The sequence below is a fragment of the Oncorhynchus gorbuscha genome, linkage group LG20 (genome assembly GCF_021184085.1).
Source record: "Oncorhynchus gorbuscha isolate QuinsamMale2020 ecotype Even-year linkage group LG20, OgorEven_v1.0, whole genome shotgun sequence".
In the NCBI taxonomy this organism is placed as follows: domain Eukaryota; kingdom Metazoa; phylum Chordata; class Actinopteri; order Salmoniformes; family Salmonidae; genus Oncorhynchus; species Oncorhynchus gorbuscha.
In genome coordinates, this window is record NC_060192.1 from 28,916,295 (window position 1) to 28,988,383 (window position 72,089).

The 72,089-nt window shown below is 45.1% G+C and overlaps 2 protein-coding genes across 8 annotated transcripts in view; both read left to right on the forward strand.

Moving 5' to 3' along the window:
- Nucleotides 1-3,755, forward strand: part of LOC124007184 (ubiquitin-conjugating enzyme E2 D2) — a 9,090-nt gene extending 5,335 nt beyond the window's left edge. The window contains exons 2-7 of the mRNA XM_046317569.1: nt 284-347; nt 646-677; nt 764-841; nt 1,212-1,317; nt 2,169-2,262; nt 2,364-3,755. Of these exons, the coding sequence (XP_046173525.1) occupies nt 284-347; nt 646-677; nt 764-841; nt 1,212-1,317; nt 2,169-2,262; nt 2,364-2,409 (420 nt within the window). The 3' untranslated portion in view covers nt 2,410-3,755. The remainder of the gene's footprint in view (nt 1-283; nt 348-645; nt 678-763; nt 842-1,211; nt 1,318-2,168; nt 2,263-2,363) is intronic.
- A 7,743-nt stretch (nt 3,756-11,498) lies between these two features.
- Nucleotides 11,499-35,432, forward strand: cxxc5a (CXXC finger protein 5a). 7 transcript variants are annotated; one of them, XM_046316643.1, is made up of 4 exons: nt 11,512-11,598; nt 11,720-11,777; nt 20,673-21,681; nt 34,145-35,432. In XM_046316643.1, the coding sequence occupies exons 3-4, from the start codon at nt 21,274-21,276 to the stop codon at nt 34,187-34,189; spliced, it is 453 nt and encodes a 150-aa protein (XP_046172599.1). In that variant the 5' UTR covers nt 11,512-11,598; nt 11,720-11,777; nt 20,673-21,273; the 3' UTR covers nt 34,190-35,432. The 7 variants fall into 7 exon arrangements, with proteins under 7 accessions (XP_046172601.1, XP_046172599.1, XP_046172600.1 ...); XM_046316647.1 differs by having other exon boundaries at nt 11,560-11,598; nt 11,720-11,781; XM_046316645.1 differs by lacking the exon at nt 11,720-11,777 and having other exon boundaries at nt 11,499-11,598.
- Nucleotides 35,433-72,089: the final 36,657 nt, after the last annotated feature.

Genomic DNA, 72,089 nt, shown 5'->3' on the forward strand with positions numbered 1-72,089 from the left:
ACGGGACAATTGCTGCTAGCAGGTACAGTCATTGGACCATGAGTTATCTTCAATGTAGTCGCTATGGAATGGCCAAAGATACCTCATCTTATTAATTAATGAAATGATAAACTAATATTGGGATAGTCTAGGCCAACAAGCTTAGGTCTACTACTTCCAGCCCACATTCAGCATTAGAGACATGGTATGCAGTTTGGCTGAACTACTGAAACCACTGAAACAATACATATTCTTAAAGTTTATACTTTTCTGAGGAAATGAAAGCTCTTGTCTTTGTCCCTAGGAGTTAAATGATTTGGCTCGTGACCCTCCAGCACAGTGCTCCGCAGGACCTGTTGGAGATGACAGTAAGTCTCCTCAACCACACAACACCATCACCCGCAGTTTATGTTCACCATCCAAAGCACATCACTTACCACCCATTTCATTCAATATTCTTGATGGATTATATCTTTGTTTATCATAGAATACAGGATTTGACTCCAAAAGAAAACTGTTGGCAATGAAATCGAGCCTGTAGATACAAGCCAATAAAGATGAATGACCAGTGATCTTCTGCATCATGGCACGAAAATCTAATTCAAACAATGTACTTTATAAAGGTGCTTATAGTGTATTAAATGTGTTTTCTCCTCTCTTACCTAGTGTTTCACTGGCAGGCTACCATAATGGGACCAGTAAGTATATCCTCCTGTCCTGTTTGGTGGTTCACAGCTTTTGCTCTGGGTCATGTAATAGTAACCATCTATTTTTATTTTTACAGAATGACAGTCCGTATCAGGGTGGTGTGTTCTTCTTGACCATTCACTTCCCCACTGACTATCCCTTCAAACCACCAAAGGTAAGGGATGTGTCCTGGAACTCAGCTATACGTTAGAAAAGTGGTGACAGATTTATTTTAATGGAGCTATGAATTAGACCTACATTGATGGGAAATAATAATTCACAACGGTTTGTTTTCAGTACATGAGATGTAACCGACAACCATTTCTGTCCCGTCAGTGTGCTAAAGGAGATGCTGTAAATGTGCTAAAGGAGATGCTGTAAATGTGCTAAAGGAGATGCTGTAAATGTGCTAAAGGAGATGCTGTAAATGTGCTAAAGGAGATGCTGTAAATGTGCTAAAGGAGATGCTGTAAATGTGCTAAAGGAGATGCTGTAAATGTGCTAAAGGAGATGCTGTAAATGCAATACATTTGTGTCCTCTAAAGGTTGCATTCACCACAAGAATCTATCACCCAAACATCAACAGCAATGGCAGCATCTGCTTGGACATCCTGAGGTCGCAGTGGTCGCCAGCACTCACCATCTCCAAAGGTAATTCCGGAATGGGGCTCTTGGTTGATGTTTTGTATGTGGGTCTAGATCACTTGTTATGGCTAGTTTTAAACCAATATGGTTTTGAATTTTTAACTGCAGATTCTGGTAAGTACACTACATAACCAAACGTATGTGGACGCATGATTCATCACTCCAGAGAATGCGTTTCCACTGCCCCAGAGTCCAATGGCGGTGAGCTTTTCACCACTCCAGCCAACTCTTTGCATTGTGCATGGTGATCTTAGGCTTGTGTGCAGCTGCTCGGCAATGTCATGAAGCTCGTGACAAACAGTTCTTGTGCTGACGTTGCTTCCAGAGGCAGTTTGGAAGCCGGTAGGGAGTGAGTGTTGTAATGGAGGACATGTTTACCCTGCTAGAGCTGCCTCTGTCAACTGTAAGTGCTGTTATTGTGAAGTGGAAACTTCTAAGAGCAACAACGGCTCAGCTGTGAAATGGTAGGCCACATAAGCTCACAGAACAGGACCGCCGAAGTGCGTAAAAATCGCCTGTCCTCGGTTGCAACACTCCAAACTGCAGTGGAAGAGCTCAGTGACTTTCAACATGTCAGTGTGATAGGACACCACCTTTCCAACAAGTCAGTTTGTCAAATGTAATTAGTGCAAATGTTTTGTCTATGGAGATTGCATGTCTGTGTTCACAATTTTATACACCAGTCAGCAACGGGTGTGACTGAAAGAGCCGATTCTATTAATTTGAAGGGGTGTCCACATACTTTTGTATATAAAGTTTATGTCCCAAACTATGCTCATTAACAGGTCGGAGATTTACATTGATTGTCACAGTAATTTGTCAGAACTGTGTTGACTCTGTTGTTGGTCATCCTACAGTCCTCTTGTCCATCTGCTCACTTCTCTGTGACCCAAACCCAGACGATCCACTAGTGCCTGAGATCGCACGCATCTACAAGACAGACAGGGAAAAGTAGGTCTTACACAGTTTCAACATTCCATATTTTTTTTTGTACAACCTGTCTGCTACAAGGATAGTTATTTATTTATTTATTTATCCCCCTGTCATTCCAGATACAACAGAATAGCCCGGGAATGGACCCAGAAATATGCGATGTAGTCTCAAGGCAATACAGTGGAAAATCTGCCTTTTATATTCAAAGGCTTGGGGAGCTTTGAATGAAAAGAGGAAAAAAGTATTGTTGTTTTCCTTTGGAGTGATTTCTTTGAGCCACGCCCTCCCTCTCCCTACGCACTTGACCTCCTTCCCCCTGCCTCACCCCCTTCAACCTGTCCAGCTGCCATGATGTACATATTTGAGACAGCAAATTGTATACTCCACAATATCCACCAGGACCCATGTAAGACCACTCTTATTTGATTCCAGGAAGCATTCCGTATCATTTTTATGAACCCACGGTTTGCTTTCCCAAGATTGAGGGATTTTATGTATGTGCTTTGTTTCTCTGGTTGTTTTTCTCTCTCTGTGCTTCCAGCTGTCCTGTGAGCGGATGGGAGGGGCGGGAAGAGAAGGGGCTTGGAGAATGTTTTTGTCTTCTATTTGGCTAAAAAAAGAAATAGCCTTCAATCTGTCAATCGTTCTGGAAACCTCTAGGGGACTTTCTCTGTTTGGCAATGGGATGCCCAGGATCCTGCCTCATAGCCCCTCCACAATGTGAATCACTATCATTTAAGATCGTAGTTACCCATGGAACCCTCCACACTGTATGACGTGGGACAATAAAGTAATGAGACTGATATCTATATATCTACTGAATATTACATCCAAAATAACTTCTCCCTCACCTAGTCAAATGAAATACTCTTGTGATGTTGATTTTGCTAAAGGAAAAAATAGTACCCTTTTAGATCGCCCTTTGCGCCTTCATCAAATGATTTTAGTTCTCTCAATTGTGGCAAGTCTTTGTCTTCTGGGTGATGGTCTGATTTTTAAAACGGCCAAAGTTAGTTTGGATCCAAGTTTGGCAGCTAAATTGGGTGGTACTAGTACACTGAAATTGTATTAATCTAGCTTGATCTTCTATTTGTATCTACATTCTTTCTCTGGTTTCAAGTCCAGCCTGAAAGGACAAAGATTTGGCATTAGTAATAAAGCATGTTGTTCGAAGGCAACGCCGAATGACAAGATCTCAAATCTAAACCTAAAAGCAACTTTAGCACTCGACAAATATGATTAACTTAAAGTCTTACCTCAAGTGGGCTAAATGGAAGGAAATCAGTCTGATTGGGGTGTATTTTCATAAAATAGAACAGTGACCTCATTCTGTAATCACACTTTGTATATTTGAGCTGCCATCGTTGACATTGAAGCTCCAACTACTCCCTGTCTGGATCAGAACCCTGGACTTGAGTTCCAGACAAACAAACTTCTGTATATTTAATTACCTGAGAGCTCATTGAGCTTGTGTCTTAATTAAACTGTAATAAACATGATTATTAAAGTTATGAGTTATCACTGTTTTTATTTGGCATTTGATGCGCAAATATGCGTGCTTTTGAAATTTATACGAAAGCTTTGTCATTTGAAAAGAAATTAGTATTTTGTACAAAAATGTATAAGTTTTGCATGTGTCCTATTTATGTTAGCTATATTGTTGAGGTTTTGATAGCAACAAGGACACTTGGTATGAATCAGCTGGAATAATAATACTATCACTTTGTCTCACCTATGTCCCTTTTACAGCGAACTACATTGAGGCTTAGGACTTCACCTGGCTGCTGTTCTTATTTCTGACAACTCATTTCATTATTACATTATTTGAAGCACAGTTAAAGAACCTGCAACTACACTATCCTCGATTATTATTATTTTTAACTTGATTTAACTAGGCAAGTCAGTTAATTAAGAACAAATTCTTGTTTACAATGACGGCCTACCCTGGACAACGCTGGGCCAACTGTGCGCTGGGCCAACTGTGCGCCGCCCTATGGGAGTCACAATCACGGCCAGATGTGATGCAGACTGAATTCGAACCAGGGACTGTATGATTTCCAGTCCTATATATTAGTGCTACGCTGCTCTGATAGTTGGCATTATGTCATATTTCAGAAACAACTGTCCTGACTTGTGAGAAAATACAACAACAAAGCTGGGCCAGATCAGCATAATATACATGGACCTATTCTCCTGCCTCACGTTTCAATATTTGTGTGCCACTAGATGGGGCTCTATCATTGGGTTTGGCAAACATGTTAGTTTGATTTTTCACAATGTACCTAACTGCTTGTGCCATTCATGAGGGCCACAATCAGCTAGTCACTATGGAATTGCCAGGATTTGTGGAAGTATAAATTAGGTTAAATGTTATTAGATACCACACACAGTCATTATATAGATATGACCTATAACCTATATGAACATATTATGGGTAGTTTGTGGCCTATTACCTTCCGAGTGCAGAGAATGAGCATGTGATTGGTTGCTGCCTGAACAGCAAATCCTTGTTTAACATCCCACCAGTGTTGACCACCAGCAGCTTGGAGTGATGAGGCTCAGGTATAGTCTAGTCCACTGCATGTTTACATCCTATACTTTGTGGTGAAGAAATGTACCCATATCACCTACATATTTTTTTCTTCATTCACTCCAGGGTCCAATCCCCTTCTCCAATGTCTGTGTCCTTGAATTTGGCAATGCTGAGGGGACTGATGAGCCAGGAGGAGGAGAGCAGCGTAGAGGGGAGGAAGGGAGGTGTGGATCAGGGGTAGCTACAGAGACGGGCCAGCCAGATGAATAGGATGAGCCTCTTGACTAAGACAGGAGGTGTAAAATGGGACAAACAATAGAGGTGAGGTAGTGATGTGGGGTTAGGCAGGTCAGAGGGGGAGTGGGAAAAGGGGGACTGCTCTGGAGAGCTTGCAACATTCCTCAGTGTCTGAGAAACCGGACATTCATCTCTCTCTTTCTCCCTACACTCACTCCACTTTTAGGTTGTTTTTAGGGGCTCTCCTGTGGCGCTGGTCATGTGTGCAGCTGGAGGAGGCCGTGTAACACTAATCCCCCGGCCGGCTCAGGAAAGTACTCTGCCTCGCTTCGCACAGAGAGAAAACAACAAAGAGCTGAGTGTGGCTGCAGCCCCAGGGCTCAGTGCGCCCACCAGAACGTCTCCTGTCACAGCTTGCTGCTCCCTCCTACCCATGGACTCTCTCTCACTCACTTTATGTCCCCTCTCTCTGACTGACTCACCACCCACCACGTGAAAAAATGTCATTTTTTAAACTTTGATGCCTAATATGTGTGTGAGAGAGAGTGCGAAAGATTGACTTCTGAGGGTCAAGAGCAGGAATGTAGACAAGCGTAGAGCGGACAGGAATGTGGTCAGTCTGGGCATTGTAAAAGGAAAAGCCCCGTGCTCTTCAGGATACCACATTCAAGTGAGGACTGTAGTCTGCGTGCTTTCAATCAATTTGAAATGAGTAGGCCTATGTGACCAATTGCAAGATTTGAGTTAAAATAGTGTCACAACACCACCTTTTGGTAACTTGGTAAATATGGACCACTTGCAGTGCAAACGCCAATGAGCTGTTATTTTACATGTACACCCTACATCAGGCTGCCCGTGTGGTTTTATTTGGCTCCCAAGTTTTCTGAGCAAAAAAATAATAATTTTGTGTGGAATTTTCTTTGTTGAACATAAGTCAGTAATAACATCAGGAAATCAGTTCCAAATTATTTTAATTCAAGAAATGTGTTCCCAGGTATTCCCATAACAGAGAGACCCTTGATCATAGACAAATGTAAGCAAGGTTCAAAATGATTTTGTTTCAGTCAAACCTATCTGTTTGAGCTTCTTGCAGTCAATTTTCAGTCTACAAATGATTTGTAATTATGTGTCATCGTCCCCCCACCATCTGCTCCAGAAAAAAATGTCCAGAATCTAGTTGATGGTCCCTGCATTAGGTCCACACCACTATACATATGCCTCAGAGCTTGGAGTCGGTATGGCTGGTGGTTGGCATTATTAAAGTCATTTCCAAAGGCGCAAATGATGACGAGGGGGTTGGCATCTGCTTAATATGAGATAGGGTGAGACCAGGCATATTGCCAGAACCATGCTAGACACCAGGGATTACGAAGCAATGTGTGTCCAATTTATGCACGTCGTGGGGGAATGGATGCGACCATTGTGCAATTACCTAGAACGGAACCCTTCCCTGCACGGCCACTCAATAAACAGAGTCCTAGAGGTAAAAAAAACAAAATAATAATCTTAAAACCAAACATAAAAATCGTTGTAAGAGATTATCATCCAAACAAACAAATGGAATGGAATGCAGACGCCCTTTTATCACATTTTGCTATGGTATTTAAATCAATTATAAAGGTGCTACTGCTACCAACAGCCCACTCAAAACACCAACCTCTACGGAGAGAATACGCGCTTGGCTGGGTTACAACAAATGGCATGTTGAGGTAAACAAACAGGGAGATAAGTAGTCACGAGAATCCAAAACCAAGCGACTCACAGGGCTACATGAGGTGGACATCCCAATGCTAAGGCCTACCTGTCGCATGCCCTTCATTAGTGATTTAGCCATTTAACACGAGTTGAATGGCGCTTAATAACAATTCCACTTTGGTTTCAAACACATTACTTAAGTCTATGTTTGGTGCGTCAATGGATGGCTCTTGGGTGTCCAAATAATTGCAATGTTTAAACATTATGCAATGCTTCAACATTGATGATAAAGTTGGTCATTTTAATAGGTCATGTCATGGGATGTCAATTACAAATAGCATTGACCAATTACATTATTTTGTATTTATTTTTGAGGACGTGAACACAATTCACATAAATGCATTGCTCATTACGCATGAAGTTTCTCTGCTTACACTTCATAGTAAACGCAGCCTCGCTGCATTTGGTGACAGATAAAGGTTTACTATTCACTGTGTGTATATTTGTAAGCGGGTGTTTTGTGTGCGGGAGAAGGGTTGGCTGGCGAGTACCAGTGTCAGAACAACCCCTCCCCTCTCCCTCTCTCGAGCTTCCGCGTTATTTTCCAGCTCGGAGCCTCCACCGCACAGCTCGATCGATTCGCATTGATTGTCCCTGACGAGCTGCTCCACTTTCTAGCCAATGTCAGCCCGTCTGCGATCGGGAAGGAGAGAAATGAAGGAAAATCTCTGCCGCCCTGGCGGTGTCATTTCCACACACTTCGGTTGGGCGCCTGCCAGCAGACAGGACATTCGAAAGAGGTGGAGTGGACTCTTGGTTTGAGCGAGAAGAGGAGCCGAGCGCACCGGTCATGGGCGAAAACATAGCGAGTTGCAACTGAGCACCGCGTGGCCACTCCTACGCGCCACACCGCGTGGCCACTCCTACGCGCCACACCGCGTGGCCACTCCTACGCGCACGCATCGCAACAAGTGTGAAAAACAACAATCGCTTAATTAGGCGACATTGACCACTGTGTAATGTAAACCAGCAGAAACCATCAGTGACGTGTCACATGTACAATTGAACGTGTTATTGTCATAAATTAGAACAGTAACATGTTATTGAAAGACAATAATATGTAAATGTATAATATAATTTATCATCTGTTCTGCCATTAAGACCATGAGTTATGTTTTTTGTTGTTGTTGCAAATCAGTCTCCTTGCTCCTGAAGGGCAATTGTCATATTTTGGTGCCATTAAACACATTTCTGAATTAGGTGATAGCCCAGGCCTAGACTTTTTATTTAACTAGGCAAGTAAGTTAAGAACACATTCTTATTTACAATGACGGCCTACACCGGCCAAACCCAGACGATGCTGGGCCATTTGTACACCGTCCTATGGGACTCCCAATCATGTCCGGTTGTGATACAGCCTGGAATCAAACCAGGGTCTGTAGGGACGTCTCTTGCACTGCGATACAGAGCCTTAGACCGCTGCGCAACTCGGGAGCCCCCAAAAATGTACAATTTGCATAAATAGGCTACAGGTACTCTATATATAAAATAGTATGTGGACATCCCTTTAAATGAGTGGATTCTGCTATTTCAGCCACACTGTTGCTGACAGGTGTATACAATTGCACACACAGCCATGCAATCTCCATAGACAAACACTGACAGTAGACTGGCCTTACTGAAGAACTCAGTGAATTTCAATGTGGCACCGTCATAAGATGCCACCTTTCCAACATGTCAGTTCATCAAATATTTGCCCTGCTTTAGCTCCCCTGGTGAAAGTGCTGTTATTGTGAAGTGGAAATATCTAGTGGTGTAAAGCTGCCCGCCATTGGACTCTAGAGTAGAGGAAACACATTCTCTGGAGTACTGAATCACGCTTTACCATCTGGCAGTCCAATGGACGAATCTGGATTTGGCGGATGCCAGGAAAACGCTACCTGCCCCAATGCATAGTGCCAACTGCAAAGTTTGGTGGAGGAGGAATAATGATCTTGGGCTGTTTTTCATGATTCGGGTTAGGCCCCTTAGTTGTAGTGAATGTAAATCTTAACGCTACTTCATACAATGTTTGGCGGCCCCCCTTGGGTTGTGCCGCGGCGGAGATCTTTGTGGGCTATACTCGGCCTTGTCTCAGGATGGTAAGTTGGTGGTTGAAGATATCCCTCTAGTGGTGTGGGGGCTGTGCTTTGGCAAAGTGGGTGGGGTTATACCCTTCCTGTTTGGCCCTGTCCGGAGGTGTCCTCGGATGGGGCCACAGTGTCTCCTGACCCCTCCTGTCTCAGCCTCCAGTATTTACGCTGCAGTAGTTTATGGTGTCGGGGGGCTAGGGTCAGTTTGTTATATCTGGAGTACTTCTCCTGTCCTATTTGGTGTCCTGTGTGAATTTAAGTGTGCTCTCTCTAATTCTCTCTTTCTCTCTTTCTTTCTGTCTCTCGGAGGACCTGAGCCCTCGGACCATGCCTCAGGACTACCTAACATGATGACTCCTTGCAGTCCTCAGTCCACCTGGCCGTGCTGCTGCTCCAGTTTCAACTGTTCTGCCTTATTATTATTGGCCATGTTCTGTTATAATCTCCACCCGGCACAGCCAGAAGAGGACTGGCCACCCCACATAGCCTGGTTCCTCTCTAGGTTTCTTCCTAGGTTTTGGCCTTTCTAGGGAGTTTTTCCTAGCCACTGTGCTTCAACACCTGCATTGCTTGCTGTTTGGGGTTTTAGGCTGGGTTTCTGTACAGCACTTTGAGATATCAGCTGATGTACGAAGGGCTATATAAATACATTTGATTTGGTTTACAATGTCATTCTGGAAAATTCTGTGCTTCCAACTTTGTGGCAACAATTTGAGGAAGGCCAAATTGAAACGCAGACTGTGAGCCAAGCCTAATCGCCCAACATCAGTGCCCAACTGCACTAATGGTCTTGTGGCTGAATGGAAGCAGCAATGTTCCAGCATCTAGTGGAAAGCCTTCCCAGAAGAGTGGAGGGTGTTATAGCAGCAAAGGATGGACCAACAGCATATTAATGTCCATGATTTTGGAATGAGATCAAATCAAATCAAATGTTATTTGTCACATAAGTCAAATACAACAGATGTACAACTTACAGTGAAATGCTTACTTACAAGCCCTCAACCAACAATGCAGTTTTAAGAAAATTACCAATTTTTTATTTTTAAAGTAACAAATAATTAAAGAGCAACAGTAAAATAACAATAGCAGGTACAGAGTTAATGTGCGGGGGGTACCGGTTAGTCAAGGTTTTTGAGGTAATATGTACATGTAGGTAGAGTTATTAAAGTGATATTAACAGAGAGTAGCAGCAGTGTAAAAGAGGGGGGTGAGGGAGGCGGGGAATGCAAATAGTCTGGGTAGCCATTTGATGACATGTTCAGGAGTCTTATGGCTTGGGGGTAGAAGCTGTTTAGAAGCCTCTTGGACCTAGACTTGGCACTCTGGTACCGCTTGCCATGCAGTAGCAGAGAGAACAGTCTATGACTTGGGTGGCTGGAGTCTTTGACTATTTTTAGGGCCATCCTCTGATACCGCCTGGTATCAGCAAACTTAATGATGGTGTTGGAGTCGTTCCTGGCTGTGCAGTCATGAGTGAATAGGGAGTACAGGAGGGGACTCAGCATGCACCCCTGAGGGGCCCCCGTAGTGAGGATCAGAGTGGCGGATGTGTTGTTACCTACCCTTACAACCTGGGGGCGGCCGGTCAGTAAGTCCAGGATCCAGTTGCAGAGGGAGGTGTTTAGTCCCAGGATCCTAAGATCAGTGATGAGCTTTGAGGGCACTATGGTGTTGAATGCTGATCTGTAGTCAATTAATAAAATTCTCACATAGGTGTTCCTTTTGTCCAGGTGGGAAAGGGCAGTGTTGAGTACAATAGAGATGGCATCATCTGTGGATCTGTTGGGGCGTTATGCAAATTGGAGTGGGTCTACGGTTTCTGGGAAAATGGTGTTGATGTGACCCATGACCAGCCTTTCAAAGCATTTCTTGGCTACAGACGTGAGTGCTACGGTTCGGTCGTCATTTAGTCACGTTAGTGTTCTTGGGCACAGGGACTGTGGTGGTCTGCTTGAAACGTGTTGGTATTACAGACTCCAACGGGGAGAGGTTTAAAATGTCAGTGAAGACACTTGCCAGTTGGTCAGCCCATGCTCGAAGTACACTTCCTGGTAATCTGTCTGGCCCATCCGTGACAGCTGATGCTCTCATGCATGTTTCAGTGTTACTTGCCTCAAAGCGAGCATAGAAGTAATTTAGACATTCGACCAACACGTGTCCACGTACTTTTGCTCATGTGTTGTATGTTAGTCACACCAATGTAGGCTTAGTCTATGTTCATCAATGAAAATCAAATAATGTAGCCCTTGAAAAAACATTAGCTTTCAACATGTTCAATATTCACATTTGGGTATGTTTCCATAGTTTTGGACCGCTAAAGTTATCAGTCAACATGAATGTGTTGAAGGAAAGTTTAGTCTTAAAGTGGTATGTCGAAATAGCAACTTGCGCTCATACAGAGAGAAAATCATATTGTGCATATGCACTGATTACACAACAACTAGTAAGATGCATCTCAGAGGCATAATCATGTAAAGCTTTAATAACAAACATGTGCTTCATCACGCGACCCTTGAATATTCAAAGTCGAGAACCTAAAAGCGTCGAGGAGGGCAATACATCTCTGTATTTTAAAAGGTTTTGACGATATATTATTAGCCTATCTGTCTCTACGCTGAAAAATCCATTTCGGTTTTTCCGCGAAGCTCCAAAAATCTATGAAATGTGTTTGCATGTTCTTCTCCGCGAGCGGGGATGTAGAGGTGGGATTGCGAGAATCGAAAGGTTGGAGAGCCCACACGCTCAGCTTCCGAGAAAGTACGTTTTACAATAATGTATTATTCAATTTCTCTCTTGTTCTATACAGGCGAGGACTATATTAATTCAGTTTAGTGTAAGGTTGTCTTTCTTTCTTTTTTGACATCAATCTCTACGGTAGGCTTGGAGACGGACCGCTTGGACAGTGGGAGCCCTCCCCTCCTCTTCGTTCTGGTTTGGTAGGTGCGAATAAAAAAGGGCCCGTGTTTGCAAATATGCAGATAGGCTACATAAGAGGGAGGGAGGGGGGGGGGATCATACTTTGTAGAAGTCTGCTGAAAGTTGGGATGTCATCTTCCTAACGATCAAGTTAACTAGGGGAATGGGAGAATGGTTCTTCTATCTATACCCTCAAACGTGCTGGTGCAGACCATACGCTGACACCGCAGAGACCGTGGTTTCAGATCATTGAGTCTAGACAAAAGGTATTTTTGTGCTTTAATATTAGATACAATTAGGATTCTCGGCTCTCAGACGCATGTGAAATGATGCACACACTGTTATTGGGTTAGAATGGCCATAATGGTCATTTGGCTCTGCCATTCTCATTTGCTAATTTTCCTCGGATAATGTTGTCAATGCAGACAATGTTTCTAGATATTGTGGAGAGCGGTTCTTTCATTCAAAGATTTTAAGGGGTGAACATTGAAACTGTGAATCATCTGTTAATGACGTGCGCTCCAAGAAACTTGACGCTCTCCGTAAATATTTGCCATTGAAATTATGGCACTTTGCATTGGATCTTGATTATGTTTATGAATGTTATGCTTTTAATAACAGGTGGCGATGAGGCATCTCTTTACGTGGAGATAAATCGAAATTGAACTTTGTTTTCTGCAGTGTTCTCTTTAATCATCAACAAATGTTTTTGTGAAAATGCATAATGGATGAAAAAGAGCAATATTGTTTAATTTGTTTATGATTTAGTTCGTGCATAGCCAATACGTATCATAAGAACAGTATGCCAGTTGTTCTCAGAGTGATTTTATTGTAGAGGAACATGTTTGTTCTTCATTGTTCCGCATGCGACGACCAGCCAGTCTCCTGCGCGCGATGTCCCCGTGACATAGCAGTTGCAAGCCGGGATTTATCGCGACCCCCTGGTACTGCCTCAATCCGCCACCGGCAGTGGCGCTCGTATGGGCTTCATGTTCTTTCAAATTAGTCACGATTTAACACACAGTGGCATGCATACAATTTGGACTATTTTAACTCGGGAATGGAAAAGAAACAGAAAGGCGCAGCAGGTTGTGGGATATTTAATTCGGGTCCTTATAAACTTCAATGGGTCTCGTGCACAAATGTGACTGACTGTGTGTGTGTGTGTGTGTGTGTGTGTCTGAGTGAGTGTGACGTGAGTGCGTGACTGCTCGTGTGTGAGTCAGAGCAGGGAGGGGGTGTTTGAGAGAGGGGGCTAGGAAGATATGTGTGAGTGTCTGCGTGACCGCGGTCTGGAGGGAAGTGTTGCATTTAGCTCTGCATTACCTGAACTAATAAGAAGCCTAAAGCCGAGCTATCTGGCAACGTCCCATAAAATATTACACTTTTTGGCTTGTTGTCAGATGTTTTGGTTTCACGATTGATGACAAACATGACTAGGCCTATTTATTTATGAATACATACATTATTTGAAAAGTGCCATATTGACAGTATTATCTAGCCTACTTTTTAAACTTGCATATATTTACAGTCAGGCTTTTTTGTATAGGCCTAATTAATTATTTATGAATACAAAAAATATTTAGAAGAATATTATGCTATGTTCTAAACATCTAAATGAGTCTTAGGCCTATATCATAACTTGAGTGTGACTTGTAAAAATCTTGAATATGCCAAAGATGTTTGAGTTCTTTTAGTGGGTATGTCCATTTTGCTTATAGATTCCATACAGTACCCCTTCTCGTTGGCCTTGGGGAGGCTGTATGGTCAGACTGTTCGGGATGGTTATTCAGCCGAGAGGGGCCAATTACCGCCGCGCTCTGAGCTCCAGGGAGGAAGCACGAGCCATGTCTCCAGCAGCTCCCACTGACGTAATCAATGTAGAGTAGACCTATATAAGGGGGGGCGAGTGGGTGCTTCGGTGAAAGCATAGTGGGAAAGTGTTATTATGTTTGATAGTGGCAGTCCTATTTGTGATGCTACCAGGAGAAGTAGACTCGTTGGGTGATACAAAAGGAGCTGTGGTAGAAGTCATAACTGCAGAAAGTATAGACAGTCTTTACAGATCCTTAGGCTGCTACTGGCATGATGGTGATGACGTCATTGAGGAAGATGTAAACAACAACAATGTCTACACAAACAACACTGTATGTCTTTAATAGGTAAGACATTGGCACATTTCTTTTTCTCATATAACAATGGATACACATAACCTTTTCCCAGTAATATAACCAACCTGTTCCTCGTTATGCAATCATTGTTTCCCTTCTAATCATTACCACCACCATCATCATCTTAGCAGTAGCAGAATTTGGGATATTTCTATTCAGAGAGAATACACTGATTGGTTACAGAAACTGGGGGACTGTTGAGTGACAGAGAAGAGAGACTGTAAGTCTACAGGTTTGGAAGATCTTTTAAATAAAATAAAATGTAGCAAGTCAGTTAAGAACAAATTGTTATTTTACAATGACGGCTAAACCCTCCCCTAACCCGGACGATGTTTGGCCAATTGGGACTCCCGGTCCCTATGGGACTCCCGATCACGGCAGGTTGGGATACAGCCCGGGATCGAACCCGGGTCTGTAGTGATGCCTCTAACACTGAGATGCAGTGCGTTAGACCACTGGCATTTAAATGCATAGGGAGCGTGTGAATGACATGGAGGAGGAACAGAGTGAGAGTGATACTAAGAGAGGGTGAAAACATGAAGGGAGAGACTGTGAATGACATGGAGGAGGGACGTAGGCTGCTATAGAGTCATTGGCATTGGAAGAGGAATGGTAGACTGTGAAAGAGGGACTGAGATGGTGGGAAAAGATAGACTATGAATGACATGTTCATGTTTGATGGAGATGGAGAGAGTGTGAGGGATATGGGTCAGACAGAGAGACACTCTGAGTTTGATGAAGTGAGACTAGGACACCAGGAAGAAAGAGACACACAGACATACTGTATATGACAGTGTAGCAGGCGGGTGGCCCTGCAGCAGTGTGAGAGAGATAGAGCAGAGCCCTAGTCAGACTCGAAGCAGGAGAGTGAGGAGCTGAGGGGCTGAGGGGCTGGCTCAGGGGTCCGTGGCGCCACGGACCCCTGAGCTGGTGAGAATGCGGGGGCTGTGCTCCTGCCTTTGAAGCTTTACCTCCCACTAATTCTGGCCTTCCAATTTCCACATGCTGCACCCCCCCCCCCCCCAATGCTCTCCCCCACCCCTTCCCTTTGTTTCCCTTATAAGGACTGGCCCGGCCATTTCTTCAGCTTTTCTCAGGGATGTGCCTGTTTGTGAGTGGGGACAGGTCAGTGGAATAGTAGAATAGTGTCTCTTCCTAGGAGGCTGGTCATTGGGATGTTTCAGTTTATTCAGTACACACTCTGAATAAAGCATTGGAGTCAAATTCATTTGAGTCCATTTTAAGTTATGAATGTAAAAAAATACTCACCCAATAAGTGTGTTATTTTTCAATTGGATTGTGGACATTAAATGGGCTCATAGTGAATAACAGGATATTTCCCCAGAGGGACTGTCAAGGAACATTTTAAAGAGCCAACCAACACTACAGTAAGTGCTGATATCTAGTTGAATTGACAGACGTGATCAATTATGTTTAGTCACATTTACATTTGAGTCATTTAGCAGATGCTCTTATCTAGAGCGGCTTACAGTAGTGAGTGCATACATTTTTTCCTACTTTTCTTCTATACTGGCCCCCAACAGGAAATGAACGCACAACAAGCTCCATCTACCATTTGAGATGCACGGAGTCTAGAACAGTGAACTTCTGGCAACAAATCTTCAAGGAAGGAGACATGAATATTCGGGGCTGTGGAAAAGTATTTGCCCCCTTTCTCATTTTCTCTACTTTTGCGTATTTGTTACCGACCGGCTCGATTCAGTCTTATGTAGCAACATTTGAAATTGCGTTTTTCACATTGGATAAAAATATCAACTTTGAGCTAGAAAGTGGTATATCATACACTACAGTTGAGGAAGTTGGGAAAGTAAATCTGCTTTGAAAGTTGATAAACTTGTAACAGCACTTTTGAAAAAATGTCCCTTGAATTTTTTGGTGCACCTATTGGAGAGCTCTTTTTTGGCTACACCCATTCACCATCGTTCACACCCTTTTCAGCCTTAGCCCCACCCATCTCTTTAAGTAATCACATTTGAGGTCATGTGTTAAACAAGAGTGGGTACGGTAGGATACCAAACAACCAAAGATGTCAAGACTAAAGGCTGGTTCATTCTACGTCGATCGACATGTCGTGTACAGTTGTCGCAGTGATATCTTGAACATTCTATTGTGGTCTGACATCAAAGTTGTCATTGTCGTTATTTAAAAGTATAGACACAAAAATGACTGGCTGCATGACATCAGCAGCATGGTGGTCCAAAATAGCATAACTGGTGTATTTTAACACCAACAAACCCATCCGTTTAAAAGTGAATTTAGTATATGTGAATATAGCAAACTAGGCAACTAAAAGCAACTTTCTAAACAATGTTTTGGTTAGTTTCTAGATGGTTAGCTAGCTAGCTAACGTTAAGTTAGCTGGCTAGCCAGTTCAAGTAATGACCATATCATATAGCTGACATCGTCTTCACTTTAGCTAATTTGTTTTCATTATTACAGGAAAATAAACTCACAAGAAGATAATTATATACAAGTTAATGGCAAGCTAATTACAGAAAGTAGGTTATGGTTGTGTGATGAAATAAAAGCAGGGCATTCTTCCGGAGAATTTTGTAACTTGGACACTGTCTCATTGGCCTAACGTTATATTGTAATTTGACTTTGGTGCAGGTCATGTTTTCCTTCACATTACCGTCTCTGGTAAATACACACTATATCAAATAAAATCTAGTTTTTTTGTCACGTGCACAGGATACAGTAGGTCTTTTTTTTAGACATGTAGCTAGAAAGCTAGCTAAAAAATGAACCATAATCACAACTCATAACGTTACTACCCTTCATGAATATACAGGTAGCTAAAGCTAACCAACTAGGTTCATTGTTAGTTAGCTAGCTAACATTAGGCTATAACTAGCAATACAAATGGATCTGAGATACGAATAATATTTCTACACAGATCATACAGCCAGCCGGCTAACATTAGCTAGCTAGCTAACAGTACACTTTAAGTCACAATAAAAATCACTTTCTGAATAAATCAGAAACGTATAATATCTGAAAATGTCGCTCGCTAACTTGTTTTTCAACCATTACACAAATGTTTTGTTAACAAACTATAGTTTTGGCAAGTCGGTTAGGACGTCTACTTTGTGTATGAAACAAGTCATTTTTCCAACAATTGTTTACAGACAAATTATTTCACTTGTATCACAAATCCAGTGGGTCAGAAGTTTACATACACTGAGTTGACTGTGCCTTTAAACAACTTGGAAAATTCCAGAAAATGATGTCACGGCTTTAGACGCTTCTGATAGGCTAATTGACAACATTTGAGTCTATTGGAGGTGTGCCTGTGGATATATTTCAAGGCCTAGCTTCAAACTCAGTGCCTCTTTGCTTGACATCATGGGAAATCAAAATAAATCAGCCAAGACCTCAGAAAAACAGTTGTAGACCTCCACAAGTCTGGTTCATACTTGGGAGCAATTTTCAAATGCCTGAAGGTACCACCTGCATCTGTACAAACCATAGTACGCAAGTTTAAACCCCATGGGAACACGCAGCCGTCATACCGCCCAGGAAGGAGACGCATTCTGTCTCCTAGAGATGATTGTACTTTGGTGCGAAAAGTGCAAATCAATCCCAGAATAACAGCAAAGGACCTTGTGAAGATGCTGGAGGAAACAGGTACAAAATTATCTATATCCACAGTTAAACGAGTCCTACAGTATATCGACATAACCTGAAAGGCAGCTCAGCAAGGAAGAAGCCACTGCTCCAAAACCTCCATAAAAAAGCCAGACTACGGTTTGCAACTGCACATGGGGACAAAGATTGTACTTTTTAAAGAAATATCCTCTGGTCTGATGAAACAAAAATAAAACTGTTAGACCATAATGGCCATTGTTAAGTTTGGAGGAAAAAGGGGAGGCTTGCAAGCCGAAGAACACCATCCCAACCGTGAAGCACGGGGGATGACAGCATCATGTTGTGGGGGTGCTTTGCTGCAGGAGGGACTGGTGCACTTCAGAAAATAGATGGCATCATGAAGCAGGAAAATTATGTGGATTTATTGAAGCAACATCTCAAGACATATGTCAGGAAGTTTAAGCTTGGTTGAAATTGGGTATTCCAAATGGACAATGACCCCAAGCATACTTCCAAAGTTGTGGCAAAATGGCTTAAGGACAACAAAGTCAAGGTACTGGAGTGGCCATCACAAAGCCCTGACCTCAATCCTATAGAAAAATTGTTGGCAGAACTTAAAAAACGAGTGCGTGCAAGGAGGCCTACAAACCTGACTCAGTTACACCAGCTCTGTCAGGAGGAATGGTCCAAAATTCACCCAACTTATAGTGGGAAGCTTGTGGAAGGCTACCCGAAATGTTTGACCCAAGTTAAACAATTTAAAGGCAATGCTACCAAATACTAATTGAGTGTATGTAAACTTCTCATCCACTGGGAATGTGATGAAAGAAATAAAAGCTGAAATAAATAATTCTCTCTACTATTATTCTGACATTTCACATTCTTAAAATAAAGTGGTGATCCTAACTGACATAAGACAGGGAATTTTTACTACGATTAAATGTCAGGAATTGTGAAAAACTGAGTTTAAATGTATTTGGCTAAGGTGTATGTAAACTTCCGACTTCAACTGCATCATTTTTTTTATTATTTGAAAACTCAGGTTCCCTTTATCTAATATTAGGTTTTGGTTGAAGATCTGATAACATTCACTGAAAAAAAATATATGCAAAAATAGAGAAAATCAGAAAGGGGGCCCACTTTTCACTAAGGAGATGAAATATCAACCAATCATACCTTCTATGACACTCTTCAACTGCTCTACATTCAAATGTGTGGATTTGGTTATTTTAGCCACACCCGTTCCTGACAGGTGTATAAAATCAAGCACACAGCCATGCAGTCTCCATAGACAAATATTGGCAGTAGAATGGCCCATACTGAAGAGCTCAGTCAGTTCCAAACTGCCTCTGGAAGCAGCTTCAGCACAATAACTTTTCGTCGGGAACATCAGGAAATGGATTTCGATTGCGGAGCAGCCGCACACGAGCTTAAGATCACCATGCAAAATGCCAAGCTTTGGCTGGAGTGGTGTAAACCTCGTCATTTGACTCTGGAGCAGTGGAAACACGTTCTTTGACTCTGGAGCAGTGGAAACACGTTCTCTGGAGTGATTAATCAGGCTTCACCATCTGGCAGTCCGACGGACAAATCTGGGTTTGGTGGATGCCAGGAGAACACTACCTGCCCCAATTCATAGTGCCAATTGTAAAGGAATAATGGTCTGGGGCTGTTTTTCATGGTTCGGAACCTTAGTTCCAGTGAAGGGAAATCTTAACGCTACACCATAGAATTACATTCTAGACAATTCAATGATTTGTCGAGATTGGTGTGGAAGAACTTGATTGGCCTGCACAGAGCCCTGACCTCCACCCCACCAAACGCCTTTGGGATGAATTGGAACGCCGACTGCGAGCCCAACATCAGTGCCCGATCTCACTTTTGATCTTGTGGAAACAAGTCACTGCAGCAATGTTCCAACATCTAGTGAAAAGCTTTCCTAGAAGAGTGGAGGCTGTAATAGCTCATGATTTTGGCATGAGTTGTTCAACGAGCAGGTGTCCACATACTTTTAGTGTATCTGAGCATATTTTCTTTTTGAGTACAACATTATTGATTATCATAGGCTATGCCATTACATGTGAATATAGCTAATCGGACAGAAATGTAGGGCATCCACAAGGCATAATGATGATGAGTTATATAAATACTACATTACAATCTTCTCTATATGTTTTGTGGTTGGAGGGTTGATGATGTCATCAAGAATGATAAACAACGTACTTACTGTGTTGTAAGTGGGCAACCTGTTTGTTTAAAAAAAAAAATATATCTTTGTGTATAGCTGTTTGTGTGTTTTTTCTTCAAATATCTGATGCATATAAGATAATATATTATGCAAATTAGGTCAACGCCTAATCAGTTAAATAAATGTTTAACATTTACTTTTATATTTGTGTGTATTGTTGTGAATTGTTAGATACTATTGCACTGTTGGAGCTAGGAACACAAGCATTTAAACTCCCCCTGCAATAACATCTGCTTAATATGATTTGATTTGATTTCCGTATATCCTTTAAAACCAAGAGGTTTACCAGCAGATTCACCACCAATAAGACTAAGACAAAGTTTCTGTTATTAGGAGAAAGTGATGTCAAAATGGGAATTGTTCATGGTCTGAATTCTTAATTCATGTGAAATGGATTTTAATTTTGTCAGTGTGTAGCGTGTGGGAATGATTGTTTCAAATCCCTTTAATGCAAAGTGTGACCATCCACAGGCCAGCGTCTCTTGGTTTTCTTCTATGGCTACATTCAACCCTATCGGGTGGGATTTAGAATACATAGAAGTGCCTTTTCTCTCCTGTCACTGTCATTTAGTATTTTCATGTTTTGCTATGTTCTGAATATTCTTATTTGTCTTATTGTGTATTGTAGCTGGGGGGCTTGATGAACTTTAAGTTGTGTAAGTGGACTCATCTTTCCCGGCTATTAGTGGTTATGGGATGTTTGGGATACATACTATCTGACGGAGCTGCCTCATTGGCTTTTTAGCTGTGTTCAATCTAATAAACAGGTAACATAACTGAATGGCAGAGTAGCTGTCTAATGTAACGGAGTCTGTTGTTTACTAAGATGCTGTCTAGGTCCAACACTGAGCCTGTTATTGAAGGACCCTTCTCTCTCCCTGTGCCAGTTTGTAGGTTGACAGTGGAAGGATGTGGATGAGGGCTGAAGTTTAGACAGAGCACAAGGGCTCTAAGGCCTGCCTGTGATTGGCTGTCCGATTCGTCCACAGCGGGGAGGCGCCACCTCACCTGGGCTCAGAACAGACTGTGAGAACTTCTCGGCTCCCCCTCCCGCCCGCCCCCCCAGCCCCGCACGTACTGGAACATGTCTAGTGGACGGTCGGAGGGAAGCCGAGACCGGACAGCCGAGGCCCTAGAGCGAAGCAGCTGCAGTGAGGATGTCCCTGTCATCGAGCGCAGGAACCGCAGTGGCATCATCAGTGAGCCTCTGAGTAAGAGCCTTAAGAGGTCCCGCACCCTCTCCCAGTACACAGCCGCCTGCCCCACCAACACTAATGGACGCGCACACCACAATGGAGAGACCAAGAGCCACCCGGCCAAGCCCCAGCCGCCCCCACAGCCCCAGCCCACTGTCTCAGCGCTGGCGGCAGCCAAGCTGGACCGGACCCTGGAGCAGGTCCTGGAAGGACAGAACGGCTTGCTGCACTTTGCCCAGGCTGCGGTGCTGTTAAAGAGGGCTGGGATGGAGCACATGCTGCTGCCGGGGGGATGGGGATGGGGATGGGGATGGGGGGTAGCGATTCAATCTCAGGGGCAAACGACTTGGAGGGTGCGTCTGCTGCGGACTCCATTGGCGGTATTGCGGACTTCCCGTACGGTGTGGGAGGCGGCTTCCCGTTCAATCCCGGACTGTTTATCATGACACCGGCCGGCGTGTTCCTGGCCGACAGCGCTCTGCACATGGCTGGCCTGGCCGAGTACCCGGCGCAGAGCGAGCTGGCCTCCGCCATCAACTCCGGCAAAAAGAAGCGGAAACGCTGCGGCATGTGCCAGCCCTGCCGTCGGCGAATTAACTGCGAGACATGCAGCAGCTGCCGGAACCGCAAAACGGGCCACCAGATCTGCAAGTTCCGCAAATGTGATGAGCTGAAAAAGAAACCGTCTGCCACTCTGGAGGTAAGAGTTCAGTGAGGAGACAGAGCTGGAGATGTCATAAAGGCTCACAGAGGGCCACAGAGAATCACAGAGAGTCACAGAGGGACATAGAGGGACATAGAGGGACACAGGGTGACAGAGGGTCACATAGGGCCACAGAGGGTCACAGAGAGTCACAGAGAGTCACAGAGGAACATAGAGGGACACGTAGGGACACAGGGTGACAGAGGGTCACAGAGGGCCACCGAGAATCACAGAGAGTCACAGAGGAACATAGAGGGACACAGAGGGCCACAGAGGGCCACAGAGGGTCACAGAGAGTCACAGAGAGTCACATAGGAACATAGAGGGACACAGGGTGACAGAAGGTCACAGAGGGCCACAGATAATCACAGAGAGTCACAGAGGGACACAGGGTGACAGAGGGTCACAGAGGGTCACAGAGAGTCACAGAGAGTCACAGAGGGTCACAGAGGGTCACATAGGGACACAGAGGGTCACAGAAGAACACATAAGTTCACAGAGGGATACAGAGGGACAAAGAAGGACACAAGGTCACAGAGACACAGAGGGATTCAGAGGGTCACAGAGGGACACAGAGGGTCACAGAAGGTCACAGAGGGACACAGAGGGATACAGAGTGTCTCAGAGGGACAAAGAAGTACAGAGGGACACAGAGGGATACCGAGTGTCTCAGAGAGACAAAGAAGGACAGAAGGTCACAGAGGGACACAGAGGGATACCGAGTGTCTCAGAGGGACAAAGAAGGACAGAAGGTCACAGAGGGACACAGAGGGATACAGAGGGTCTCAGAGGGATACAGAGTGTCACAGAGGGATACAGAGGGACACAGAGGGATACAGAGTGTCACAGAGGGATACAGAGTGTCACAGAGGGATACAGAGTGTCACAGAGGGATACAGAGGGACACAGAGGGATACAGAGGGATACAGAGTGTCACAGAGGGACACAGAGGGACACAGAGGGATACAGAGGGATACAGAGGGACACATAGGGACACAGAGGGATACAGAGTGTCACAGAGGGACACAGAGGGATACAGAGGGATACAGAGTGACACAGAGGGATACAGAATGTCACAGGTGGACACAGAGTGTCACAGAGGGATACAGAGGGGTCAGGCAGGATGGGGCATAGGGATGGAAAGAGTGTTTGGAATGTACATTAAGCAAACACATAATTCAACTTTATACGTGTATGTATGGAGTGAGGCACTGTTCTGATTTCTTTGCACAGTGTGGATATAGCTCCAAAGTGAAGGGTTCAGTAGAGGGGTGTGGAGGGGATTTTTGGTAGGGCAGGGCTTTGAGCTGGGCAAGGGAATGACAGGTGGTGTGGTGGGGCTTTTTGGTAGGGCAGGGCTTTGAGCTGGGCAAGGGAATGACAGGTGGTGTGGTGGGGCTTTTTGGTAGGGCAGGGCTTTGAGCTGGGCAAGGGAATGACAGGTAGTGTGGTGGGGCTTTTTGGTAGGGCAGGGCTTTGAGCTGGGCAAGGGAATGACAGGTGGTGTGGAGGGGCTTTTTGGTAGGGCAGGGCTTTGACCTGGGCAAGGGAATGACAGGTGGTGTGGTGGGGCTTTTTGGTAGGGCAGGGCTTTGAGCTGGGCAAGGGAATGACAGGTGGTGTGGTGGGGCTTTTTGGTAGGGCAGGGCTTTGAGCTGGGCAAGGGAATGACAGGTGGTGGGGTGGGGCTTTTTGGTAGGGCAGGGCTTTGAGCTGGGCAAGGGAATGACAGGTGGTGTGGAGGGGCTTTTTGGTAGGGCAGGGCTTTGAGCTGGGCAAGGGAATGACAGGTGGTGTGGTGGGGCTTTTTGGTAGGGCAGGGCTTTGAGCTGGGCAAGGGAATGACAGGTGGTGTGGTGGGGCTTTTTGGTAGGGCAGGGCTTTGAGCTGGGCAAGGGAATGACAGGTGGTGTGGAGGGGCTTTTTGGTAGGGCAGGGCTTTGAGCTGGGCAAGGGAATGACAGGTGGTGTGGTGGGGCTTTTTGGTAGGGCAGGGCTTTGAGCTGGGCAAGGGAATGACAGGTGGTGTGGAGGGGCTTTTTGGTAGGGCAGGGCTTTGAGCTGGGCAAGGGAATGACAGGTGGTGGGGAGGGGCTTTTGGTAGGGCAGGGCTTTGAGCTGGGCAAGGGAATGACAGGTGGTGGGGAGGGGCTTTTTGGTAGGACAGGGCTTTGAGCTGGGCAAGGGAATGACAGGTGGTGGGGAGGGGCTTTTGGTAGGGCAGGGCTTTGAGCTGGGCAAGGGAATGACAGGTGGTGGGGAGGGGCTTCTGGGTAGGGCAGGGCTTTGAGCTGGGCAAGGGAATGACAGGTGGTGGGGAGGGGCTTCTGGGTAGGGCAGGGCTTTGAGCTGGGCAAGGGAATGACAGGTGGTGGGGAGGGGCTTTTTGGTAGGGCAGGGCTTTGAGCTGGGCAAGGGAATGACAGGTGGTGGGGAGGGGCTTCTGGGTAGGGCAGGGCTTTGAGCTGGGCAAGGGAATGACAGGTGGTGGGGAGGGGCTTCTGGGTAGGGCAGGGCTTTGAGCTGGGCAAGGGAATGACAGGTGGTGGGGAGGGACTTTTTGGTAGGGCAGGGCTTTGAGCTGGGCAAGGGAATGACAGGTGGTGGGGAGGGGAGGAGTAGAATTGCACCGTGGGGTCTCTTTAGTCGGTCCTCCGCAGTGCAGCGCATGCCCTGAATGAACATCCCCCTGTCCATACCCATGATACACAGCTCTCATTTTACCCCCTCACAAAACAGATGGAAGGACTTTTTTAGTTGGGGGTCGTTGCGTGTTTAGCAGTTCACACAAATGTATGTGTGTGATTGTGTTCATATGTTGCAAAATTAGTATTGCCTTGTCTGTATTCGTGAGTAGGAACGAGGAGATAGGAAGAGAGAGAGAGATGTGACAGAGAGAATGTCTGATGGGCTGTTTAGGATTTTGAGAGTTTGTGTGTTTGTAGGTGTGTGTTTGACAGAGTGTGGCAGTGCGTGATACTGTTTGTGTGTATATGTTTTTCATGGGTTGAATGTGTGTGGTAGAACATACACTACATGACCAATAGTATGTGGACACCTGTTCGTCATGAGCATTAATATACATCTGGTCCCCCCTTTGCTGCTATAACAGCCTCCACTCCTCTGGGAAGGTTTTCCACTAGATGTTGGAACATTGCTGCGGGGACTTTCTTCCATTCAGCCACAAGAGCATTATAGAGGTCGGGCACTAATGTTGGGTGATTAGGCCTGACTCGCAGTTGGTGTTCCAATTCATCCCAAAGATGTTTGATGGGTTGAGGTGAGGGCTCTGTGCAGGCCAATCAAGTTCTTCCACACTAATCTCAACAAACCATTTCTGTATGGACCTCACTTTGTGCACAGGGGCATTATCATGCTGAAACAGGAAAGGGCCTTCCCCAAACGCCACAAGGTTGGAAGCACAGAATCGTCTAGAATGTCATTGTCAGGATTTGGCCAGGGTTGTTCCGGTTTTTGGTCACTAGATGCCCCCATTGTGACTTTTGACCTTTTGTTTTCCCTTTATCCCCATTATTATTTGCACCTGTGCCTCGTTTCCCCTGATTGTATTTAAACCCTTTGTTTTCCTCAGTCCTTCGCTCTGTGTTTGAATGTTAGCACCCAGCCCTAGTTCTCTGTGAACTCTTGTTGATCCCGGTGGACTCTCTTGTGGAATTCTGTTTTTTTGTTCTTGTTTGTTTGTTTTTGAGTATTATTTTTCGAGGCTTTTTGTGCTTTACCTTCCTTGTGTGCTATACCTTCCTTCCTTATACCTTGTGGATTTACCTTTTTGTCTTGGAGGATTACCTTTGTTCTTGTGGAATTCCTTTTGAGGTTGTGGAGTTGCATGTTTTCCTGAAGAACTTCACTTTTTACTTCATTAAATACACCGTCTCAAGTACTGCTGTGTCTGCCTCATCTTCTGGGTTCTGCCAACTATTCGTGGCTCAGTTGGTTAAGTGACTGTTTCTGACTCCGGAGGCCCGGGTTCGTAACTGGGTCCTGACAGTCATTGTATACTGTAGCATTAAGATTCCCCTTCACTGGAACTAAGGGGCCTAGCCCAAACCATGAAAAACAGCCCCAAACCATTATTCCTCCTCCACCAAACTTTACATTTGGCACTATGCATTGGGGCAGGTAGTGTTCTCCTGGCATCTGCCAAACCCAGATTTGTCTGTCGGAGTGCCAGACGGTGAAGTGTGATTTATCACTCCAGAGAACACGTTTCCACTGCTCCAGAGTCCAATGGTGGCAAGCTTTACACCACTCCAGCCGACGCTTGGCGTTGCGCATGGTGATCTTAGGCTTATGTGCGGCTGCTTGGCCATGGAAACAGTTATTGTGCTGACGTTGCTTCCAGAGGAAATTTGGAACTCGTAGTGAGTAATGGAACTGAGGACAGATGATTTTTACACAATACGCTCCTCAGCACTCGGCGGCCCTGTTCTGTGAGCTTGTGTGGCCTACCACTTCACGGCTGAGCCGTTGTTGCTCCTAGACGTTTCCACTTCACAATAACAACACTTACAGTTGACCGGGGCAGCTCGAGCAGGGCAGAAATTTGACACACTTACTTGTTGGAAAGGTGGCAATCTGAGCTCTTCACTAAGGCTATTCTACTGCTAATGTTTGTCTATAGAGAGTGCATGGCTGTGTGCTCGATTTTATACACCGGTCAGCAACGGGTGTGGCTGAAATAGCCGAATCCACTAGTTTGAAGGGGTGTCCACATACATTTGTATATATAGTGTAATTGTGTGTGCTTGTGGGTATTTGATGGCTGTGGCAGAATGTGTGTGTGTATGTGTGTGGCATGGTCCATCTGGCCATGGGGCTGTCATCTGCAGCACCAGGTGTCATTGTGGCACAGGCGCCCCCCTCTCTCCCTCTCTCTTTCTCCTGTGGCACGCCCGTTTGGCTAAATGGCCTCCAAACTTGTCTTCTGGGTCACCTCAGTAGCACAGGACTCTTTTCCTCTGTAAGGTGTGGTATATTACATTCTGTTTTTAAACCACTTCATTTGACAATTAAAGCCAGTACTGTATAAAGATGTGATAAACACGCTATGACAAAATGACATAACATCCATGACAATATTTTGGTATATTGCCATGGCATGATAGATGTTATCAGGTGATTTATATGAGCCTCAATTGTCATGATGACTTCATGCAATAATGAATTACCGTTAATAAGATGAGTGATGCAATTGATCTCCATTAATTATACAAAGGACGCGACCGTCACATCAAAAATGGTCAGATTCATTTATTGTTGCTTTTTAAGATGTAAATACAAGGTTGATATGATTAGGCTCTGCCATCTTCTGTCTTTCAGCATCCTGCTCTTCCTGTAAGGACGCAGACGTACATTATATGAGCTATGCTTGTAGACAATGCCGTCCAGATTATGACATGTGTGCTCTCTAACAATGTCCGCATGTTCACAAATGAATTATCACACATTTTAAATTCTTTCTTGTGATTATGACTATTTTGGCCAAAATACAGTTTGTAGAATACATCCTGAATACCCCCTATGGCTGTATGTACTATGCAATGCTGCAACACTCACGTTCATGAGATAGAGGGTGATCAGTTTGTGTAATCTGGTCATAAAGAGTTGCGCTCCAAGCAGACGTGCAACAACAGATGAATCAAGGCTTGATCCACATGTTATCTGGTTGTGACTTTTGTAATCAAGACAGGATTCCATTTTATAGATGTCAACTCATGGTCTCACTGTCAACATTCCTACTTTACTCTGAAAGGGTTCACTGATGTACTCAGATGCTTGTGAATGTGTGCTGGTAATAGGACGTAGTGTATGTTATTGATTGACAGTGTGCTGCTGTTCACATGGTAGCAGCGACCAACAGTCGTTCGCAGCCTCAGATCAACAACAATGACTGCAGCCTTTTACTATGAAGTTGATGTCTGCATTCGTTCTCCATAACCAAAAGAAAGAATCACACAAACTAATCTCAGTTTCTAATTGATCGATGTCACAGAGTTTTAGGATTGTACGCAGCTCATGAAATCAGATTGTTTGTTGTTGTTATGTTTTGTCACACACCAACATTATGGCCATAGCGCGGGACTTGATGTAATAATCATCTGTTCAGCATTTACCTTTTGGAATAGTTTATCTTCAAATGAACTGCTGACTTCTCTGTCAGATTGGGTAAATGGTGTGCCTCATCCGCACTAGCAGACCAATGCTGTCTAGAACCGTTCTGTGTTAGGGTCAGCCTTGAGCAACAGGTCAAGAGGTCAGAGTGATGTCATAACACCATGTCAAAGGTGAGAATAATGACAGAAGACAGATTGTGTACAATAACACATCTGACATATGCCCATGTATCCTACATTGATCTTACAGATTTGTGTGTTCACGTTTATAATTGATTGGCGCTTGTCTGAGAGGACTGCCATCCATATTGCCGATGGAGGGTGTTCTTTCAGGCTCTACAGAAAATAACATTGCTTGTACTATGAATCCATATTTCCCTATCAAGTATTACCACACTGTAAACAGAACAGATAGCATTATCTACGTTACTCTGTTTTATATTCTGTTAACTGGGGCATTATGAAATGGTTAAACATTTTGCCCAACCCCCCTCAGCCCTCTTGGTCACTGAGGTTAGGACATGTTCAGGGTTACCTGGGCAGCACCTGGGACAAAATGGAGGATCATGGTCATCCGATCCGGCTCGTAAGCAGCATACCACAGTCTGTCATCTGCTGTTAGCTTGAGCTGGGATCTAGAAACAGCCCCAGAGAGTCACATCTCACGTGGACACAGTCCACTGTCTAACAGGGATGCTAATGGGGGGAGATCACTTAGCCATAGTGCTTATAGTGTGTGAGTGTGTGTTGTGTTGTAAAGATGTGTCATGTGATTCAATAAGTATTTTGATGCTTGGTTTGTTTTAACCTTTTCAGACGCCCGAAATCAGGGAAAAAACTGGTTGTTTTTAATCAATGCTTCTGATAACATATTTATGATTCCTTTATGACACATTTGTAATTGTTAGTCTGTTTATTGTTAGTGTATATTGTTAGTGTATATTGTTAGTGTATATTGTTAGTGTATATTGTTAGTGTATATTGTTAGTGTATATTGTTAGTGTATATTGTTAGTGCATATTGTTAGTGTATATTGTTAGTGTATATTGTTAGTGTATATTGTTAGTGTATATTGTTAGTGCATATTGTTAGTGTATATTGTTAGTGCATATTGTTAGTGTATATTGTTAGTGTATATTGTTAGTGTATATTGTTAGTGTATATTGTTAGTGTATATTGTTAGTGCATATTGTTAGTGCATATTGTTAGTGTATATTGTTAGTGTACATTATTTGAAGTTGATGCGGTCCGATGTGGTGTGTGTATGTGAGAATAGAAAGAGAGGCCGGCGGCTCTGTGCTTTGATGATGGTTTCCATGGAAACCTCATGGCAGCCTAAAGATGGCCGTAAGAATAGAGTAAGGGGAGGTGGCGTGTCGAGGCCTTAGCGTGCCGAGGTGTTAGACTGCCAAGGCCTTAGCGTGCCGAGGCATTAGACTGCCGAGGCCTTAGCGTGCCGAGGCATTAGACTGCAGAGGCCTTAGCGTGCCGAGGCCTTAGCGTGCCGAGGCCTTAGCGTGCCAAGGCCTTAGCGTGCCGAGGCATTAGACTGCCGAGGCCTTAGCGTGCCGAGGCATTAGACTGCAGAGGCCTTAGCGTGCCGAGGCATTAGACTGCAGAGGCCTTAGCGTGTCGAGGCCTTAGCGTGCCGAGGCATTAGACTGCAGAGGCCTTAGCGTGCCGAGGCCTTAGCGTGCCGAGGCCTTAGCGTGCCGAGGCCTTAATGTGCCGAGGTGTTAGAGTGCCGTTGCGTTAGACTGACGAGGCCTTAGTGTGCCGAGGCCTTAGCATGCTGGGGCATTAGCGTGCCAAGGCCTTAGCGTGCCGAGGCGTTAGACTGACGAGGTGTTAGAGTGCCGAGGTGTTGAAGTGCCAAGCAATAGCCTGCCGAGACCTTAGCGTGACGGGGTCTTAGCCTGCCGAGGCCTTAGCGTGACGGGGTCTTAGCGTGCCGAGACATTAGCGTGACGGGGTCTTAGCCTGCCGAGGCCTTAGCGTGACGGGGTCTTATCCTGCCGAGACCTTAGAGTGACGGGGTCTTAGCCTGCCGAGGCCTTAGCGTGACGGGGTCTTAGCCTGCCGAGACATTCGCCTGCCGAGACATTAGTGTGCCGAGGCCTTAGCGTGCCGAGACATTAGTGTGCCGAGGCCTTAGTGTGCCGAGGCCTTAGCGTGAAGGGGTCTTAGCGTGCCGAGACCTTAGTGTGCCGAGGCCTTAGTGTGCCGAGGCCTTAGTGTGCCGAGGCCTTAGCGTGACGGGGTCTTAGCGTGACGGGGTCTTATCCTGCCGAGGCCTTAGCGTGACGGGGTCTTAGCGTGACGGGGTCTTATCCTGCCGAGGCCTTAGCCTGCCGAGACCTTAGTGTGCCGAGGCCTTAGCCTGCCGAGACCTTAGCCTGCCGAGGCCTTAGTGTGCCGAGACATTCACCTGCCGAGGCCTTAGCGTGCCGAGACCTTAGCCTGCCGAGGCCTTAGCCTGCCGAGACCTTAGCCTGCCGAGACCTTAGCCTGCCGAGGCCTTAGCCTGCCGAGACCTTAGCCTGCCGAGGCCTTAGTGTGCCGAGGCCTTAGCCTGCCGAGACCTTAGCCTGCCGAGGCCTTAGTGTGCCGAGACATTCGCCTGCCGAGGCCTTAGCGTGCCGAGACCTTAGCCTGCCGAGGCCTTAGCCTGCCGAGACCTTAGCCTGCCGAGACCTTAGCCTGCCGAGGCCTTAGTCTGCCGAGACCTTAGCCTGCCGAGGCCTTAGTGTGCTGAGACATTCGCCTGCCGAGGCCTTAGTGTGCCGAGACATTCGCCTGCCGAGGCCTTAGCGTGCCGAGGCCTTAGCGTGACGGGGTCTTATCCTGCTGAGGCCTTAGCGTGACGGGGTCTTATCCTGCCGAGGCCTTAGCGTGACGGGGTCTTAGCCTGCCGAGACCTTAGCGTGACGGGGTCTTAGCCTGCCGAGACATTCGCCTGCCGAGGCCTTAGCGTGACGGGGTCTTAGCCTGCCGAGACCTTAGCGTGACGGGGTCTTAGCCTGCCGAGACCTTAGCGTGACGGGGTCTTAGCCTGCCGAGACATTCGCCTGCCGAGGCCTTAGCGTGCCGAGGCCTTAGAGTGACGGGGTCTTATCCTGCCGAGACCTTAGCGTGACGGGGTCTTAGTGTGCCGAGAACATAGCGTGCCGAGGCCTTAGCGTGACGGGGTCTTATCCTGCCGAGACCTTAGCGTGACGGGGTCTTATCCTGCCGAGATCTTAGCGTGACGGGGTCTTATCCTGCCGAGACCTTAGCGTGACGGGGTCTTATCCTGCCGAGACCTTAGCGTGCCGAGGCCTTAGCGTGCTGAGGCCTTAGCGTGTCGAGGCCTTTGCCACTTCACACCTCGCTGGCTGGAGATGTCTGGATTTATTTTTGGAATGCTACGTTTGAAGGGAAATAAATAAAGCCCATGAGATACACTTCCTTTCTGGTGCATGTCTGAGTTTTCACCACTAGTCTCAGTCTCACGGTTGGTGTTTGCTCTGTGGGTGAGAGAGAGAAGTATAGGTTTTATGTCAACATGAGTTTATATTTGTTTGATTATGTGTTTATTTTAATGCTAGTGTGTTTCTGTACTCTGGTCTGCTGATTGGATTTATTTATGGGCCTTTGTTTGGTTTTGTCGATATGTGTTTATTTGTTAAAACCTGTTCTGTCTGTCTGTCTGTCTGTCTGTCTGTCTGTCTGTCTGTCTGTCTGTCTGTCTGTCTGTCTGTCTGTCTGTCTGTCTGTCTGTCTGTCTGTCTGTCTGTCTGTCTGTCTGTCTGTCTGTCTGTCTGTCTGTCTGTCTGTCTGTCTGTCTGTCTGTCTGTCTGTCTGTCTGTCTGTCTGTCTGTCTGTCTGTCTGTCTGTCTGTCTGTCTGTCTGTCTGTCTGTCTGTCTGTCTGTCTGTCTGTCTGTCTGTCTGTCTGTCTGTCTGTCTGTCTGTCTGTCTGTCTGTCTGTCTGTCTGTCTGTCTGTCTGTCTGTCTGTCTGTCTGTGTTGAGGCATCATGGTCAGAGGACAGATCCAGCCGACCCACTACAGCATGGCCAGTTTGAGGCATGCAGACACTGAGCCAGAGAGCTTTCACTGAGTGTTTGTTACCCTCTCACACAGACATGCAGACTGACAGAGACACACACAGGCATGCAGACTGACACAGACACACGCAGGCATGCAGACAGACAAAAACACAGGCATGCAGACTGACACAGAGACATACTGATCAGTAGGCATGTTGCCAGGCAGACACAGAAACTAGTAGGAGTAGGACAGACAAGCACAGTCAGACAGACATACTGAAATACAGACACAGACATACAGACACAGACAGACAGCAGTGGAGTTATTAACTCTCTTAACCAACCTGAGATGGGAGGGGAAAGTTGACATCACAGTCACAGGTGAAAGGGTTCTTGTTACCAGTGGACCTGGGGCTGTCCAATGGGAAGTGATTGATGGGAGTATTTAGCCTAATGCTCTGCTCTAAAGAGAATGTTCCCCTATGGGCTGGTCCTGGATCAGCTGTCCCTAACAGAGTCACACTATGTCAGAACAAATAAGATAGCAAATTAGATACTGGAGCCACATTTCAGAGTATGAAATGTTCTGCTAACCGTGCTAGAGCAAGGCTAGCAGGCCCCTGGGTTGGGGACATGTAGGCTAAATGCAGCGTCCATTGAGGAATGTAACAGGAACATATTCATAGTAAAATCAATAAACGGAGATTGAGATGCTGGACATTGAAATGGACCCCTGGAAATGATCGTGACCTTGGGAGCCCATTTGCCCTTAGCCAGACCTGACAAACAATCATGTTTATGCAGAATGTAGGTCACAGGTGTTGGCTCAGATTATTTTTCCTTTAATAAGTCACTGGTGAGTTCACAATGAAAAAGGTTAGAGCTTAGTGTCTAGGTACCTGAGTGTCATAGGTGAAAGGTCATTAGTGAGGTGCTTATGGCACCTTGCACCACCTTGACCTCCTTGCTTTTTTAGTGTTGTGAATATTCCAAAGTGAAAATGATATGACAGAAGAGAAAAGTTGATTATGTTAAATACTATTTTATTTCTATCCTCGTCCTCCCCTTCGCTCTTTCTGTCCTCCTCCTCTCTCTTTCTCTCCTCCCCCTCTATCTTTCTCACATCTCTCTTTCTCTCCTCCCCCTTTCTCTTTCTCTCTTCCTCCTCACCCTCTCTCTTTCTATACCCCGATAAAGACAGCTTGAGTGTCAAAATGTAGGTTATAAAATGATTGTATCTGAGGTCCTAGAGTGTGCGACTCTCCTTTTCTTTTTCAAATACTATTTTCCCCGTATTCTGAATTGTTTTGTGTAGTCTGTGATTTATTTTAAGTTACTACATTGACATCGACTGATAAAACACAAAGCTAGCTGTAGCATCAGCTTTGTGGTTTATCAAGGTGCTAAGTATATTGTTCTTGTGCTATTTTATGTATTTCCGTGTATGTAGGTGTGTGTGTAAGTGTGTGTGAGGAAGTGAGTGTGTTTGTGTGGGTGTGTGAGTGTTTTTTCCAGGCAGTGCGAGCTAACATGTGAGATTCTGTGCCGCAGTAGAGTTGTGCTTCTCAGAACGCCAGCCGTGCTGCAGCTCCGAGGGCTGAGCCGAGCTTGAGCCCCAGCGGTCCTCTATCTTATGACTGGCAGGCGACCACTCAACCCCTGCAGCTGCATTGCTTTGGTGCCTGCCTAGTGCAATGCAATCAGAGCTAGAGATCCCACTCTGAGAGAAGAGTGAGGGAGGAACAGAGAGAGCAGTGTCACCAGTGAGAGCGCTGTGGTGTCATGGGAGATGGACGTGACTGCGTGGTGACTAAATAATAAATGTGCCATATCAGGTTTCGCATGGAGCCAGGGCCATGGCTGTTGACGGCCAGAGCGAGGTGAGGGAGGAGGGGAGGGTACGAGATATGTCTGTGTGGGATGCAGTGATTTCCATGATAGAGCTTGCCTGGCCTGGCCTGGGGGGGGACAGAGAGACACAGAGAGAGAGAGAAAGAGAGAGACTGTGGAGCAGAAGAGAGGAGGAGTGGGCAGGGAGCGAGGGTGATGGTGTCTGTTAATGTGTTTGATGTGGAGATTTGATGAGCATGTTGTTGTCTGAATCTATTCAATAATTAGACTGGGGTAGAAGAATGTCCAGAGAGAGAGAGAGAGAGAGAGAGAGAGAGAGAGAGAGAGAGAGAGAAACTGCAGATGTTGCTGTTTAGAATGGGTCTAGGGATGTGTTATCTTCTCCAAGCTGCGTCCACTAACCCTCTCCTTCTCTCTTCTCTCTCTTTGTCTTTTTTTTCCTCTAAGAAGGTGATGCTTCCTACAGGAGCAGCATTTCGGTGGTTCCAGTAAGACTCTGACCCTCCTCCACTCTAACCCCTACCTACACAAACCCAAAGCTCTGCGATCAAGTGCAATGCCAACTCTCGCTTCGATTGTATCGGGCATGGACACTGGCTGACAAGAAAACAAACAAACAACAAATAAAATGATGTAAAAAAAAATACGAAACAGGAATGATACAAAATAATCAACTGAGTAATGGATGCACCTAATTATTCCTTGAACCAAAAATTAAATATAAAGAAAATAATCTATGGCAACTTTCATTCATTCCCTTTTCTATGTTCCCATTTTGGTACATTTTGTCCTGTTTCCAGCAGGACTTTTCTGTCGCTCAGACATGGAACTGTTCATTGCCTAACAGAAATGATGGACTGAGTGTGGACAATCAACACATGTCTGTGTTTGGTGTTAATGTTGTTCACGTGTGGAAAGATACAGTACTTGTGTAGAGAATGTACATTTATGGCTATATTTTAAAACTAGTGGCTAATGGCAGGCACTATTGTAATTTAGCACCATTGTTCTTATCTAAACCCTTGTCTATTTTATGATTTATATTGTTGCAAGAATATAGTTTGAAACGGATCAATGGTTGTCTTTTAAAAGAAAAAGGAAATGTTTCAAAATGTAAAAATTCAGATTTCTGATTCAAATTAAAAATCAAATCTCACCCTTTGGGGCAGAAGTCTAGGGGACTCTTTAGCAGGATGATGCTAACCTCCAGAGAACTCACTGGAATCTCCCCAACCAACAGACCAACCAACCAACCGTGTTTTTCTGGCCTGTATTTCCAAGCGTTTTATTTAGTGAAACTGGCAGCCTTACATTCCTGTGGCCCTAGCGACTGTGTCTGGCATGAGGAGGACAGAGGGCGACATCACTAGGAGGCACTTGATCTGAGTCTACCCATTTCAACGCACTGAAACATGAATTTATCTTTATTTTTTATTTGTATTTTTTTTTAAATTATGTTGCTGATAGCTACATCTTTTAAAAACAACAGCGATGTTTGTATTCATTTAGAAAATTGGACTGGTTTTGTGAATAAAAACGAATGCATGTATTTGTGTAAACATTTACAGTTCTGATGTTTGTCTACTAGTCTTTGCATGTTTTTTTCCCCTAAAACAGAGGGTGAAGTATGAAAATGTCCGGTAAATCTTTCAAATTTGTTCCCTTTTCATATCATTGGATGCTATAATTTAAAAAAAATATTGGGCGAGAAATACAAATCATTAAAGCAGAAGGAGGAAATGGTGTGTTTCATTCAGATGTTTCCTGTTGCTCTAGCAACCAATACAAACAACACTGGTAGTGACAGGGTAGGAACCAAAGTTTTGATGAGTGTTTCCCAGGGAGCCCTAATTGGTGTTCCTCATGCAAGAGTGTTGTACTTGAAGGTTCTATGTAGAGATAGTGTGGAGTTGTTGCAATGGGTAGGTTGATGTACAGGTAACTGCCAAAGTAAAGGATACACCAACATAAAGTGCCTTAATTGGGCGTTGGGCCAGAACAGCTTCAGTGCACCTTTGCATAGTAGAGTCTACAAGTGTCTGGAACTGTGTTGGAGGGATGCAACACCATTCTTCCATGAGAAATTCCATGATTTGGTGTTTTGTTGATGGTGGTGGAAAACACTGTGGAGGTGCTGCTCCAGAATCTCCCATAAGTGTTCAATTGGGTTGAGATCTGGTGACTGATACAATCGTGCCCTGTGGATGGGGGCATTGTCATTCTATGGGGCTATAGCCATGGTAGACAAAATAATGGCCAGCCCAGAATTTGTTTACATGAACCTAAGCATGATGGGATGTTAATTGCTTAATTAACTCGGGAACCACACCTGTGTGGAATCACCTGCTTTCAATATACTTTGTATTCCTCATGTACTCAAGTATTTCCATTATTTTGGCAGATACCTGTGGCAATGTAATGTTAAAGTGAAACCAAACCAACACCTAAATGGAGAATATAGGAAAGGAATCTATCTGGAATGTGTTGTATATCCTCCGAGTCACTTCCTCCACCCTCCTCAAATGTCCTGCTCCCCATGTAAAAACAAAACACAATTAGAAAGCTATGAATAATGAATCAATATTGCTGAATTACAGTGTTGTCCTCAAAGCCACAAAGGAGAGGGCTGTTTAAGAGTAAAGGGAAACTTTTTGGAGGTCAGGAGTCAGACCCCCACTCTGGTGACACACATGGTCCTGTGACAGTGATCTAACGCTCTTTATGAGACCTGGTCCGCTAAAAGAACTGTTCAAAATGAAAATGAAATAAAATTGTATCTTTCACGTGCCAAATACAACAGACCATAAAGTGAAATGCTTACTTACAAGCACTTAAACAATACAGTTTTAAGAAAAATACCTAAAAAAGAAAAAAAATGTAACAAATAATTAAAGAGCAGCAGTAAAATAACAATAGCAAGGCTATATACAGGGGGTATCGGTATAGATTCAATGTGCGGGTCACCGGTTAGTCGAAGTAATTGAGGTAATATGTACATGTAGGTAGAGTTATTACAGTGATAATAACAGAGTGGCATCAGTGTAAAGGGGGGGGGGTAATGCAAATAGTCTGGGTAGCCATTTGATTACATGTTCGGGGATCTTATAGCTTGGGGGTAGAAGCTCTTTAGAAGCCTCTTGGACCTAGACTTGGCACTCCGGTACTGCTTGCCATGCGGTAGCAGAGGGAATAGTCTATGACTAGGGTGGCTGGAGTCTTTGACCATTTTTAGGGCCTTCCTCTGACACCGCCTGGTATAGAGGTCCTGGATGGCAGGAAGCTTGGCCCCCAAAAATTATGTACTGGGCCGTACGCACTACCCTCTGTTGTGCCTTGTGGTCAGGGCCGAGCAGTTGCCATACTAGGCAGTGATGCAACCCGGGAATAGGTTTCTTGGTGTGCTTGGACCATGTTAGTTTGTTGGTGATGTGGACGCCAAGGAACTTGAAGCTCTCAACCTGCTCCACTACAGCTCTGTCAATGAGAATGGGGTGTGCTCGGTCCTTCTTTTCCTGTAGTCCTACAATCATCTCTTTTGTCTTGATCCCGTTGAGGGATAGGTTGTTGTCCTTGCACCACACGGTCAGGTCTCTGACCTCCTCCCTATAGGCTGTCACTGTTGTGTCATTGGCAAACTTAATGATGGTGTTGGAGTCGTGCCTGGCCATGCAGTCATGAGTGAACAGGGAGTACAGGAGAGGACTGAACACCTTGAGGGGCCACCGCGTGAGAATCAGCGTGGCAGATGTGTTATTATCTACCCTTACCACCTGGGGGAGGCCCGTCAGGAAGACCAGGATCCAGTTGCAGAGGGAGGTGTTTAGTCCCAGGATCCTTAGCTTAGTGATGAGCTTTGAGGGCACTATCGTGTTGAATGCTGAACTGTAGTCAGTGAATAGTATTCTCACATAGCTATTCCTTTTGTCCAAGTGTGAAAGGGCAGCGTGGAGTTAACTAGAGATTGCATCATCTGTGGCTCTGTTGGGGCGGTAAGCAAATTGGAGTGGGTGTAGGGTTTCTGGGATAATGGTGTTGATGTGAGCCATGACCAGCCTTTCAAAGCACTTCATGGCTACGGACGTGAGTGCTACGGGTCGGTAGTCATTTAGGTAGGTTACCTTATGGGCACAGGGACTATGGTGGTCTTCTTGAAACATGTTGGTATTACAGACTCAGACAGGGAGAGGTTTAAAATGTCAGTGAAGTCACTTGCCAGTTGGTCATGCTCGGGAGTACACGTCCTGGTAATCCGTTTGGCCCTGCGGCCTTGTGAATGTTGACCTGTTTAAAGGTCTTACTCACACTGGCTGCAGGGAGCATGATCACACAGTCGCCCAGAACAGCTGATGCTCTCATGCATGTTTCAGTACTACTTGGCTCGAAGCGAGCATAGAAGTGATTTTGCTAATCTGGTAGGCTTGAGTCACTGGGCAGCTCTCAGCTGTGCTTCCCTTTAGAGTCTGTAATAGTTTGCAAGCCCTGTCACATCTGACAAGCGTCGGTGCCAGTGTAGTACGATTCGGATTTCTTATAAGCTTCCGGGTTAGAGTCCCGCTCCTTGAAAGCAGCAGCACTACCCTTTAGCTCAGTGCGGATGTTGCCTGTAATCCATGGCTTCTGGTTGGGGTATGTACGTATAGTAACTGTGGGGACGACGTCATCGATGAAGCTAGTGACTTGATGAAGCCAGTGACTGATGTGGTGTACTCCTCAATGCCATCGGAAGCATCCTGGAACATATTCCAGTCTGTGCTAGGAAAACAGTCCTGTAGCTTAGCATCTGCTTCATCTGACCACTTTTTTATTGACCGAGTCACTGGTGCTTCCTGCTTTCATTTTTGCGTATAAGCAGGAATCAGGAGGATGGAATTATGGTCAGATTTGCCAAATGGAGGGCGTGGGAGAGCTTTGTACACGTCTCTGTGTGTGAAGTAAAGGTGGTCTAGAGTTTTTTCCCTCTGGGTGCATATTTAACATGCTGGTAGAAATAAGGTAAGACAGATTTAAGTTTCCCTGCATTTAAAGTCCCCGGCCACTAGGAGCGCCACCTCTGGATGAGCATTTTCCTGTTTGCTTATGGGCGTATAAAGCTCATTGAGTGCAGTCTTAGTGCTAGCATCAGTTTGTGGTGGTAAATAGACAGCTACGAAGAATTGTGATGAAAACTCTCTAGGTCGATAGTGTGGTCTACAGCTTATCATTAGATACTCTACCTCAGGTGAGCAAAACCTCAAGACTTCCTTAGATATCGTGCACCAGCTGTTGTTTACAAATATATTTAGACCGCCACCCCTTGTCTTACCAGAGGCTGCTGTTCTATCCTGCCAGCTGTATGTTATTCATGTCGTCGTTCATCCACAACTCAAGGTGCGTAATGGCTGTTCTGATGTCCAGAAGCTCTTTTTGTTCATAAGAGATGGTAGCAGCAACAGTATGTAAAAAATAAGTTACAAACAATGCAAAAAAACAAACAAAATAGCACAGTTGGTTAGGAGCCCATAAAACAGTAGCCATCCCCTCCGGCGCCATCTTTAAAAAAATGGTTTTGATTAATATTATTATTAATTTGGAGGTAGTGACTATAACAGGTAAGATATGACTTCGGTTGCACTGAGAATGTCATTGTCCTCTCTTTCTTTATCTTAGTAGGACTATGAGGCTTTTTCAGAACAGTTCTCAGGTCCAAAGGGCATGAAGGTGAATTTCCAATTCCTGCAAAATAATGAAAATGTCAGATAGTTCCAAACCCTGGCTTCATACAGTTAGCAGTGTGGATGTAGATACAGGTTTCTACCATGATTATAATGGTGAGTTTTTTTAATTAGTGAGTATCCACGGCGGAGGCCCAGAGTGGTGGGCTGGTGTATGTGTGTGTGCGTGCGTGTGTTTGAGAGAGCTGGTGAGCAGCTTGGCTGTGCGAGGGTTGGAGAGTGCGTATTCCCAGCTCCCCCCTGGTGACAGTGCTGGGCTGGTGCCATCGCCGTGGCGCTGGGGGGGAAGCTGAGGCCCTGCATTATTAATGTGCGCCGCGGCGTCCTCCTCGCCTCCTCTGCTCCTCGCCGCCCGCACTGCTCCGTTCAGCATAGCACAGCTCACTGCCCAACCTGCCATGTGTAGGAGGATCCGAGCTAGAGTGGACTCACTGTTTAATTATTATACTTCTATTTGATGCTTGCTGCTGAGCAAAAACACAATTTTTCTAGGTTTAAATCAGGGTAGGAATATAAACCACCAATGGTCAGATATTAGTCCCCTTCCCAAAACAAATAGAGTATCCAACAGTGGAGGCTGCTGTGGGGAGGACGGCTAATAATAATGGCTGGAACGGAGCGACTGGAATGACATCAAACCATGTGTTCGATGTATTTGATACCGTTCCACTGATTCCACTCCAGCCATTACCACAAGCCCGTCCTCTCCAATTAAGGTGCCACCAACCTCCCGTGGTTTCCAAAACCACTAGGTGTGGTGAGAGTTGAATGAGGTTGGTGATGATAGTGAGGTGGTGTAGATGTAGTTGAGGGTCAGGTGATGGTGGTGCGGTGTGTTTCTACAGAGTTAGGGTGGGTAAGTAGGCCTGTCACAGTGGGAGAGTCCTGGAATCTTATCACCGCCTCGCAGACACTGAGCTGCACTGATCTGCTCACCCTCTTGGCCGGTGTGCCCTTCCCCCATCCAAATGCCCCTGCACAAGCAGACCCCTTCCCTTCTCTCTCCACTCCGCTCGCCTCCTTCCTCGTACAGAAAAGATGGTAGGATCTGATGCAGTCCTTTATTTCTTAAAGGTTCCGCACAGTCATCTTATTTCCCAAGTCAAAATAAAATCTTTGAATGACCAAAAACATCACCCATAATATTTGAAGCTATTAAAATGCTCAGAAATGAATACATTGTACCTTTTCTCTCATCTCTAAGTACCAGGAAGCCTGAAAGAACAGGCTGAGTAGGTGTGGAGCTTATATTCATGAGCTCAACTTGACTGACAGCTCTTTGAAACGCCCTTGTGGTCATTGCCAGGTAACAAAGTAGACAATGTGCCACATGTCTTTGATGACAAGGTCAACAATCCAGTCGGTATTAGATATTATAAACTGTGTGGTTTGAGTCCTGAATGCTGATTGGCTGACAGCCGTGGTATATCAGATTGTATACCACGGGAATGACAAAACATGTATGTTTACTGCTCTAATTACGTTGGTAAGTAGTTTATAATACTAATAAGGAACCTCGGGGATTTGTGGTATAAGGCCAATATACCACGGCTGTAACCAGGCACTCCGCATGGTGTCGTGGCAGAGAAAAGCCCTTAGCCGTCACCCCCTCGGGCCTTATTGCTTAATTATACCATGGCATTGTTGAATACCCATTTCTGATTAGCGTAAAGGGCATTCTAGAGCATGCATTATTTCCCTATAACACACGGTATATCAGCAAGGCAGAATTCAATGGCTGTAGTTCATTCTTACATGTTCAATTGAGCTGCTTTTGAAAGCAAAAGTCGAATTGAAAACATTATTGGCATTGTTGAATTCGATTTTCATAATAGCAAGCTAGGACTCATTGTTTGGTTAGCTAAACTTGCAAGTCTGTTTGTTTGGTTACCACGGCAACTACTGTAGCTATCTAGTAAACTTGCAGTGGACGTTGAACACATTTCTATCTGCAAATGAACACACTGCTAGCGGCAAAGGTGTTCAATTATACGTAGGCCTGGTATAAAATGATAATCAACTCGGGGCTCTATGCGTTCTCTGGAAAATAATGCAACTCTGTGGAAGGTCAGTCCACTCCACTAGCACGTCGTGGAAAATACCTTTGTTGATTATCCCTTATGAACGTTGCGACTCTGCCCGTGTGTGGGGAAACCGTAACCTTTTTTAAACACAATTTTCTTGTTGTCTGCTTGATTTAGGCAATTACAAAACTAGATTTAATCTAAAGATTACTTTTCAACATTGCCTGCTCCCTTGCGTTCTCACTACTTAGAAAAACGTAATCTTGTAGGTCTTCCCTCATGCCCCTTTTCATGACAATGCTAGCAGCCACTTGAGCGAGTGAGTGCTAGCAAGCTACCTACTAGAACATTAAGCTAGCAAGACCAACCACACAAACGGACAATACAGCTACAAGTAGTGAGTGAAGTTTCAAATGGAATGTACTAAACAAGTTAACCTTTTACTGCAGTTGGCTAAATCAGGGTCACATATAGTGTTTCTTGGTAGTCTTAAACAAAAGTATTAGCCTCACACACATGGTTATGGGCTTAAAAAAAAAGACGACACCTGTACCATGTCAGATATAGAGTTGAAATGTATGACATTTTGAGGTTGCATCACAATAGACATAGCAACACAGGATCTTCAGTTAAAAAAAGAAAAGTTAATTAATTATGAAATGATGGAATATATGAATAACATTCCAACCATTAGGGCACCAGAGTGTGATTTGGTCATTTGACTGCAGGAAAGGGTTACCTGTCTTACCTGTGATGAAATGTTTTCCACACAAAGCTACGTGTATCATACTTGGACACCGTCTCCACACATTTCCCACTCTCCCACACGGAATAGCCTGAAGCCACAGGGCTCTTCTCACAGGTTATATTTCCCTATGTGGGAGCATTGCGAACCGTAGATCTGGATATTTGACCTGGCACAAAATATCAATGAAGAAGTTATCTCTTTTACAATGGGGGTCAATAGGATTTTGGGGGGTTTTCACAAATTTAGTGGTCTAGGGGAATTCCTTATTCGGCTTTCCCAATAGGATAACATTTTTTTGGTTCCAGGTAGAACTATTTTATGTTCCAGCGAGAACCATTTTGTGAAAAGGGTTCTACATGTTTTTTTTCATAGGGTTCTCCTACAGAACTGCTGTCATGGTCAACAGAGCTGGACAAACAGACAAACAGCAGTAATGCACAATTTAATTTATATCGTTTTGTACATAATTACAGAATACAGTTCACTGATAGCCTACACTTCTTCACAATAATTAGTAAAGCCTGAGTCACCTTAGAAGCTACATAAGGGAATGTACGTGAAAACAGCATACAATAAGTGTACTGGACAATTTATTGATGCCTCTGCATTAGTATGTTCAGAATGGTATGTATTTTGTGTTGTTTTTCTTTGTTTGAATTTTACCCCTTTTTCTCCCCAATTTCATGGTATCCAATTGTTTAGTAGCTACTATCTTGTCTCATCGCTACAACTCCTGTACGGGCTCGGGAGAAACGAAGGTTGAAAGTCATGCGTCCTCCGATACACAACCCAACCAGCCGCACTGCTTCTTAACACAGCGCGCATCCAACCCGGAAGCCATCCGCACCAATGTGTCGGAGGGTACACCGTGCACCTGGCAACCTTGGTTAGTACTCACTGCGCCCGGCCCGCCACAGGAGTCGCTGGTGCGCGATGAGACAAGGACATCCCTACCGACCAAACCCTCCCTAACCCGGACGACACTAGGCCAATTGTGCGTCGCCCCACGGACCTCCCGGTCGCGGCCGGTTACAACAGAGCCTGGGCGCGAACCCAGGGACTCTGATGGCACAGCTGGCGCTGCAGTACAGCGCCCTTAACCACTGCGCCACCCGGGAGGCCCCAGAATGGTATGTATTGATCAGACAATGCTTCATAAAGCCTTCATAATGCCATCATAAGTACTACATAAATGTGTCATAAAGTGTCTATAACCATATGTCATGCTTTAACCTGTTGGGGATAGCGCTGTCTACTGCCCCCGCTGGAGTAATTAATTATAAACATATTTTTTTTGTTGTCAAAAGTTGCTAATATATGCAAATAAAAAATATTATTGAATAGAAAACACTCTACAGCTTCTAAAACCGTTTAAATGATGTCTGTATGTAAAGCAGAACTCTCAGGGCAGTCATTCTCCCAAACTCTCTCTTGTCATCATAAAAGTTGGCCCAACTTTGATGTCATCGCCTCCACCCTTCCCAAGCAGTTACAGGTCTGGGAACAGTCTCTCTGTCTTCAGCGCGATCTCAGCTTTCAATGGGGCTTCTCATTGTGAGAATCGCGCGCTCACGAGAGTTTTGGCGGGCTGAAACCTTTCGGTCACGCAAAAAAACAGGTCACTTTTATGCGTGCTCTGCTCAGGTCCTGTCTTTTTTCCAAGATCGATTATACAATGCATGCGTTTCTGTTCGTCCTCACGATTGCTGTACACCTTTATAACATGTTAAAGCTTGATTATGAACTTAGTTTGACAAGTTTAATCAACATATAATATGTAAGTTCAACGTTTTGGTGCGCATCCACTTGACTTTTGGCTACATTTCAACCGAAATGTGTCGTGTTTGAGAACCGAAAGACACAGACTGCAAAACTAAATGCTGTTTTTGGTAAGTATAATTCCTTCCAGGTCTTCTGATGGAAGAACAGCAAAGGTAAGGGAATATTTATGTGGTAAATTTGGGTTTATGTGGACTCCAAGATAGAGGAGCCATAATGCTACTTTTTGAGCGCCAACTCATAGTATAGCCTAGTGAACGAAACCTGTAACGTTAAAAATAAATGTAACACAGCGATTGCATTCAGAAGAAGTGTATCTAACTATATATATGTAGAACATGCATATTTAGTCAAAGTTTATGATGTGTATTCCTTGTTAGCTGACGTTATCTGCCGGAGCTATCGTCATTTCTCAGGACATTTGAGTAGCATTTTTTGAACGATGCATCATTGTAAACAGAGATTTATGGATATATATAGCATATTATTGAAAAAAACATAAATGTACTGTGTAACATGTTGTATTACTGTCATCTGATGAATATTTCAAAAGGTTAGTGCATTATTTTTCTTTTAATCCTGCGTTTGTTGATTGCATATTTTTTTCAACTTGACTATGCAAATTAGCCGTGTCTTCGGTGGTGGTTTGACATAAATATGTGCTATGTTTTCGCTGTAAAACATTTTAGAAAACTGACTTGCTGGGTAGATAAACAAGGTGTTTATCTTTCATTTGAGCCATTGGACTTGTTAATGTGTGGAGGTTAAATATTTTTAGGAATATTTTTGCGTTCCATGCGCCACCTTCCAGCTGAACGTGGGGGGGGGGTGTTCCAAAAGTCCCCTTCTGGTTAAAAAGGGTTCATAAATGTGGCATAACTGTGACATAATCACCAATGTCAAATGTGACATAACCATTACGTCAAATATGGTATATTTATGTGCTTTATAAAGAGTGACATATTGTGCTGAAGGATGGCATATGCTCTAAAGTGATGTCATGTTAGTCATATTAGACCTAATCTAGTTCCCAGATACTTCCGCCCAAATGCGTGGAAGGTTTGGTCGACCAATGCATCAAACTTGTCCTTCATTAGTTAGGGATAGGTTTAAAATAACATTTTAAGAATTTCCATTTTGGAAATGGGCAGGGTTTAGCAATAATCATTACTTTTTGACTGTGTTAAGTAGTGACAATGACAATTACTTTACTCAGTAAGGTCCCTCCTATAGAATTCTATGGTCACTCCCACTAAGGTCAACTTTGAATGGTTGATATCCCAGGTTCATATGTGCTGTGTGTGCGCCAAGATGGCGTAGCAGTGCAGACGTGTTGTCATTGTCCTCGATCCACGATAACTCGATTCTCGATCCACGAGAATTTCAATAAGCATTTCTCTACGGCTGGCAATGATTTCCTCCTAGCTACCCCAACCCCTACCAACAGCTCCGCACTCCGCGCAGCTACTTGCTCAAGCCTCCCCAGCTTCTCCTTCACCCAAAAAGGGACAGATGTATACAGAATTGTGTCGTCTGCGTAGAGGTGGATCAAGGAATCACCCGCAGCAAGAACGACATCATTGATATATACAGAGAAAGGGGTCGGCCTGAGAATTGAACCCTGTGGTAACCCCATAGAGACAGCCAGAGGTCCGGACAACAGGTCCTCCGATACCTAAATCCAGATAGCAGATGTTCTGAAAGAGCAGCAAAACCTGGACCTGTACAAATCAGCTTGACAATCTGGACCCTCTCTTTCTAAAATGATCCGACGCCATTTTTGCAATCCCTATTACTAGTCTGTTCAAACTCTCTTTCGTGTCGTCCGAGATTCCTAAAGATTGGAAAGCTGTCGCGGTCATCCCCCTCTTCAAAGGGGGTAACACTCTAGACCCAAACTGTTACAGACCTATATCCATCCTGCCCTGCCTTTCCAAAGTCTTCGAAAGCCAAGTTAACAAACAGATCACTGACCATTTTGAATCCCACCATACCCTCTCCGCTGTGTAATCCGGTTTCTGAGCTGGTCACGGGTGCACCTCAGCCACACTCAAGGTACTAAACGATATCAGAACCGCCATCGAAAAAATACAGTACTGTGCAGCCGCCTTCATTGACCTGGCCAAGGCTTTTCCACTCTGTCAATCATTGTATTCTTATCGGCAGACGCAATAGCCTTTGTTTTGTCAGGATTTGGCCAGGGTTGTTCCGGTTTTTGGTCACTAGATGCCCCCATTGTGCCTTTTGACCTTTTGTTTTCCCTTGATCCCCATTATTATTTGCACCTGTGCCTCGCTTCCCCTGATTGTATTTAAACCCTTTGTTTTCCTCAGTTCTTTGCTCTGAGTTTGTATGTTAGCACCCAGCCCTAGTACTCTGTGAACTCTTGTTGATCCCGGTGGACTCTCTTGTGGAATTCTGTTTTTTTGTTCTTGTTTGTTTGTTTTTGAGTATCTTTTGAGGCTTTTTGTGCTATACCTTCCACCTTGTGGATTTACCTTTTTGTCTTGGAGGATTACCTTTGTTCTTGTGGAATTCCTTTTGAGGTTGTGGAGTTACATGTTTTCCTGAAGAACTTCACTTTTTACTTCATTAAATACACCGTCTCAAGTACTGCTGTGTCTGCCTCATCTTCTGGGTTCTGCCGACTATTCGTGGCTCAGTTGGTTAAGTGACTGTTTCTCACTCCGGAGACCCGGGTTCGTAACCGGGTCCTGACAGAAACACAGAGCCAAAAATGAACTCAGAGGCAGCCAGTTCCCAGGACCTTGTTGCCATGCTGTCCCACCACCAGGAGACTGTCCAACGCCACGAAGCCACCCTGGTTCAGCAAGAGGCCTTAATGGCTAGACATTCTCATCTTCTGTCGGAGATGCTGACTTCCATAAAGCAGATATCTGATCGACTTACCCCGGCAACAGTTCCCGTCCCAGTACCTCAGATTCACGTACCCATGGCAGTTAACCCTCTGGCTGAACCTCGTCTTCCACCTCCCCAACAGTTCTCAGGTGATCCAAGTGCTTGTAAAGGGTTTCTCACCCAATGTTCTCTCTCCTTCGAGCTGCAACCCTCGTCGTTCCCCACCGACCGGTCTAAGATCGCATATATCATCACCCTGCTGTCAGAAAAAGCCCTGGCCTGGGCTACTGCTGTGTGGGATGCCCATAGTTCCTGCTGTGCCAGCTACTCTGCCTTTGCTGAGGAATTCAAACGAGTGTTTCAAGGCCCAAGCAGTGGTCCTGACTCAGACAAACAGCTCCTGACTCTCCACCAAGGTCGGCGCAGCGTGACGGACTATGCCATCCAGTTCCGCACGATGGCAGCAGCGAGTGGCTGGAACAACGAGGCGCTCACGGTGTGCTTTCTGAAGGGCCTTTCCGACACTATCCAAGATGAACTGGCCACTCGGGAACCACCGGACAATCTCGAGTCCCTGATCAAGTTGGCCTCACGCATTGACCAGCGTCTGAGAGAGAGAGAACTCAACCGTAGACCTCTACCCCTATCAGTCCCAGCTCTGAGTCCCCACCTTTATCCTCGCTGAACACACAAAGCATGTCAGACAAGTACTCAAACGCCTCCTAGACAGCCATCTGTACGTTAAGCCGGAAACATGTGAATTCCATTCATCCCGAGTACAATTCCTGGGATTTGTAGTGGAACCCGGTCGAGTCCAAATGGACCCCAGGAAGGTAGGGGCGGTAGCGGATTGGCCCACCCCCAAATCCGTTAAGGAAGTTCAGCGTTTCCTGGACTTCACTAACTTTTACCGCAAGTTCATCAACAACTTCAGCTTGGTGGCAGCCCCTCTCTCAGCTTTAACCAAGGGTGGCAATGCAAGGTTTTTGTGGGGAAGAGAAGCTGAGACGGCCTTCCAAGGACTCAAGCAGCGCGTCCTCTCTGCTCCCATCCTGATACTACCGACTACAGATGAACCGTTTGTGGTGGAGGTAGATGCCTCAGAGGTTGGTGTTGGAGCTGTCCTGTCTCAGAGGGGTGAAGACAAGAAGCTTCATCCGTGCGCTTTCTTCTCACACCGGCTTACCCCGGCTGAGAGGAACTACGGTGTGGGGGATCGTGAACTCCTAGCGGTTAAGATGGCATTGAAGGAATGGAGACACTGGCTCGAGGGGGCTTCTCACCCGTTTCAAGTGCTTACGGACCACAAAAATCTGGAGTATATCCAGCAGGCGAAGCGGTTGAACTCTAGACAAGCTAGATGGTCTCTTTTCTTCAATCGATTCCAGTTTATCCTCACCTATCGGCCCGGGTCGAAGAATCTCAAACCGGATGCCCTGTCCCGAGTCTACGCTCCTGCCATTCGAGATGACACGGACATGCCTGTCCTTCCTGCTGCTAAGATCGTGGCTCCGATCTCGTGGCAAGTTGAGGATACCGTGAGACGAGCTCAAGCTATCGAACCGGACCCGAAAGGAGGTCCTGCCAATCGGTTGTTTGTCCCCAAGGCAGTGAGGACTCAGGTCCTTCTGTGGGGGCACTCCTCTCGACACCTGTCACCCACCTCACCTGTCACCTGTGCCTCGTTTCCCCTGATTGTATTTAAACCCTTTGTTTTCCTCAGTTCTTTGCTCTGTGTTTGTATGTTAGCACCCAGCCCTAGTACTCTGTGAACTCTTGTTGATCCCGGTGGACTCTCTTGTGGAATTCTGTTTTTTTATTCTTGTTTGTTTGTTTTTGAGTATCTTTTGAGGCTTTTTGTGCTATACCTTCCACCTTGTGGATTTACCTTTTTGTCTTGGAGGATTACCTTTGTTCTTGTGGAATTCCTTTTGAGGTTGTGGAGTTACATGTTTTCCTGAAGAACTTCACTTTTTACTTCATTAAATACACCGTCTCAAGTACTGCTGTGTCTGCCTCATCTTCTGGATTCTGCCGACTATTCGTGGCTCAGTTGGTTAAGTGACTGTTTCTCACTCCGGAGACCTGGGTTCGTAACCGGGTCCTGACAGGTTTCTCAAATGACTACCTCGCCTGGTTCACCAACTACTTCTCTGACAGAGTTCAGTGTGTCAAATCGGAGTGCCTGTTGTCCGGACCTCTGGCAGTCTCTATGGGGGTACCACAGGGTTCAATTCTCAGGGCGACCCTTTTCTCTGTATATATCAATGATGTCACTCTTGCTGTGGGTGATTCCTTGATCCACCTCTAAGCAGATACCACCATTCTCTATACATCTGGCCCTTCTTCAGACACTGTGTTAACAAACCTCCAAACGAGCTTCAATGCCATACAACACTCCTTCCGTGGCCTCCAACTGCTCTTAAACGCTAGTAAAACTAAATGCATGCTTTTCAACTGACCGCTGCCACTGACCGCTAGCATCACTACTCTGTACGGTTCTGACTTAGAATTTGTGGACAACTACAAATACCTAGGTGTCTGGCTAGACTGTAAACTCTTCTTCCAGACTGTAAGCATATTAAGCATCTCCAATCCAAAATTAAATCTAGAATTGGCTTCCTATTTCGCAACAAAGCCTCCTTCAGTCACGCTGCCAAACATAGCCTCGTAAAACAAAATAGCCTCCAACACTCTACTCAACAAACTGGATGCAGTCTATCAAAGTGCCATCCGTTTTGTCACCAAAGCCCCATATACCACCAGCCACTGCGACCTGTATGCTCTCGTCGGCTGGTCCTCGCTACATATTTGTCGCCACACCCACTGGCTCCAGGTTATCTCAGCTCACTGGTCACCATAACAACACCCACCCATAGCACGCGCTCCAGCAGGTATATCTCACTGGTCATCCCCAAACCCAACACCTCCTTTGGCTGCCTTTCCTTCTAGTTCTCAGCTGCCAACGACTGGAACTATTTTCAAAAATCTCTGAAGTTGGATACTTATATCTCCCTCACTAACTTTAAGCATCAGCTATCTGAGCAGCTCACCGATCTCTGCAGCTGTACACAGCCCATCTCTAAATAGCCCATCCAACTACCTACCTCATCCCCATATTGTTTTTATTTACTTTTTTTTGCTCTTTTGCACACTAGTATTTCTACTTACACATCATCATCTGCACATCTCTCACTCCAGTGTTAATTTGCTAAATTGTAATTACTTCGCTACTATGGTCTATTTATTGCCTTACCTCCTTACAACATTTGCACACACTGTATATAGTTGTTTCTATTGTTATTGACTGTACTTTTGTTCATGTGTAACTCTGTGTTGTTGTTTTTGTCGCACTGCTTTGCTTTATCTTGGCCAGGTCGCAGTTGTAAATGAGAACTTGTTCTCAACTGGCCCACCTGGTTAAATAAAGGTGAATTAAAATTTATTTAAAAAATGTAGTTAGCCTGGAGAATGTTACACCAAGAAACACCTTGACGAAAGCCCCCATCCTGAAGACATTGAAGTGTCTTTCTTCTGGAACCAAGTTCCATGTTCCTCAGTACACAAACACAACAATATAATGAGCCATACAGTGTGGTACTGGACCCAGTCGGTCTTTGATACATTCACCCACTCCCCTGCTGAATGATCAGCCACAAAATGTTGGCACCATTGTAACAGGTTGTATTCAAGCCCTGGTCTCCAGCATGGGAACAGAAGACTACCACCTGATGTGGTAGTCTCAGATTGGACTACTCCAAATCATCGTGGATTTGACACACACACACACACACACACACACACACACACACACACACACACACACACACACACACACACACACACACACACACACACACACACACACACACACACACACACACACACACACACACACACACACACACACACACACACACACACACACACACACACACACACACACAAATGCAAGCTTTGCATCAACCCATTTAAATACCTCTCACACCCTACAGTAACCTGTGGATCATGAGAGAACCTTCATAAATCAGCAGAACTTTAATAACATTTACATTACATTTAAGTCATTTAGCAGACATATATACCTATTTATTGACACTTTATGTAGTGTCCTGTAATTCGTATTTGATGTGAGACACCTTCGGTCATTCATAAAACGCCCTAAATCGCATGACGCTGTACTTAATTTAAAGTCAGACACCTTTGGTCAGTCATAACACACACATTAATGCCTTATATCATATGATGCTGTACTTACTATAGTCAGACACCTTTGGTCAGTCATATCATACATTATGGCATAATGATGTGAACACAAATGTATTAACACTTAGGGAATTATCACTAACAGCTAAAACAAATTAACATTAAAGACATGTTTGAACCATACATTTTTTTAAATTTCTAAATTTCTAAAACAATACAAATACATGGAGTTTAAAAAGTCCAATAATGCAATTACATTGTACATTACACAGGGCTGTGAATAGTGTAGCTTTGTCACGACTTCTGCCGAAGTCGTTGCCTCTCCTTGTTCGGGCGGTGCTCGGCGTTCGATGTCACCGGTCTTCTAGCCATCATTGATCCTTTTTTCATTTTCCATTGGTTTAGTCTTGTCTTCCCACACACCTGTTTTCAATCCCATTCATTACCTGTTGTGTATTTAACCCTCTGTTTCCCCTCATGTCTTTGTCAGAGATTGTTTATTGTCAGTGTAGTGTTGTTTGTTGTATAGGTGCGCGACGGGTCTTCGTACCCATATTTTGTTTATGTTCTTTTTCCTGTTTAGTGTTATGGAGCATGTTACTAGGACTTTATTAAAAGACTCCATTTTACACTCCGTTTGACTCTCCTGCGCCTGACTTCCCTGCCACCTATACACATATGCCTGACAAGCTTGTCCCTGAGCTGGCAGACAAATAGTTATTGCATCTCTTCCGTGCTTCTACACCTGCATTGCTTGCTGTTTGGGGTTTTAGGCTGGGTTTCTGTACAGCACTTTGAGATATCAGCTGATGTAAGGTTGGTTCCAACCTTAAAAGTAACAACAAAGAAAGTTAGCAAGTCTGTTAGGAAATGGTTTTCTCACACCATCTGGATAAGGGACTTTCTGTGCTGTGCCAGAAACTCTAAATGGGAAGATGGGGAAACTCCATTTAATTCATATTATTATATTCCTCTTTAATTTACAAATCTCATGATGTGACTATGAGACAAGGCTGTATCTAGGGAGATTTGTATTTAGCTGAGCATGCTAGCTAGCTAAATGTTGGCTTGTTAGCAATTGCTGTGAAGTCACCAAAATTATTTAAAATAACAATTGAGGTAGCTGTTGTATTTAATCTAACTCAACATTTAACTACTACACACTAATTGAAATTACATTAAATAAAGGTTAACTTACTTGTTTTCGCTGTCCAGTGGCAGCAAAAGTGGGGCATTTGGTTTTCAAACTCATCACATGATCAACATCTCGTCAGCAACACTAAAAAGGTACTTCCAGGTCACAGAATTTTGGAAATGTTCTAAATAAAAGTCCCCCACATAATAGTAGAAAAGTGTCAATCATCGTTAATGATATGAAAAATAATTGTCTTAACATTAAAAATGTTTCATATTTGTTCATAGTTAAGTGACATTTGCATTACATTTTGGTTTTAATATAAATGCCCCCAATACAAATCACTATATATGAAATACATATTGGCTTAGAGCAAGAACTTGTCACGCCTTGGTCATTGTATTTTGTGTTTTCGTTATATATTTGGTCAGGCCAGGGTGTGACATGGGGTTTTGTTGTTGTATTTCGTATTGGGGTTTTTGTATTATTGGGATTGTGAATGATTAGGGGTGTGTCTAGTTAGGCTTGGCTGCCTGAGGCGATTCTCAATCAGAGTCAGGTGATTCTCGTTGTCTCGGATTGGGAACCGTATTTAGGCAGCCTTAGTTTCGCTTTGTATTTCGTGGGTGATTGTTCCTGTCTTTGTGTAGTGTTCACCAGATAGGCTGTAATAAGTTTCACGTTCTGTTTGTTGTTTTGTATATATGAGTTATTTCATGTACCGCACTTCATTTATTAAAGTCATGAGTAACCAACACGCTGCATTTCGGTCCAACTCTCTTCATTCAACAGATGAACGCCATTACAGAACTATTCTGGGTGCTGCAGTAAAAGTATTGTAGGGGATACTTGTAGTGGATACTTGTAGGGGATACTTGTAGGGGATACTTGTAGGGGATACTCGGAGTATTGCTGGCCTTTTACTACACCCATTCAATTTGTGGCCGAGTCACATCACGTGTGCTTACTGCTCACAGGGCATGCACAGGGCATGCTCCCTGGATTAAAAGGCAGCTAACCAAACAACAGCACAGGGCATGCTCCCTGGATTAAAAGGCAGCTAACCAAACAACAGCACAGGGCATGCTCCCTGGATTAAAAGGCAGCTAACCAAACAACAGCACAGGGCATGCTCCCTGGATTAAAAGGCAGGATTAAAAGGCAGCTAACCAAACAACAGCACAGGGCATGCTCCCTGGATTAAAAGGCAGCTAACCAAACAACAGCACAGGGCATGCTCCCTGGATTAAAAGGCAGCTAACCAAACAACAGCACAGGGCATGTTCCCTGGATTAAAAGGCAGCTAACCAAACAACAGCACAGGGCATGCTCCCTGGATTAAAAGGCAGCTAACCAAACAACAGCACAGGGCATGCTCCCTGGATTAAAAGGCAGCTAACCAAACAACAGCACAGGGCATGCTCCCTGGATTAAAAGGCTAACCAAACAACAGCACAGGGCATGCTCCCTGGATTAAAAGGCAGCAACCAAACAACAGCACAGGGCATGCTCCCTGGATTAAAAGGCAGCTAACCAAACAACAGCACAGGGCATGCTCCCTGGATTAAAAGGCAGCTAACCAAACAACAGCACAGGATTAAAAGCATGCACAGGGCATGCTCCTGGATTAAAAGGCAGCTAACCAAACAACAGCACAGGGCATGCTCCCTGGATTAAAAGGCAGCTAACCAAACAACAGCACAGGGCATGCTCCCTGGATTAAAAGGCAGCTAACCAAACAACAGCACAGGGCATGCTCCCTGGATTAAAAGGCAGCTAACCAAACAACAGCACAGGGCATGCTCCCAACAGCACAGGGCATGGATTAAAAGGCAGCTAACCAAACTACAGCACAGGGCATGCTCCCTGGATTAAAAGGCAGCTAACCAAACAACAGCACAGGGCATGCTCCCTGGATTAAAAGGCAGCTAACCAAACAACAGCACAGGGCATGCTCCCTGGATTAAAAGGCAGCTAACCAAACAACAGCACAGGGCATGCTCCCTGGATTAAAAGGCAGCTAACCAAACAACAGCACAGGGCATGCTCCCTGGATTAAAAGGCAGCTAACCAAACAACAGCACAGGGCATGCTCCCTGGATTAAAAGGCAGCTAACAAAAAAGTCTATGTTTCTTAGATTTTTCCCAGACCTCAGAAGTCATCCCCTGGTACGGTTTCAGCGTTGTTGTGAACACAGAAAATCCATGTTTGCTCTTTAAAAAGTGTGAAAAAATGGGGGAAACGACATACGGTTATAGATGATTTATGAAGTTATAGAATGCTTTATGAAGTGTTGATAAGCTGCATGCCATTTAAAGCGAGAACACAGTGGGTCCCATAAAGCCTAATATAGGCACCCGGCCCGCTTTATATTGTGCAGGAGCCATTGATTCGTACAATTTGTAACACACATCACCCATCCGAAAGCTTGAAAAAAACAATATAAGGTAACAAAATGTGATATCAGCTTACCCCCCTTCTTTGCCTTGGGAAAGCTGATTTTGTATCACAGCATTCCTGCTGTGGTGGTCGCCTGGGAAGCTGTGCAGACAGAGTAGATGTTGAATTTTCTAAAATGTCTCTTTACCGTCCTAATATTGAGTTACACCCCTCCCCCCCTTTTTTTCTGCACCAGGACAACTCACAGTTGAGCTCAGCTCAACGCTGATTGACCAATGAATTTATGATTTTTTTTAATCAAAGGAGGCTGAATGTTGATGGCATCAATCAATCAAATGCTACAGTGTCTGGACTCTTTTGGTCCAGACAGCATCAGATACATGGGCTTACACATCAGTGGAGGCTCCTCAGGGGAGGACCTGAGGAGTTTTCCTTTTTACATACAACTATTGATGTCACCAAATAATTGATTAAAAGACACGGTTTTGCAACGAAAGGTCTACAGTAGCCTCAACAGCATTCTGTAGGGTAGCATCATGGTGTAACCGGAGGAGAGCTAGCTTCTGTCCTCCTCTGGGTACGTTGACTTCAATATAAAACCTAGGAGGCTCATGGTTCTCAACCCCTTACACAGTAATTATGACAACTTTCTAACCTATCTGAGCTTTTAGAGCACGAACTGACATGTCCAGCCAAACAAAAGAGTCAGAATGAATCTAGTACTGAAAGCCTAAGCTACAGTTAGCTAGCACTGCAGTGCATAAACTGTGCTGAGTAGTTGACTCAAAGAGAGAGAAAGACAATAGTTGTCCAGTTTGGAACAAACTGTCCAGCAGAAACTGTCCAACAGAGAGAGAGACAGAGAGACAGAGAGAGAGAGAGAGAGAGAGAGAGAGAGAGAGAGAGAGAGAGAGAGAGAGAGAGAGAGAGAGAGAGACAGAGAGAGAGAGAGAGAGAGAGAGAGAGAGAGAGAGAGAGAGAGAGAGAGAGAGAGAGAGAGAGAGAGAGAGAGAGAGAGAGAGAGAGAGAGAGAGAGAGAGAGAGAGAGAGAGAGAGAGAGAGAGAGAGAGAGAGAGAGAGAGAGAGAGAGAGACAGAGAGAGAGAGAGAGAGAGAGAGAGAGACAGAGAGAGAGAGATAGCTATATTTCATCTTTTTTTTCACTTTCATTTGTCATGTGTGCCGAATACAACAGATGTAGACATTACAGTGAAATGCTTACTTACAGGTTCTAACCAATAGTGCAAAAAAAGGTGTTAGGTGAACAATAGGTAAGTATAGAAATAAAACCACAGTAAAAAGACAGGCTATATACAGTAGCGAGGCTATAAAAGTAGCGAGGCTACATACAGACACCGGTTAGTCAGGTTGATTGAGGTAGTATGTAGATATGATTAAAGTTACTATGTGTATATGATGAACAGAGAGTAGCAGTAGTGTAAATGAGGGGTTGGCGGGTGGTGGGTGGCGGGACACAATGCAGATAGCCCGGTTAGCCAATGTGCGGGAGCACTGGTTGGTCAGCACAATTGAGGTAGTATGTACATGAATGTATAGTTAAAGTGACTTTGCACATATGATAAACAGAGTAGCAGCAGCGTAAAAGAGGGGTGGGGGGGGGGGGGGGCACACAATGCAAATAGTCCAGGTAGCCATTGATTACCTGTTCAGGAGTCTTATGGCTTGGGGGTAAAAACTGTTGAGAAGTCTTTTTGTCCTAGACTTGACACTCCTGTACCACTTGCCATGCGGTAGTAGAGAGAACAGTCTATGACTGGGGTTGCTGGGGCCTTGGGTCACCCTACTTTGAACTGGTGTCATCCAAATATCATCCAATTTGATTAGAAAAATATTATTTTTACTGTGTGAGACCTTGCACTTAAAAGAAAGAGGAGGATGTATGTTTCTAGAATGGGTATGAGGACACATTTAGGAATTTACAATGACCATTTGATGGAATGAAATGACTGACCACTGTGAATATAGCCGTCTGGTTGGAGAGCTACTATGCATCAATCTCAAAGCTGATTTCAATGTGACTGCTCAGCATTGGAGATGCTTGAGGAGCACCTCCATCTGGCTCAGGTTAGGTAATGCAGGCAGTGAGAACTAGACACGTGCTGATTGATTAACAGTGACGATCGTTTCCTCAGCACTCTTGTATCTTTGTTTCTGCTGTGGCTTTGAGGTTCACGCTTTTGACCAGTAGCACTGCTCCCTTTAATTTCCATGTGCTAACAGCGTCCGTCTCCAGACTCAGAATGTATCCGTTATGCTGACTAGCTTCCAGCAACTGACTTTGACCAATTATTCACACTGTGTGTGGGTCTGGGAGATGAGGGGTATGCCTCATCTCTGGTGCTGGTCATACACACCTCCCCCACTACCACTACCCGGGGGTCCTGTGTTTATGTGTATGAGTTGTGAGGGCCAGCAGTGTTGAAACTGCTTCAGGATGGTAGGATGGTACTAAGGCATAAGGCCTCAGTGACATACTCAGGCTATTCCTGTGTCCTGTTAGTTAGACCACAGCAAAAGTCATATTGACAAGCCTGACTCATGTAACAAGATGACATCCACAGGCCAAGAATCAAACAATACTATATAAACAATAATATCAGTCACAGGATTTGGGAATTGATTGTAGAAAAGACACAACACTATCTTCACTACTTGTTCTGGCTCACGTCAGATAACGCAATGATTCCACCTGCACTGAGGGACAAGTGCCATGTAGGAGCGACGCCACCTGTCGGAAGACAATACATAGACATAGATATAGATATAGACATAGACAATACATAGACATAGATATAGACATAGACAATACACAGACAGACATAGATGTAGACATAGATATAGAAATAGACAATACATAGACATAGATATAGACATAGACAATACACAGACAGACATAGATGTAGACATAGACATAGACAATACACAGACAGACATAGATGTAGACATAGATATAGACATAGACAATACATAGACATAGACATCCCCCATAGATCATCGATGATAGATGAGACAAAAGGCACCCTACCTAATGAATACATCGGTCATCCAAATGCCAATCACTACATTACTTAGGTCTGTAGTTGTGTCAGACACAGCTACAGTTCATCTTGTTGTTGTTATTTCAGGACCTGTGACCTGTGAACAGGTGTTGTCTGGGCAGGGGTGATGTTGTGGATATTTGTGTGTGTCTGTATGTTGTAGTTTGTGTGTGGATGTTTTGTATTGTAAAGAAAATCTTAAAAAGAAAATCAAAAATCTAAAAGGAAAGAGAATAACATATTAGTTCACCATGAGAATTTCATGATATGTTGGCAAGAGACTCTAGTATTGATGTCAAATATTTTTTTTAAATAAATGTATATAGTCAATATTGGCAAGCAACAACAACCTAAGCAGATACAAATACTGTATTCCAAACATACTGAGCTTGTGGATGTTATATTTTTTTCAACATAGATAACAGTGGAGGTTTGCAGGATGAGAAAACAGAATTAGGTACATATAAAAATGTGAAAACAATGCAGAATGGGCCCAAATTAACATGGACACACACACACACACACACACACACACACACACACACACACACACACACACACACACACACACACACACACACACACACACACACACACACACACACACACACACACACACACACACACACACACACACACACACACACACACACACACACACACACACACACACAGAGAATCCAAGCTCATCCACACTTGTTCCGCATGCACACGCACACACACACACACATGCACACATGCAAGCACACAGAAACAGATTAATCCCAAATCAGGCTGTGGCTCGAATTTCACCCGGGGTTCTCGTTAAGGCCTGACGCAGGCGGCTGAGGCTCAGGGGAAGTGTTATTACCAGGGTGATGGTTGATAAGGCGCTCGTTCCTCCACGGTGCGTCCCGCGGGACAGATGCATCGTGCAGCCATGGTAACCGTAAGGCTAGGTGTTATGCTATAATTGGGCCAGCGCTTTTAACAGCACAGCCGCACAGCCAGGTACGCCAGCGTCTTCAAATGAGAAATGATGGTGCAGCGAGGGGAGAGAGAAAGCCTTGGACCTTCACCTCCTTTCCTGTTCCTGGGTAATTTGTTATGTTCACTAACATACAGACAGACAGGTGTAGTATATCTGGAGGATTCTACTGAACAATATCAGAAATGTACTTTACACGTTAAAAGGTGAAAGGTTAAAGTCTACCTGCTTCAAAATATTATACAGAGAGATAACAGCCGTACACATCTGTATTTGAATAATAAGGTAGAACCATGTTGGGTTCCATATAGAACCCTTTCTACAGAGAGTTCTACATGGAAACCAAAATGGTTCTACGTGGTACCAAAAGGGGTTCTCCCAGGAAACAAACGGTTCTCTTACATGGGGACAGCTGAAGAACCCTTTTGGAACCCATTTTTTCTAAGAGTGTATGTAGAGACTGGTAGAAGATTGTCATGACGTTGGCCTGGGGGTAGGTTTATGACAGTCATAAATACATCTTTCCCCCTTTTTTCCTCTCTCTACCTTACTGATGTTACATTTGCAAACCCCTTGGTTAACATAGAGATTCTGGGAACATCAGAAGGTGGGGGGAAATTAACTATATTCTGGTAATCCGACCAATTGAACATATGTGGTGGTACTTAATGAATATGATGTCAGTTCGGTTGTCATCTGAGACATTCTCATCAATGATCAAATCAAATCAAATCCAATTTTATTTGTCACATACACATGGTTAGCAGATGTTAATGCGAGTGTAGCGAAATGCTTGTGCTTCTAGTTCCAACAATGCAGTGATAACCAACAAGTAATCTAACTAACAATTCCAAAACTACTGTCTTACATACAGTGTAAGGGGATAAAGAATATGTACATAAGGATATATGAATGAGTGATGGTACAGAGCAGCATACAGTAGATGGTATCGAGTACAGTATATACATATGAGCTGAGTATGTAGACAAAGTAAACAAAGTGGCATAGTTAAAGTGGCTAGTGATACATGTATTACATAAGGATACAGTCGATGATGTAGAGTACAGTATATACGTATGCATATGAGATGAATAATGTAGGGTAAGTAACATTATATAAGGTAGAATTGTTTAAAGTGGCTAGTGATATATTTACATCATTTCCCATCAATTCCCATTATTAGAGTGGCTGGAGTTGGGTCAGTGTCAATGACAGTGTGTTGGCAGCAGCCACTCAGTGTTAGTGGTGGCTGTTTAACAGTCTGATGGCCTTGAGATAGAAGCTGTTTTTCAGTCTCTCTGTCCCAGCTTTGATGCACCTGTACTGACCTCGCCTTCTGGATGATAGCGGGGTGAACAGGCAGTGGCTCGGGTGGTTGATGTCCTTGATGATCTTTATGGCCTTCCTGTAACATCGGGTGGTGTAGGTGTCCTGGAGGGCAGGTAGTTTGCCCCCGGTGATGCGTTGTGCAGACCTCACTACCCTCTGGAGAGCCTTACGGTTGAGGGCATAAACTCTACAGTGGAAAGTCTACACATCAGAGTTATCAGATTCACATGGAATTGTTGTTCAATTTAAATGTTTGAATATGAAATTATTCGTTATGAGATGAAAGGTGATTTTAGCTTCTAAAATGTGAGATTTGGGTTTTCATAAGGTTAGGGCTCTGCTCATTCAGTGGCCCGTCCCTGTGAAGGGACATGGGTTATAAAACCTTTCAGACACACCCTTCTCGCTCCACTATATAAAGCCTTGACGGCAATGCAACCTCCTGTTCCGAGGATGTGAGGACGACGGTCCGATGACAGAATGGTTCAGATAATAACTACAGAATGAAGCCAACATCAGGGTGAGCTTTGGTTGCGAATGGTATGAATTTTGAACTCTTATTCACTACAGAAGTGATACCTCCTAGCCGTTGAGTTAGCAACCGCAGCTGCAAACGCAGGTTAGGAAAGAACAGACAGAGTATCCCGTCTACCACACAACGACGTTACTACAACGTATCCAATTTACTAGCAGAGACATTCTTCAAAGGACAAAGGACTCGGTTGGGCAACACGGCCTTCCATCTACCACCAACCTGCCGAAGCGCAGCTCAGAGGAAATATTTATTGCATTTTCCTTTTCCAAATGGGCGGTAATTTAGAATGCATAAGATAATGTATTTACGATAGCACAGCTTCGCCCTTTGTTCCTCAGTCTTCCCGCACTTTCACTCTACCCATTCACTTTTCCTTTGTGAAACAAGCTGTCATATCTGTTCCACCCACTAGGGATGTTTTCCTTTATGATGTAATTTGTAATCAAGTTCTGATTAATTGTCTGTATGTGTAATTCTGTGTGATTAGTTAGGTATTTAGTAAATAAATAATTAAACCCAATTTTGTATTGCTGATTCAACTTGTTAGCCAGGGTTCGTGAAGATAACCAATAATTTACAACTTTCAGATGAGACTGAATTAAGGTGACAATTAATATTGACTGCTATTGATGTAAAGTATTACTAGGTCTTTAAGAGTTTATTCGGAAGATAACAGATCTATAAATCTTCTTTCGTGGTACCCCGACTCTCTAGTTAATTACATTTACATGATTAGCTCAATCAGGTAATATTAATTACGGATAAATTATTTTATAGAATAGCATGTCATATCACTTAATCCGGCATAGCCAAAGACACGACAAGATGGAGGAGGAGAGAAGGAGAGGAGGGGATTGAGAGTCGGTGACTGTGCTATGCTCACTCTCTGCAACTCGCTTGATTACGATCAATTTCCCTGGTATTGACTGCCTCCCTGGCCGTGAGCTAAACTCCCTCCTGCATTTTCCATGGTACGTGCTTTGTGTGCCATGACATATCTCCCAGACCATCCACCACCACCAATCCCTCACCAGCCAGGCAGCCCTCAGCTCTCCCCGTGGGACCCCACCTGCAGTCCAGTCCCCATTCACTTTCTGGTCTGTGGAAAACAACATGGAGGAACCTGGATGACTCACCAACAAGGTGCTCTTCTAATATATAGAGTGAGAGTTTGACTGGCCTTGCTCAGCTGCTCTCCTCTAGTTTATACGTGTTTTCTAATATACTTTGATACAGTATGTTTGGTAGAACATTTTTCCCCCCCTAATATAGCTTTGGATATATTTCAGTGGTGTTGGTGTAGTGGTGTTGATGTAAGTTTCTCTATGTGTTTGTGTGTGTGTGTGTGTGTTTACTGTGCAGAGGCTTCTCTCCTAGGACTGCTGTGTGTAGATCAAATGTATTGAGCTTGCTCTGCTCTGCTCCTCAGACATTGGGAGACTGGGGGAGATGCAGGCCTGGAATTAGAGAGAGGGGGAGAAAGAGAGAGAGGCGTTTGTGATGTCGTGAACCAGAGGAGATGGGGAGTCTGGTTCTGTGTCTGTGAGACCATACTCCCTCCTGCATGTGTGAGGGTGCACCCCACATCCCTCTATCTCTGCACTCTTGGCAGGCTCTATCCAAATTAATTGCATCTCAGAGAGGGACTGAGGGAGAGGAAAAGAGAGAGATGACTGAGAGAAAGAGTGAGATAGAGAAGGAAAGGGGTAGAGAGAGGGAGAAAGAAAGAAAGAGAGAGAGGGGGGAGAGAGAGAAAGAGAGAGAGCGAGAGAGATAGGTTTAGTCCAACTGCTGGGCTGGGTTGGTCTTGCTACGGGGGGAATCATTTAAAATTCTGCCTCCCATGTGGTTCTTGGTTTCCAGTTTAATGACCCCTCTCCTCTCCTCTCCTCTCCTCTCCTCTCCTCTCCTCTCCTCTCCTCTCCTCTCCTCTCCTCTCCTCTCCTCTCCTCTCCTCTCCTCTCCTCTCCTCCTCTCCTCTCCTCTCCTCTCCTCTCCTGTTCTTGGAGCTCAGAGCTCAATTTCCTTGTCCTCTTGTCCCCATATCTCCATTCTCTTCACAATAGCCCTGAAAAACACACACACACGCACGCACGCACGCACGCGCGCGCGCACGCACACACACACACACACACACACACACACACACACACACACACACACACACACACACACACACACACACACACACACACACACACACACACACACACACACACACACACACACACACACACCACCACCACCACCACCACCACCACAACTCTCTACTGCAGTTCCACTGTTGAGGAAGCTCCTCTGTAATTCCACTAATGATTAATTCTGATAATAATAGTAATAATAATTATAATAACGGTGTGCTCCCCAATCATAGTAGTTCCAACATCTCCCCCGGTAACACGCTGCTGCCACAAGGCTTGCTGAACGATCTCCAAACTAAAACCTGTTACAGGGCCAGACACTGATATGGGTCATGAAGTATTTGTCAACACTAGATATGAATTTTAAAAAACTATGGTCTATCTTTGGTTTATTGTTTTTTCTACATTGAGTGTACAAAACATTAGGAACACCTGACAAACAACCAGGAGGATATGTTGCATTATGACACACACTGACCAGGTGAATCCAGGTGAAAGCTATGATCCCTTATTCACCTATTAAATCCACTTCAAACACTGTAGATGAAGGGGAGGAGACAGGTTAAAGAAGGATTTTTAAGCCTTGAGACATTTGAGACATGGATTGTGTTTGTGTGCCATTCAGAGGGTGAGACAAAATAATTAAATGCCATTGAACGGGTTTGGCAGTAGGTGCCAGGCGCACCGGTTTGACAGTGTCAAGATCTGCAAAGCTGCTGGGTTTTTCCCGCTCAACAGTTTCCCGGGTGTATAAATGATCCACCACCTAAAGGACATCCAGACAACTTGACACATCTGTGGGAGGCATTGGAGTCAACATGGGCCAGCATCCCTGTGGAACGCTTTCAACACCTTGTAGAGTCCATGCCCCAACGAATTGAGGCTGCTCTGAGGGCAAAAGAGGTGCAGCTCAATATTAGTAAGGTGTTCTTAATGTTTTGTACACTCAGTGTATGTCTTTCTGTTTCTTTACTCCATGGAAGGGAATACTAAGGGACTTGCTGCCTCATGACTCACATTATCCAGGGGGTTTAATGATCGAGTGCAGTGAGAGGGAGGGAGAGAGAGAGAGAGACACAGAAAGAGAAAGGAAAGAGAGAAATAGAGGTCCCTTACCCTGGGCTTGAGCTGGCCCACCTTGACAGTGTGAGGGGTCTGGGACCATCTGGTCTGTGTGTGTTTGCCCGGTCCATGCCAGTTCTCCTGTCACCTGCACCATTGGACCTGGGATCAGGCTGAGCGGACAGACAGGAAGCTGAGTGTTCCCCTCGCTATGCTCTCTAACGTCCACGCCAAGCTGAGAGGGGGAAGGAGGAGGAGTTTTTAGATATGTTGTCTTTGGTAAACACAGTCTCTGACCTGTATTGGCAGTCATGAGATGTTTTAGTAATTAGTTTTGTGTCTTAGCCTGAGGGCACAAGAAACAGTTGAGGCAGCACACAGCCCTGCGTTGAGAGCACTGCTGCAGTTCTAGTTATGACCTGTAAAACTGTCTGTAGTTGTGTAGAGGAGACAGGGCAGGGAGCCTCGCACCAGTGCATGATGGGATATGCCCTCGGAAACCTGCGAGGGAGCCGAGCCCTCCCGCCAGCTCTCTGTAGGACACACACACACACACACACACACACACACACACACACACACACACACACACACACACACACACACACACACACACACACACACACACACACACACACACACACACACACACACACACACACACACACACACACACACACACACACACACTCTGAGAGAACAATTGTAGGACAGCAACTGTCCACAAGGTCAGAGTAGGCAGCAATATATACGGTTGCTTTTCTCTCAGTGTCTCTCTCTTTCTCACTATCTCTCAGTGGGGTGGTTGGACGCAGTGTGTTTCCTGCCTCCCCAGGTTTCTCCATATCTGGTCAATAGGAGACTCAGCTTCTGACCATCAATGTGGGGTCAATACCTCTCAGACGCCTGCCTCTTTGTATTCTCACTGATTTAGCTACCTCCAACCAATGCCTCTTTAACCCCAGCCCTCTTTTTTCACATTTTTTTCTATTCTCTCCTTTTTATGACCCGCGCTCTTAAATACGTCAGCCCCCTGAAATTAGAGACTCAGTAGTAAATCTGGGACGCAGAGCGCACACTCTTTTCGCCAAACGCCATAAACCCCCTACAGCCCCTCATCAGGGAAGCACACAGCTGTAATTCCGCTGTCTCTGCTGAAATGAACCCCCCCCCCACCACACACACACACACACACACACACACACACACACACACACACACACACACACACACACACACACACACACACACACACACACACACACACACACACACACACATAGGTAGTTGTGTAAACATGGTCCTGTTGTGAATGACTCTGCTCATTATTATCCCTTGGTACTTCCTCAGGAAGGAACCATTAATCACACTTCTACATGAATCAATGACAGGTAAATACATCCAGTGATTTTCTGGTCATTGCCTATGACGATAGAGACTGATGTTTTGGCTCTCACTTCCTTCACCTGTAGGTGGGGCTAGATTAAGGGTCTAAGTCCAAGCCACATATATACACTGAGTGTACAAAACATTAAGGATAGCTTCCCACTATTGAGTTGCACTTAAACATGTTGTCTTGCCCAATCACACTCTGAATGGCACACATACACAGTCCATGTGTCAATTGTCTCAAGGCTTAAAAATCCTTCATTAATCTGTCTCCTCTTCTTCATCTACACTGACTGAAGTGGATTTAACAAGTGACATCAATAAGGGATCATAGCTTTCACCTGGATTCACCTGGTCAGTCTATGTCAATGAAAGGGGTTCTTAAAGTTGTATCCACTCAGTGTATGTAGGCCTGTTGCTGCTCAGCTGCATAATGCTATATATCCTCCTGGTTGTTTGTCAGGCTTCATTGATGAATTGCAGGCAACATTAAAAAAAGGTGATGAATTAAAAATACTCAGATACATCTATCCACTCCCAGACAAACAAAGGAGAGGTCACAAAGAGACTTGTCACTCATATCATCATGTAATTACTGCTTCGTATTCATTCATTCAAGTTGCTGAGGGTGTATTGAAGGGAGGCTCTTATATTGATTGATGTTATATTTTGTAAGAGTCAGTGGCCAGAGGTTTTGTTTAGGCCGTTGTGTTGTTCAGATTCTAGGGACGTGTGGACATGTCAGATCCAGAAGGTCTGGGTTAGATGATTGAGGGCATGCTAGCACGTTAACAGGTTAGGTATCAGAGTATTAGGGACTTGTTGCGCAGTATGGACGTATTGGGTTCGAAAGATATTGATTGAAGAGGGATGGGATGCAATTTTGGAGAGCGTCTTGGTAAGCTTAGCAGCCCTGGGTTTCCTTTACTTAACCTGTCCTGTACAGTGGCATAGTCAACGACAGCTCCGGTCCCAGTCCGACTCATAACCAAACCAAAATGACAAGTCGTTGCTCCTCATCTCCAGCGCGGCGTCTGACAAATGTCCCCTCTCCCCCAAAGTGACATGTGATTGAGAGGCCCCTGTGGAGCCCAGTGACATTATGATAATTGTCATTACCGGGGCTGGAGTGCGTGTGTGACTGACGCCATTAGAGCGAGTGCAATTACAGTAGGCTTTGGCGACCTTGCTGACTGGAGGAGGTCAGGGCTTCTCATTAGAGTGTGGTTGAAGGCAGCCTAGTGTCTCCACTGTGCCAATCAATAAGAGCGCAGCTCGACCCGCACTAATCACGGCTGCCGTCACGATGCAGCCCAGCAGCCCGCCCCATCACCACCCCTCACCGCCCCCACCACCCTCACTCTACACCCCTAGCCCCCATCACTACCCATTCCCACCCTCTCCCTCACACACACACACACACACACACACCTCCTCTGACTCACCGTTCCCACATTACCTCAGTAAGAACACCAGACCTGCAGTTCAAATACATGTATATTTGATTATTTGATATTTAAATACTTATTTTCTGTGTATTTTTGTATTTTCTAAAGATGTGACCAGAATCAACTACTTCTATTGGAAGTATTTGAAAATATTTTCAAATACTTTTCTATAAGTAGCCAGCCTACTACAACTGTGGGATCTTAATTTGATCACTCCTTTGATGATGAGATTTTCCTCCACAGCAGGAAATGGAATCTTGTAGTGTATTTAAGGTTTAAAAATGCATCTAGTGCCTCCCGGGTGGCGCAGTGGTTAAGGGCGCTGTATTGCAGCGCCAGCTGGGTTCGCGCCCAGGCTCTGTCGTAACCGGCTGCGACCGGAAGGTCCGTGGGGTGACGCACAATTGGCCTAGCGTTGTCTGGGTAAGGGAGGGTTTGGCAGGTAGGGAAATCCTTGTCTCATCGCGCACCAGCGATTCCTGTGGCGGGCCGGGCGCAGTGCGTGCTAACCAAGGTTGCCAGGTGCACGGTGTTTCCTACGACACATTGGTGCGGCTGGCTTCTGGGTTGGATGTGCGGCTTGGTTGGGTTGTGTATCGGAGGACGCATGACATTCAACCTTCGTCTCTCCCGAGCCCGTACGGGAGTTGTAGCGATGAGACAAGATAGCTAGCTACTAAACAATTGGACACCATGAAAATTGGGGAGAAAAAGGGGGTAAAAATTCACAACAAAAAAAATGCTTCTAAAGTCTGTAATTTCCACTTTAAAGAGATTCTCCGGTACTTTTGCATACTTTTTAGCCAGTAGTTCTGAAAGTGGTCCCCGAAAATTGCGTACTATTACTTATATGTGCACCATGTCATTGCTCTCTCTTTCTCTCTCTGCCGTGTCCACTGATCCATTAAGCCCACCCTGCAACCTCATTGGATAGCACTGGGCAGGACTCTTGCTAGCTGTCACTCAAATGTGAGGGGCTGAAGCTCATATGCTAGAACTCAAATTATTAGGGGGCTGGCCCATGTGGAGGGAAATGTATAGGGAAAATGGTGCGGCACAGCTTCAAGAAAACAATAGTTTCAAACCAGGGATTTCGTGGCAAATTGAGTATAACAGTAATTCTGCTCATTGATTATTATTATTATTATGCATGTATGAACTACACATTGACATATCTAGCCCAAACGAGAGGTAAAACAAAACACAAATAATTCTAAGTCGCCAAAGTACCGAAACATGTCTTTAACATTTCAGAATTGATTTTCCCTAACTTAAAATGTATCAACCCCTAGAAAAAAATGTCCATTAATTATAATCCACACAATCATTCGCATTTCATGTTGTTGCAAACTGGCTCAAATTAAGATCCTACATTATTTAAAATACCGAGCAGACCTGGCTCTAATGTATGGGAGTATTTCAATATTTGTATAAGTATTGTGTATTTAAGCATTTTCAAATACATGCTAATACTTTCTAAATGTAATTCCAGTGTATTTCTATTGTATTTCCAGTGTATTTCCATTGTATTTCCAGTGTATTTTTATTGAATTTCCATTGTATTTCCAGTGTATTTCTATTGTATTTCCAGTGTATTTCCATTGTATTTCTATTGTATTTCCTGTGTATTTCCATTGTATTTCCTGTGTATTTCCATTGTATTTCCTGTGTATTTCCATTGTATTTCCAGTGTATTTCCATTGTATTTCCATTGTATTTCCTGTGTATTTCCATTGTATTTCCAGTGTATTTCCTATGTATTTCATGTGTATTTCCAGTGTATTTCCATTGTATTTCTATTGTATTTCCAGTGTATTTCCTGTGTATTTCCAGTGTATTTCCATTGTATTTCTATTGTATTTCCAGTGTATTTCCATTGTATTTCCATTGTATTTCCTGTGTATTTCCATTCTATTTCCAGTGTATTTCCTATGTATTTCCTGTGTATTTCCAGTGTATTTCCATTCTATTTCTATTGTATTTCCAGTGTATGTCACGCCTTGGTCTTAGTATTTTGTGTTTTCTTTATTATTTGGTCAGGCCAGGGTGTGACATCGGTTTATGTTGTTGTATTTCGTATTGGGGTTTTTGTATTATTGGGATTACGGCTGAGTAGGGGTGTTGTATAGGCTTGGCTGCCTGAGGCGGTTCTCAATCAGAGTCAGGTGATTCTCGTTGTCTCTGATTGGGAACCGTATTTAGGTAGCCTGGGTTTCGCTTTGGATTTTGTGGGTGATTGTTCCTGTCTCTGTGTAGTGTTCACCAGATAGGCTGTAATAGGTTTCTCGTTCCGTTTGTTGTTTTTGTATATGTTATAGTTATTTCATGTTACGCTCTTCATTCATTAAAGTCATGAGTAACTACCACGCTGCATTTCGGTCCGACTCTCTTTTGACAAACGAAGAACGCAGTTACAGAATCACCCACCACACTCGGACCGAGCAGCGTGTTAACAGGCAGCGACAGCTTGAGCAGAAAAAGGAGGACGTTATGGATAGCAGAGGCATGGAGTATACGACGTGGGAAGAAATCGACAGGTGGGCGGCCGACCCAGAGAGAGTGCAGGAGCCCGCCTGGGATTCGCTGGAACAGTGCGAAGAGGGCTATAGGCGAATGGAGTCGGAAAAAAAGACACGCCGAAAAAGCGGAGAGGCGCTGGTATAAACAGGCAGCGACAGCTGGAGCAGCAAAAGGAGGATGAATTATTCGGAGAATGGACATGGGAAGACGTGTTGGATAGTAAAGGTTGTTACACTTGGGAGGAGATATTGGCCGGAAGAGATCGCCTCCCATGGGAACAGGTGGAGGCACTAAGGAGAGCAGAGGCAGCCGGAGATAGGAGCCGACGATACGAGGGAACACGGTTGGCAAGGAAGCCCGAAAAGCAGCCCAAAAAAATTATTGGGGGGGTGGGGGCTTAAAGGGAGTATGGCTATGCCAGGTAGGAGACCTGCGCAAACTCCCTGTGCTTACCGGTGGGCTAGAGAGACCGGGCAGCCCCCGTGTTATGCTATGGAGCGCACAGTGTTTCCAGTGCGGGTGCATAGCCCGGTGCGGCACATACCAGCCCTTCCTATTGGCCGGGCTAGAGTGGGCATCGAGCCAGGTAAGCTTGGGCAGGCTCGGTGCTCAAGAGCTCCAGTGCGCCTGCACGGTCCGGTCTATCCAGAGCTACCTCCACACACCAGTCCTCCGGTAGCAGCTCCCCGCACCAGGCTTTCTGTGCGTGTCCTCGATCCTGTAGCACCAGTTCCAGCACCACGCACCAGGCCTTCTGTGCGCCTCGCCTGTTCAGCACAGCCAGACCCTTCCTTCCCTCCTGCGCTGTCGGAGTCTCTCACCTGTTCAGCACAGCCAGAGCCTTCCTTCCCTCCTGCGCTACTGGAGTCTCCTGTCTGTTCAGCGCTATCAGAGCCTTCCTTCCCTCCTGCGCTGTCGGAGTCTCCCGCCTGTTCAGCGCTATCAGAGCCTTCCTTCTCTACAGTGCTGCCGGAGCCTCCTGCCTGTTCGGAGCAGCCTGAGCTGTCAGTCTGCACGAAGCAGCCAGAGCTGCCAGTCTGCAAGGAGCTGCTAGTCTGCAAGGTGCTGCCAGCCTGCATGGAGCAGTCAGAGCTGTCAGCCTGAATGGAGCAGTCAGAGCTGTCAGCCTGCATGGAGCAGTCAGAGCTGTCAGCCTGCATGGAGCAGTCAGAGCTGTCAGTCTGTATGAAGCAGCCAGAGCTGTCAGTCTGCATGAAGCAGCCAGAGCTGTCAGTCTGCAAGGAGCTGCTAGTCTGCAAGGAGCTGTCGGTCTGCAAGATGCTGCCAGCCTGCATGGAGCAGTCAGAGCTGTCAGCCTGCATGGAGCAGTCAGAGCTGTCAGTCCGCATGAAGCAGCCAGAGCTGTCAGTCTGCATGAAGCAGCCAGAGCTGTCAGTCTGTAAGAAGCAGCCAGAGCTGTCAGTCTGCATAGAGCAGCTAGAGCCGCCAGTCAGCCATGATCTTCTAGATCTGCCAGACAACTAGTCTCTTCCAGATCTGCCAGTCAACCAGTCTCTTCCAGATCCGCCAGTCAACCAGTCTCTTCCAGATCTGCCAGTCAACCAGTCTCTTCCAGATCTGCCAGTCAACCAGAATCTTCCAGATCTGCTAGTCAACCAGAATCTTCCAGTTCCACCAGCCAGCCAGGATACCGTAGCCTACTACCTGGCTTCCCCTCAGTTTTGGGCTACCTCTCAGTTCCGGGCTGCCCCTCAGTTCCGGGCTGCCCCTCAGTCCCGAGCTGCCCCTCAGTCCCGAGCTGCCCCTCAGTCCCGAGCTGCCCCAGTCCCGAGCTGCCCCTCAATCCCGAGCTGCCCCTCAGTCCCGAGCTGTCCCTCAGTCCCGAGATGCCCCTCAGTCACGAGCTGCTCCTCAGTTCTGTGGGCTTCTGGGTGAGGACTATTAGGCCATGGTCGGCGGCGAGGGTGGATTATCCCAGGACGCGAAGGGGAGGAACTAGGACATTAATGGAGTGGGGTCCACGTCCCGAGCCGGAATCGCCACCATGGACAGACGCCCACCCGGACCCTACTTATGGTTTTGAGGTGCGTCCGGGAGTCCGCACCTTAGGGGGGGGTGGTTCTGTCACGCCTTGGTCTTAGTATTTTGTGTTTTCTTTATTATTTGGTCAGGCCAGGGTGTGACATGAGTTTATGTTGTTGTATTTCGTATTGGGGTTTTTGTATTATTGGGATTACGGCTGAGTAGGGGTGTTGTATAGGCTTGGCTGCCTGAGGCGGTTCTCAATCAGAGTCAGGTGATTCTCGTTGTCCCTGATTGGGAACCGTATTTAGGTAGCCTGGGTTTCGCTTTGGATTTTGTGGGTGATTGTTCCTGTCTCTGTGTAGTGTTCACCAGATAGGCTGTAATAGGTTTCTCGTTCCGTTTGTTGTTTTTGTATATGTTATAGTTATTTCATGTTACGCTCTTCATTAATTAAAGTCATGAGTAACTACCACACTGCATTTCGGTCCGACTCTCTTTTGACAAACGAAGAACGCCGTTACAGTGTATTTCCATTTTATTTCCTGTGTATTTCCTTTGTATTTCCAGTGTATTTCCAGTGTATTTCCAGTGTATTTCAATTGTATTTCCACAATTTTCACCTTCTCCTCCTTTTAATTCTCCATCCCTCCCCCTTCCTCATCCCTCGGTATAGACAACTTTGTCAACCTCTTTGAAAAGAAGGTTGATGACATCCATTCACCCAAGCCTATTGAGTCTACTGGTCCCAGTCACACAGAACAACGCTACACCTTTTTCTCCCTGGACAACACTCTATCATTCTCTGCAAACATCAAAGCAGTGACTCGCTTCTGCAGGTCCATGCTCAACAACATCTGCAGAGTACGACCCTACCTCACACAAGAAGTGGTGCAGGTCCTAATCCAGGCACTTGTCATCTCCCATCTGGAATACTGCAACTCACTGATGAGTGGGCTCCCCGCTTGTGCCATCAAACCCCTGCAACTGATCCAGACTGTCTTGTGTTCAACCTTCTCCCATGTCATCCCGCTCCTCTGCACACTCTACTGGCTTCAGGTCAAATCTTGCATCCATTACAAGACCATGGTACTTGC

Coding starts and splice junctions, on each gene's coding strand:
- cxxc5a (XM_046316645.1), top strand. CDS start 21,274: ATGGGGATGGGGATGGGGATGGGGGGTAGCGATTCAATCTCAGGGGCA. Junction 21,682..34,144: donor AACCGTCTGCCACTCTGGAG/GTAAGAGTTCAG, acceptor TTTTCCTCTAAG/AAGGTGATGCTTCCTACAGG.